The sequence below is a fragment of the Pseudorasbora parva genome, chromosome 6 (assembly GCF_024679245.1).
Source record: "Pseudorasbora parva isolate DD20220531a chromosome 6, ASM2467924v1, whole genome shotgun sequence".
In the NCBI taxonomy this organism is placed as follows: Eukaryota; Metazoa; Chordata; class Actinopteri; order Cypriniformes; family Gobionidae; genus Pseudorasbora; species Pseudorasbora parva.
The window spans coordinates 26,120,720-26,192,808 of record NC_090177.1 but is presented as its reverse complement, the minus strand read 5'-3'; the positions used below and the strand labels follow the sequence as shown (position 1 = coordinate 26,192,808).

The following is a 72,089-nucleotide window of genomic DNA, read 5'->3' as shown; positions in this document are numbered from 1 at the left end:
ACCACTAGGATGGATCATATTCATTTAGCTCGTTCAGAAAACTATTTGCAAAAGCTTCTTCTGCCTCCTTTTTTGACCAAACACTTGTTTATTTTGCCTTATTATCCATTCGGGGCCAATTCACTAAACCTTTCCCACATAACAACCTATTAAACTCTGTTATGTTGAGTCTTTATGTTCAGCCGTCTATGAAACCGAATTGATCAAAGTCTGACCATTAATTATCCAAGTCTGCTGGTACATAGTTACATACACACATTTAAAATACAGTTAAAATAGAAACAAATATTCTAAATATGAATTTACTATTACCATATGTCTTTTTAAAGCTGTTTTAAATGCTGTTTTTTTTTAAATAAATATCTTGCTCTGATTGGTTGTAGGTCTATCCAATTGAGGTCTTTCCTGGTTCGGATGAAACGCCCCATGATTACAGCCCAATGGAGCAGTCAGACTCATATTTTGACTAAAATTAAGTATGACAACATCATTGTTGACAATAATTGCACATAGATACACTTTTAGCTTTAAAGGTGCACTGTGCAAATTTTAGCGGCATATAATGGTGAAGTTGCGAATTGCAACCGCTCACCCCTCTCGTTCAAAGCACATATAGAGAAGCTACAGTGGCAGACACAGGACAAGATGTCGTCTGAGACAGCAGAGAGAGCTGCTATCGTTCTGTATCTGTTTGTCCGTTTAGCATGGAAGCCCGTTTCCGCCACTAAATAAACATTTTAAAAAAGAGAAATTGCGACTTTTTTCTCACAATTGCATGATATAAAGTCATAATTATTCTTTATATCTCAAAATTCTGACTTTATATCACAGAATTCTGACTTTATAACTCGCAATTACTCTTTTTTTATTATTATTTAGTGGTGGAAACTGGCTTCCATAGTTTAGGGCTACTGTAGAAACATGATTGTGCAAAATGGTGACTTCACTGTAAGGGGACCCACTGTTTATGTAGATAGAAATTTCTCATTCTAAGGCAATAAAAACATAACGGTTTATTATGGTCAAAAAGTTACATAAACTCACCCCTAATTAAATTAAGTTTTTCATTTAGAGAAACTTTTTAATTCCATTGACATCACCTGAATAGAGAAATGTATTCTAATAGAAATTAGTCAAAATTATTTTTGTATCTATTTGTGCATGAATGTGCATTTATATTAAATATAGCTGAAGTCTTTTTCAGTAAGCAGGCAAAGTCAGATCAGTAACCCTGTATATCTGTTCTAAATTTATTTCTAATCTTTAACGTCATGACCAATTTCAGAGGTAAACAGGATTTCTTTAAGTATCTTTGTGGAAATAGCAGGACGTGATATCACCATCTCTACAGCTCTTCACATAGAGCTGAAATCAGCAAAATGTTTGTTGCATGAGCTGTTAAGTTGCTCCCAGCGGTACCAGCATCATGCGGATTTCTACTGGTAGAAACTTAACACCTCAAGTAGCAAACTTTTTTTCTTTTTTAAAAATCTTTTTTATCAATCTTGCTTGCAAGGTTGCATTATATTGACTTTAAATGTACTTCCTGTTCAGTTATAGACACTGAGGGATGTGTGGAAATGATTGTATGTGAGTAATCAGCAGCAAACTGTACTCATAATGTAATAACTGCACATAATGTGATATATTACTGCTATTACTGTTATTGTATAATATTAGATTATTATTGCAATAAAATGTTCATAATGTAATCATTTTCTTTTAAAACTTAAATATTGATGTTACAGTACAGTACAAAATGTTGCAAAATGAAACATTTAAATATTAATGCAATTAATATATATATACATAAATATTCCTTTATATTAGAAGTAACAGCAACAGTAGTTTTTGCAACAAAGCATGTTTTGGTGAGTTGATAATGTAATACTTTTCACATAATGTAAAAATATTACATTATGAGCTCAAAATTGTATTACATTTTTAGAAAATTATAACATATTTATGAGCATTTTATTACAATAATAATGTAATACTTATTACATTATGTGTATTTTTTATATGCTGTGCAGTTATTACATTATGAGTTGCTACTACACACACACACAGAGATTTTAGACTGCTGTTCAAACATTTGTGCTCAATAATTTAGTACTTCCATATTTAGGGAAACGCTGCCATGTGGCAATGCTGTACTACCATGGAAAATGGTCCAAAAAGTAGTTTTTCTTTTAAATTATAATTTTCTTTTCTAATTAAATGCACATTTCTTTTAGAAATTGATAGATTGATATACTTTGGAACCTTATCATTTAACTTTCATAATGGTTAACTCTTCTTTAAAACTCACCCTCACTCTCATCACATGGGAGAGCTAACTCTGAAAAAATACAGCACTGATGATAAATGTTTCTTGAGCAGCAAATCATATTCGAATGATTTCAGAAGGATCACGTGACACTGAATACTCGAAAATTCAGCTTTGACATCACAGGAATAAATTACATTTGAAAACATAATCAAACAGAAAAACTCACAATATTACTGTTTTTCCTCGATTTTTTTTGAATAATTAACTGAATATTCATTTTCAGATGAAAATGAAGTATCTTGCTAAAAGGCATAACGGTGAGCAGGGTAGCGATTTCAGTAACTTTACAATTATTGGGTCATCTACTCTGAACCAAACCAGCAACCTTTGAAGTCATACCCTACGTCTTAAATATTAGGTTGCCACACCATTTTCAAAAAATTCTTGCCTTGAAGGACAATCAAAACAGTGTAAATCACATTGGATGACTATGAACATGTATTTGACTTTCTGTTCCAGCCACAGGAAACTGCAGTATTTTGACATGAATCGAGCGCAGGTAAGATGCAGCCACTTCACAGCAGGAGTTTTCAAAGAATATTAATAACAGGAAGATAATGACCTCTCTGAACTGTACTTTGTTTTAGACCATCACAATTACATTAACTCTGAATAGAAAGATGGGAGCCCTTTATCTTTAATTATCCCTTTAAGTTGAGTGGTTCATTCCACCGGCCAGATTGTTTAGGACTCGATTAGGATCTTGGCCAAGACATTAGCCACAAATGTGGACCTGCTTCACTCACCGACCTGGGTTCATTATCTGATAACTGCATCCAAGTTCCTTTTTCGACGATGTTTTACAAACCAAGGGCATGTTCTTCATCATTCAGATGCCATTAAATTCACTTTTGTCCAGTTTCTGGTGAATCCACCTTTCAAAGAGCGAGAGGACAGGCATTCATTTCATAGTTCAGTGCTCAGTGAGGGGCGATGGCTCTCTGGATGCCTCTGTCTGTCTTCGTTCAGTGTTATGTATTCAGAGCAGTCACGTAACGTGGTCTAATGTTCTATTCATACTCTTGAATACAGGATCACGCAGCCTCATCATCTCATGGCCGTTGCTGACACAACCTGTATGACATGCGCTACTGGTCAGGTAAGTTATTCTCCTAAAGGGAGCATCCATGAAGTCCATACAATGTATAATGAAGGCGAAGGGACCCAAAATGTCATCTGTCTAACTAAATCATTCACATCACGCAGTACTGTTAGGAAGTTTGCCATACAAACTTTGCCCTATATTGGCTACCTGTGATCCCATTAGAAACAATGCAACATTGAATGATAAATGAGGTAATTTCAGAATGTGCATGAACAAAAAGAACCAATTTGACAAAGAAGATAGGAGATTGGAAAGCTAATCTCTTCCCTCTCCTCAAAATGATTCATTCACTGAAGAACACTTCAAATGTGTAACAATCATCCTGTTTCCACTGAGCTGGCTGTACAGTTTTGAGTAATTGACTGAATAGTTTTAGTTTCACAAATAGGTTTCACGTAGAAGAACACCTTTTTGCAACCATAATGATTTGAGAGCAAAGGTATATTAAAATGAGAGAAGACCTCCATCTCAAGTGTCCTCCTCTATTTACTCTAATACTGCATTATATTATTTTGTTTTTATTGTGGTAGACGAAAGCAATACCCTGAACAAAAAAACGAAGAATGCAAAGGTTGTACAACTTTGACATTAGAAATGTACAAATGTAGACAAATGTTTTATTACTATACTATTAATAATGCAAATTATGTCGTAAGAAACAAAGTACTTGCACAAATATGTGCGGGTTCACTTTATTTTGGTATTTTGGTCCCTTTAACACATTCTGTTGACTATATCTAACATTGCACCTTTCATGATTAGAGTGTTAGTGTTAGTAGAGTATTAGTAGACTGGTAGGGTCAGGGTTAGAATAAGTTGACATGTAGTTGCAAAGTTACATATAGTCAGTAGAATGTCTGTTGGAAAACATCCAAATAAAGACTTATCAGACTTATTAGTACTAATAGTCTAATAAGAGTTAGTTGACATGTAGTTGCAAAGTTACTTAATAGTCTACAGAATGTTCAAAAGAGACCATCAAAATAAAGTGTTACAATATACATCATTACTAATACTGTAGTGCATGAACTAGTGTAATGCTCAGAAAATAGTAGATAGGTGTTGGCTATCACTAGACCAAGCTCAATCTTTTGTCTCCTGCACAAGAGGCATGATCAACGGGCATAATTCAAATGACTCTGTACGCAATTGGATAGTCATTCAACCAATCAGAACACAAGGGGCCGGATCAATGGGCATAGTTAAAAATGACTCTGTACGCAATTGGATAGTCATTCAACCTATCAGAACACATGGGGCGTGATCAATGGGCACAGTTCAAATGACTCTATATGCAATTGGGTAGTCCTTCAACCAATCAAACCAACAATACATCACTTCTCTATCTATCATCGTGTTAAACCTGCCAATAGTGCACCCAGTGGATAAGCTTGTGATTAGTCCCCGCAAAATTGCAAAAGAAGCAGGATAGAAATATGTACAGGGTTACATTGCATTAATGAGAAATTGAACAGGTGTTCCTGATACTCCTTTAGGTAAGTGTATAAGAAAGCAGCATGTTTAAGCAGATTAATGATTGAAGAAGTCCAGCATAAATCACCAGAGGGAAGACAAGATCCAGTCAAGTCAAAACGATGATATCCAGACAAGATCCAGTCAAGTCAAAAATGTCAAGTCAGAACGATCCCCATTCACACGGATGCTTTTTATCTATGATTAAAAACGCTGTTTTATTCATGCTTGGCCAGTAGTTGACACTTTGAAAAGAAACATGCGCCTATCAGTGATGCGGGGGTCAATGTATAAACAACCTGCACCCGACCAATGTTTTCAACTAACCCGCCCGCAACTCGGAACCAATAACCCGCATTTTTTTTTAAAGTAGTAAATGCTCATCGTAGCATCAATTTATGCATTTATTTCGTTTTTTTTTTTCTTAAAAATTAAGATGATGCATGTGTTTATCCAGTCTTATCGAAGTGCGTCTCTCCCCTGACTTTCCCAATAAAAAGAATCCCAAAATCCTATTAAAACATATACACAGAAAAAAAAGGCTATTCCTTCAACATTTTTCCAGTCTTCAACTGTCCAATTTTGGTGAGCTCGTGCAAATTGTAGCCTCTTTTTCCTATTTGTAGTGGAGATAAGTGGTGTATATGATATGTTGGAACAACAGTACAAAAATAGTACTGTTCTAAAGACAAGCGCTACTAGTGTCGCAGAAACAAAATACTGTAAGCACTGAGCTGTGTGATCGGATGCAACGTGAAGAATTTTAAAACAAAAACAAACTAAGTAGGAGAAAGATATAACCCGTGGGACTGAGTTTGACACCGCTAATGTAAGTCAAATTAAAATATGCCTCAACATTTAAAAAAACAAAAAACAAACTTTTTAAAAAATAATAATTTGAGAGATTTTACCAGTTGTAAATCTACCAGTTGTGTACTGTAAATAATAACTCTATTTATTCTTGCTTCAGCAGTCTGTTTCGTTGTTTTAGGACAGTCCAGACTACATGCGTGTTTGTGTTTGTCATGTTAGCCCTAAGTATGCTGATGGCTGTTTTGAGGCTTACTGGCATGTCCTGTATCAGATTCATCTGACTCAGACTCTTTTGCATAATTGAGCTTCTGTTTGAATAGATTTCAATATATTAAAATTGATTGGACACACAAGTGTTATAAACTAGAGCAAAAGTGTTTTATATTCAGCTGCAGGTTTTGTGCCGGTCTCTAAGGTGATTATCAATGCCATCCGATATTATTATGGGTTTTGTTTCAGTTGAGATGTGTAGAAGAGATGTGTGTGAATGCTGTTTGAGAGAAAAGGTGTGACAGACAAACAGATGCATAGATAATTGAATTGATCTCTGAGGGCAATTCAGGTGCAAAACAAAAATTAAGTCAAACATAAAGTGCACAAATATGCAGAACTGTGATTCAGGATCACCCTCCGTTCCCAGATCAGTTACTAATTCATCAGATATGTCGCGTTGATATGAATCACGAATACAGGTTTGAAAAATGCCCATGTAAACTTAGACATTAGCCTATGCATAATTTACCCTGAACTTTGGAGGGGAGGGGAGGGGGGGGGGGGGGTGGTATTCCAGAGAAGAGTTGTATAACAGACTGTCCGTAATGCATTTAATAGCTGCTCTTACAGCCTGAGTTTCTTGCTCTCAAGGGGAAGTTTGAGAGAACTGCACCCTGTAGTAGGAATGGAAAGAGGTTGAGTTTGCCTCTCCTTTGGGCTCACTACATGAAACTGCTTTGCTAATGAAGTCTCGCTGACTACATCCCAGACTATCACTATGTTTGTATTCTGTGGCAATGATGTCTATGAAATACTAAGCGATTGGAATGAAACTGCTATGAATGGATAAAGATGTGTGCTCCCTGGTGCTGACTCACACCTGGAGATGATTTTTTAAGCTCTATAATTTGGCTCAAAAGGATAGAAAACTTCACCGGTTACTGAAATTAAAAATTAATTTCATTTCAAGCATGCCAGTTATACACGTTGGCATTTTATTCTGATATGTTCTTATTAACAAATTATGGCTTTCAGTACGGTTTGCACATGGAATTTAATATACAAGTTAATTATTTTGCAGATAGAGCACACACATTGCCGAGATGCAGACCTTGGGAGGCGAATTAAATGCCCTATTTATTCAGCATATTAATGAAACCCAAGTTACTTTACGATGCAACATATAGGCATGCAACATATCCTGTATAGCTGCTCAACATTCACTCATACTGTACACTATGCTCCAATGTCAAGGGCATGCGTTTGATTCCCAGGGAATATATCATGAACTGCATATCATAAATGCTTTAGATAAAAGTGTATATAACGTTAATGTAATCTAGAGGAATGTTATCATAGCAAAAGTTGCATGACTGTTCAACAGAGCAGATTGTCTATGTAAACTAGTGATATGTGCTTTCAAAACACTTCATGAAAGACCTTTGCAAATCTTTTGTTTCGAATCAGTGATTCAGAGCCAAACACGTCACATGATTTTAGAAAACAAGGCTTTGTTATGTCATACTGTTTTGAACCTTGGTTTTAAAACTTTTTTCATTCTAATGGTTCACTAGCCTGGATGCCAGCCAAACTTAGCCCCGCCCACAAAATTTTTAGGTCGGGCAGTTTGTTCTGGCCTCGCTCATAGACTGTATAAAAATATGGACGTAGTGTCCGTGACGTCACCCATAGGATTCTGATAAGCCGTTCTGAAGCTTAAAGTATGGGCGAGCTGGGCGTTGCCATCTTGTGAGCGAGTCATCGCGAGTCACTCCCGGATAACAGAAAATGGGCAAAAAGGTGGGATGTGCGCGGAGCTGAGGTGACGCAATAACTATAGCCGGCGGATAAATGGCTATCCACTTGTAACCACGCCCTTAATTATGCAGAACCTTAAGGCTTTATATAACGTAAACGAATGAGTTATAAAAAAATTCACCCCCCTCAGAGTTGTCATGAAGATCAAAATTAGCCTTATAAGCCAAAACCACAATTTGTACCAGGCTGTAAACATGCTTTTTTCTGCTTTAAAGTTGAGAATTTTAACATGGGGCTCAATGAGATTCTGCTCCCTTCTCGAGCCTGTCCCTAGTGGCCAGTTTAGGAATTACAGTTTACATTACTTCCGTATTGGCTTCAAGAGAGATCGCGGGAGGTTGCCGCTTGGCCTCGCTCCATAGAGGAGTGATTATCCCCGAACAGAAATTGTTCGGACCAATGAAATCATCAGGGCGGGCTTTAGACGATGACGGACAGATGATCAACAGTAACATAATCATGCATGTCATCAACGGAGAGCTTGTTTGTATATGCATTCACCAACAAAAGTTCTCTCAGAAATGATGATCATGTTGGGTAAGTACTCTGTGTATCATTAAATTATGTTATTTTTTTATAACACCGGCAAAGATCGTGTATTCCAGCCTAATATCAGCGCGAGTGCAGACAGGGTTGTAAAGTTTTTACAACAAAACCCGCCAACCACTAGCCCTAAACAATAGCTTCTAGGGGGGTTCTCCGGGAAAAAAATGGCGTTTGGGGGGGGGGTAATATGTGTGTTATTTTGGCAAGGTTACCTGCTAAAATTTGCACTCATGGGTCTATATCACATAATAGTCGCTTCAAACCGTGGACACAGAAAACAACCCGCGGAGAAAAAAAACGGACTTGGCAACACAGTGCAGTTGAGCTCTGTTGACATTTGACAATGTGTCTCTTCGTTGCTCTGATTGGTTGTAGCTCTATCCAATTGATGTCTTTCCTGGTTCGGTTGAAAACGCGCCCCATAATCACAGCCCAATGGAGCAGTTTCAGACTCATATTCTGACTAGAATTGAGTATGACCACGCTAATGGTTCACCACTACAGTGTTATTCTGGTGAACTTATAAACCAGTTTATATAATGTTTGTAGATTCAGTTTTGAAGGGGTCATTAACTGAGAAATTAAATTTATGTAAGGTCATCATACCATATCCTTCATCCTCCAGTTTCAGAACTGAAAACTTCCTTGTTATTCCAAAACCGCTTTCATTGTAACCAAGCCTAGACAATGACTTATGCAATGTTTCTATGATATAGATAGGAAAAAAATCAACACCTACTTCATCATTGCAACTCTAGCCCCGCCCACTGGCATGTTAGTGAGAAGACTAGGAGAGGTAGCCTAGAAATCTAGACGCATCGTTGCGACAGCAAATCTAATCTGCCCGCGAGTCTTGTCTAGCAACTCTCAATACCCTTCTGAGCTGTAAATGCCAAGTTCATGATGGTCCAATCACATCGTGTATAGAGTGGGTGGGCGGGGCTTAACATAATGACGTTTTCGCCAGAGTTGCGTTTGCTTGCTTCTAGTAAACACAGAAACTGGCTAACGGCGGTCTTTCGAATCAGCTTTGACCGCGATTCTGGAAAACTTGGAGTAAAGCTTTTCTCTGAGAAAAGAACGAACGGCACTGGAGTCATTCTTAAGAAGGGAAGATGTGTTCGGAGTTTAGCCGACCGGATACGGCGAATGTTTAATCTGTCAGCGAGCTCTGCTTCACCTTCATTGTTCTGGTTGGTTGTTGCGCTATCCTATCGCGTGCAGAGGGAGTTTGAAAGACAACCGTTTATCCCGCCCCTCGGATTGAGCCCTGTCTATGGTGAGTTTCCAGACCAAACATCTTGATGTGGGTCTGGCTTGTCAGGCTATAGGAGAGGATCACTGGACTAAAAATAACATTACCTTCTAAAGTATCTAAATGTTAGGAATGTGGTCATTGTTATGTGGTCTTAGTTGAGCATTATTTATTTGTATGCGGTACATTTCACTGTGGATTCTTTGGTAACAGATTTTTATGATATGGACTCGACAGTAATGCAAGTAACCATGTTAATTCTAATGCCTGATCTGTGACCTGTGATTTCTGATATGCAATAATTCATGTACAATCAGATGTTCTTTGTCTTTGTTTCAGCAAATAAAAGCAGTGACGTAACATCAGCTTTACATCGTTTCTCTTAAGGCTACAACATACTCCACAAGAACAGAGATAAAAGTTCTCGCTCCCAGGGCTGCGAGAACAAAATGACGTAATTTTGTTCTCGCAGCCCTGGTTTGGGAGTTCTTGCAGCTTGTTCTCGACACGTCGCCTGAGCAGAACTTTTTTCTTTCGGGTGTCTGAGAACTATTGTGTGATTGGTCATACATTTAAAGTGGGCGTGGTTAATGCGGAGAAGCGCGGATAATCGGCACCTGCTTTTCTCGGGAAGTATGTAATGTACTGGCAAGGAAAAAAACTTTGTTCTTGTTCTTACCACCTGTGGTAAGAACCTATGTTCCAAGCTTTAGTAGGATGAAAATAATCTGTTATTTAAACTGTGATTAAATAAATGATATATAGAAAGCTATCAAACGTCCCTCTCAGAGATCAGCCAGGCTCCACCATCACCCAATCACAGCGCTCGATGTCATCAGGTTTCTTATCACCCACACCGGCACCTCATCTCCTCATCACCACAGATTCAAGCACACACCTCACACAGTCACTTTGTCTGGTCTCGTTTGAGTAAGGATTCACCTTCCTGGTTCCACTTACCTGTTTCCAATGAATGTTACTTGTCTCCATTGTCTCTCCTGATGCTCTGTGTCTCCATCATCTTCCTGGTCTTCCATATCTGCAGTTCTTCTCCATCTCCAAGACTCCCCCCATTTACCAGTCCCTTCTTCGCCATCCACAACAACTTTATTCATCCCCAACGATAAAGACTGTCAGTATTCCTATTCTCCATTCATCTACTTTAAATTTCATCTTGTATACTCACCATCCAGTCTGCACATATTTCTGTTTTATTAATATTATCTTTGTTCTGTAACAGTTCCCTTTACAGTCGCTGGAGTTGTCAATCAAAAAGTGTTTTTCAGTGACCGAGCCCTGGACTTTCGCCCAAACTCTAGTTATAATCTAAGGATCTCTTATTTACATTGTGTTTGCACTGTTAGTTATGATGATGAAAGCATTCGTGAGAGTGCAGTAATCGAGTTGCAATGACGAGATCGCTGCATTCATGCCTTCAACATAACCGTGATCGCCTACGATGCTCATCACTGCAACCTCTCATTTCACAATCTAAATATAAATGTCATGCTATAATCAACAACCTGAGAGAGAGAGTTCTACAGGTTATACTTAGCTATTTCTTATGCAAAGATGTTAGCCAATCATTGCAGTGGGCGTTTACACTGAACTCTCACAGCAGACACGCCCCTTAAAACAATCTTCAAATCAGAGGGTTACAATCAAGGAAAAATGCCTTTTATTTCTAAATTATGTCAATTTTGATGTAAAAATCATACTAACATTATAAATGCACCAGAGGAAACATTATAAAACATTAAAACGATGCAGTTCATGACCTCTTTAAATGATTTCTACTAAACATGCATGTGTAATCAAAAAGAGATTGTTTCTGATTGGTCTAATTAGCCAAGTCCTAAAAACTAATAAAAGAAGCCTCATAAATTAACCAAAGAACACACATTTCTTATTTAATGGTATTTAATGATTTGTAGATTACATTTAATAGATTACACAATCAAATAATTTGCAATTGGTGTGTCTTTAACATTTGTGTTGTTCATGTTGCAATTACACCGTTTTGACCTGCAGGTGTTGAAACAGTGAATAATTTTGCAAAGCAATTCTTTCAATTTATTCAGAGTTTCAAAAAGCGTTGTTTCTCCAATCATTAATGTAAACACGCACTAGCTCTACATTTTGATGTCTTTTTAGCATCTTGCGCATGAGTGCATGCTGTCAAGACACCGTGCCAAGTTAAATGTTTAACTTTTAAACACGTCTAGAGACCCAGCTTTTCCAATCCACTGTGCTTGGTTCCATGTCACATGTGCTTTTTAAAAGCAGTCTAGTGTAACTGAGATTTGAAAATGGGGAACAGAAAGACTGCACAGAACCACCAAACAGTTTCTTCAAAAATGTGTCCTTAACCATCATTAAAAATGGCCTGCCTCCACACTGTAAAAAAATTTGGTTGTTTTTTGTTGGTTCAACTCAAAAAAGTAAGTAACCTGGTTGCCTTAAAATTTTGAGTTTATTGAAATTAAAAATTTGAGTTGATACAATGAAGGAAATTAGTTTAATAAATAGAAACTCAAAATATTTTTGTATCTGAACCACATAAAAAAATTGATAAATCATGAAAATAGCACTATTTGGCATGTTTCACTGCGTCATCAGAAATAAAACACACATAATTACCCAATATGCTTACAAAATATTTTAATAATCTTAATAAGGTTGTCAAAAATAAAGGTTGTCGAATCTCAAAAAATGTTCATTGTATTAACTCAAAATTTTAATTTCAATGAACTCAAAATTTTAAGGCAACCAGGTAACTTTTTTTCTAAATAATTTTTTACAGTGCAGCCTCATGCCTTTACTTAAACAAAACAATGCTTTGATTGCCAGTGTTTATAGAATCTGTAAGCTGAAATAGTTTTATGCTTCACATTTTAATGTTTAATTTGACATGATTATGATTATGACAAATCTATGCTTCTTTTGATATGTCTCTCGCCTTATAGAGCAGACAGACGTAGGCCTACCTCACATTTTCTCTCTATGCATTTTTTTTCCATAATATCGCTCTCTTTTCCTCCCATTCTCTCAAACCCTGAATTGTGGCTGGAGCTGGCTTCTGTCTCTCCCAGTGGAACTGTCAGTGGCGTGGCTGCCTATCCACTGTCTTAAAGTTGGCATGAAAGAGGAATTACAGTCGCTTTTCTTACCTATTTTGACATGTATCCGATTGCAATGGTTTCTCGAACAAGGAAAACGTGTAAGGCAGGTCTTGATTTTTTTCTGTTGGAATTGAATGGATGGTTGAATTGTTATTTGCTAATTACTGTGATTTTGTGAGCGACAGGATACAGGAAGAGAGAGATTATTGTCCAGCCATTGCATGGTTGCACACATCTTCAGAGAAAATGTTGTGAGGGGCTGGGGAAGTTAAAGGTACGGTAGGTCGTTTTCAGAAAGGCTAGCAATAGTAAGTTAACTTTCAAAGCATGAGATCCCACCCTCCCTTCAGAGCAGTGTTAATTTTGGCAACCATTTTTGAGTTAGTCTTAGTCTTCTGACGAAAATGCGTATTAGTCTTATAGTCACAGCTTAGTCATTTTGTCTTTCATAGTTTTAGTCTAGTTTTAGTCGACCAAAAGTCATTGAATTTTTGTTAAGTTTTAGTCATTACTTTTAGTCCAGTGGTCTTAAACTCAATTCCTTTTGCTCCAACCCTAATCAAACACACCTGATCCAGCTAATCAAGGTCTTCAGGATTACTAGAAACTTCCAAGCAGGTGTGAGTTGGAGCTAAACGTTGCAGAGCTGTTTAGCCCAGGAATTGAGTTTGAGACCACTGTTTTAGTCAAACTGCCGTTACATTCATTTAGATAACTTTTTAGTCTTTAGACAATAATGGTCATGATCATTTTTCTCTATTTAGACCAATTCAATTAAGCTTATGAGACATTTAAATCTAGGTAGCAAGACTGTATTAACATTGCACTTAGTAGTACTTGTGCAATGCTACATTTCCCTTTTCCTTAGTTAGATAGCCATTATGCTGTGCCCTCTGTTAATTTCGAAGGTAGGATACATGAAAGATAGATAAAAATTGTATTATAGGTCAAGAATCAAGTATCAAGTAAAACAAACTTTGTTTTTCCTTTTGGCTGCTGTGGAAAAACAGCTTTTACTTGAAACATCTTCAAACTTCAAATACAAGTGCAATAAACACAGATTCCGACGGCCCTGACTCAGGTCACCTGTGATAGCCTACTAAAAACGCTCAGCAAATACGCAACGAGTCTTGGGCCAGGGGTTTTAGAAGCTGATATGTAGAACTCATGTGCACAAAGCTTTCTGAGATTTATACTGTTAAAATAAAAATAAAAAATTGGAAGAAAGCCTGTGATATTAAATTTTAAAATAAAGTTTTGATAATTTATTATAATTACATTAGTGTTAGTACACTCTAAAAAATTCTGAGTAAAAAATAACCCAATGTTGGGTCAAATATGGACTAACCCAGCAGTTGAGTTGTTTTAACCCAGCAATTGGGTTGTCTTAACCCAACCGCAGAATTAAAACAACCCAATCGCTAGGATAAAACAACGCAATTGCTGGGTTAGTCCATATTTGACCCAACATTGGGTAAAAACAACATTTTTTAGAGTGTATTAATATTATTACACTGAGACTAATTCTACTGTAACAGACAAGGCGGCTGTCTGCTGCGACCCAGGAAGTTGTTCTAAATCCTGCCGCGCCACAGAGCGCCATTTCAAGGCTTTATATTAAAAGTATATTATCGTTAATGTATACTGATTTCACCCTTTGCTACAAGACACATTTGTTTTACATTCTGAGTTCAAAAGCTTGAATAAAGTCTAAACATATTTTGGGGAAATATATAATAAACGTAGCCTTTTAAAATCCTTTTAGACTGTGCGTGTCCAGTGTGCGATACCTGAGACGCTGCGTGGCGCGCCGCCGAGCTCCGCGTCCGGTGTGCGACCCCACTTTAGAGCGGCTCTGGAGATGACGGACATGCATTCATGACCTCGTCACACGCAATTCTCTCTCTGTGTGTGTGTTTGTGTGTGTCATAAATAAACTGTGGTTCGCGCCATTCATTCACACAGAGACACGCAGGAATCGTATTTTTTGCTATTTACTATACACAGACACGAGTCTATATCACCAGATGCATTCTAATGAACCAAAAATAGTTTTGGTAGCCTAGACTGTACCTATTAGTTTAGCTTGTCAACGTCTCGTTTTAGGCCCTGTCCCAAATGGCACACTTCATGTGCACTTTTGGTCTTGTGGACTTACAATGGCCATTGCGTGCGCGTGTCCGTTAAGTCACAAGACCGTAGGGTGTCCCATTGGTCATTTAAGCTTAAAGAAGGGCGCTCGTGAGCGCCCCCCTTGCGGCTGCTATGCGCCCTCGATGCGCATTTCAGCTGAGCCTGCAAGTTTGCTAACTACGCAGAGGACTTCTACCCAGCAGTCAAAACGGCATTACGTCGTGAAAGTGCAGACTCAGAGGAAGACCGTGAGGGTTTAGGGTGCCATTTGGGACAGGGCCAATGTCACAGAAAAAGTGGCCGTTTACAAATATTTTTCGTCATCGTCTTCGTTAACGAAATTAACACTGCTTCAGAGCGTCTCTCCCAAGTCTCTCCCAAGTCACAAGCCTCCTTCAAAACACATTAACACAGTTTGCAAAGCGCCTAAAGACGGCATTAAACAGTTTGAAAGCATATAACATTACTATAATAATGAATATAAACAGCAATGACCTGTACCACCAGACTGTTGCAGATTAATATCGCCGTTGATAGTGTTGCCAGTAGAATAAATTGCATAAATCAAGTCACAAACTGCTCCAAGTGTAACGCCACCTTTCCATCTCTTCCCAATTACAATAGTTATGGTGTGAACACAGCAGTTTTGGTTCAGGAGGAACTGTAAAAGGTGGCTAATGTTTCGTTTGCAGTGCTTGGTGAGCGTCTCTGTATAGTATAGCTCTTCATAGCATGAAATGCGCTGATGAAGTGTGATTTCTGCACAGGCAGGGTGTGTAGAGGTATGAAATCGGTAGGGCATTTTATCATTGCATTTGGACTTAATTGGACAAACATTTTATGGTCCTGTGATTTCCGTAGATGATGTACATATAAATACATTTAGACCACTTAACTTAGTGATTGCTGTCATTAATTGTTCTTGATTAAATATGCTTTGGGCATGTCAATAAAAACATTATAATGTACATGGAGAAATCGTTTAGTAAACACGGCAGTATTACATAAAAATAACAGATAACTAATTTATTATAAACATTACAATATCCCATAAAAAATAATGGTGTTTATGGAGAAATCCTTTACTATAAACACTGCAATATCCCATAATAAATAATGATGTTCATGGAGAAATTATTTATTATAAACACAAAAATTATGTTTTACAGAGATATGTAATTTATAATAAACAATATTCCATAAAAATAAGGCTGCTCATGGATAAATTTATAATAAATATAATAAACACTACAATACTTACATTTTTATTTTTAAGTATTTACAATACTTAAAAATTTGTATTAAAGTATAGTTTCATCATGGTAATTCATTAATAGAGATTTTAGTCTCCTATGGATCAGATAAGATTAAATGAGAAAATAAGAAAGGGAAATGAAAATAATTAAAAGTGAATTTTCTCCCTGTTTGAAATGCCTTTGTAATTGCGGTGACCTGATAACCGTTTCTATGATTACCTGCACATTTCCATGAAAGTAGGTTGTAAAGAAACGACTCCCACCATGGCGCCGTTGTGATGCCGTTCCCTTTGGAGATGAATCTGCGTGTTTGGGAGGCGCATACTTCAGATGCAAAGCTTTTCTAGCAGCGGTATTGTGAGGACGTCAGTGTCTGACCCTCATGAGAGGCTGTTACTGTGTTCTGATTAAATCGGATAACCTCTATCAGCTTTATGGTCATGCTACAATGAAGTGGTGGATGAGGTCAGAAGTCAGTGTGTGTTGCTAAAGAAGTGCTGGATCTTCATCATGCTCTCAAAGCTATGATTACAGGCTGTTTCAAAGGCCATTCTGAAAACGATATACTCCCTAGCTTCTCGGGGACAAAACTGGCTCTTAATGGTGTGCTGAACACCCAGTAAATATAAAATGAATCCCATTGCTGCCTACATATATATAACGGTGTGGTACTAAAGTCACCGGAGGTGATTCTTTATGTGGCCTGTGTATATCTGTTATCCTGCAAGCTACAAGCGTTGAAATCAACATCCAACTTTACAAAGGGCCACATAGAACATGTGTGTCATTACAGACATGAATAATAGCTCCATTTGAGCATACGCTTGTAAAGACTGAATGTCGTGGGAATATTTGTTCTGCCGTGGCCGTGGTTAGTTGGAGGCCTGCTGTGTTGATTTGTTTTCTCTAGCATCGGCAGCATTAGTGGATTCCCTCTTCTGTCTCAAAGCCTCAAGTGGGCACAAATACACACACAGATACAGGATTACCGTCCCTCAATACAAAGACTGCTACTGTAGCCTGCACTCAACAGATAAAACCGGCACAATGCCTCTAATAGGTCCCAGAAATACTCCATATCCAATGTTTCAGACAAACGTATTTGTTTTCATGAAGGATAAAACTTAAATGAGCAGTGTCAGGCTGGGTTAAGGTATTGTCGGATGTGAAAGGTATTGTAAATGTGGGATTGAGTGATAATGCACATATTTAAACCAGCCAATGGTCCTAGACATCTGAGATCACTGGGACTCTTTAGATTATCATCCGTTCTCTGTTTCTTCAGTGGGTGCAGTCATCCCTTGAAGATTTCTGGGGTGTTTTTCCAGAGTTTCCCAAAGTTTGTTTGTTTTTCTTGCTTTTGGAGGAGGGATGCTGTTGTCCTAAGCATTCTCACGGCAGCATTCTCTGGAGATTAAGGATTGAACATCTCAGTGGGACTTACACATACACAAGTCATAAAGCTGTTTCTGTTTGTGTGCTTTCAATGGTTTTTAATGACTCGCCAATTAGAAATCTGTCACTTTTTCATTCTAAAAATAAACTTCATTTTCATATACTCACGTGTTCAAAAGATTATGATCTGAAGATTTAAAAAAAAAAAAGAACGATATATCTTATGCTCACCAAGGCTGTACAGTATACACTGTTAACAAACATCCAGATGCCATCTAGTTTGACTTAATTTTTTTTCTTTGCATGACACATTGACATACATTAAAGTACAGAGTAGCTCTTTCGCCATTACCCTGAACAACATTGTATCAGCATTCATTTCATGTGTCATTGAACGGGAGAGAGGTTCTTGTTAGCATGTGTACATTTTACATTTTAAAAAAAATTCCAGGCAAAAAATATAAAAATCAGGCTTTCATAGACAACTTAGGAAGTTGGGGAAGGTGTCCTTTTTGTAGGTTTTGCAAAAAATGCTACTGATATTTCACGTATGTCAGTGCTACAAGTTTATGTTCACAGATTGGTTTTTGATTAACACGTGAAAAATCTTACATATAGCCCCTTTAAAAACATATTTTACTGAATCTTATTTTTAGGATTAATATGATTTATGAGCTCATTTCACTCCCAATTCTCATGACCAAAATTCGAAGTGTCATTCTCAGTATTGTATCCTCATTATTGTAATGTGATGAATTAATTATATTTAAATGTTTGTTCTGGAACCATTATGGTAATAAAAGTAAATAGAAAATAGAAAGAAAGAAAATAATTGGGATTGCCATTAAATGCGCTTTATCACAGTAGCACTAAAAAAATGCTACTGATATTTCACGTATGTCAGTGCTACAAGTTTATGTTTGAGCATGTTTATGTTTTAATAAAGAAAAGAGGTCGGTCTGACTGACCCAGATAAATGACAACCAGCTCACATTCTCTCCTCCTCTTTTCTGCATCTGTTCCCATCTCCAAAAGACTCCCAGCCTATATCCCTTGTATTTTCTTTGGAGCACTTCAAGGAGCACACAGCAGGCTCGATGTGACTGCATGGGGATCTACACTGATAAAATCAACATGAAGCAATGTCTTTTCTGTATCTTGGGGGATTTTTAGAGACAGCTTGTTATCCAAATGATGCATGTACCTACATGCTGTCAATGCACGTCTCTAAACGCGATCAGGTTGTGCCGTGTTTGTGCATTCTGCCCTCTTGAGGTTCACAAAAAAATCAGCCTTGTGTTTTGATTGCACCCAAGCCCTCATATTTACACAGTCCAGAGGGACTAAACTGTCCTGAGCACATTAATAATGCATATTGATGAATCGGTCTAGTTAGTGTGCTCTTGAAACCCCTAGGTGATTTAAGGCAAAACCTTTTAGTTGCTTTGGGAACAAGCACAAGGGGCGTCTGTCTTTAACCTTGTCTTCACACAGTCTCCGATGTTTGTCCTCTGCGAAAGGCAGCGCTCCATTGTTAATAGGGAATGTAATTTTCCTTACAGTGCAAAGATCTATGGGATGACAGCAAGTGTCCATCAAAGCTGTCCTAACTCACGGCCCCCTGATAGATGCATGACATGATGGAGCCGACGATGGGCAACACATCAGAGTTAAGTGAGACAACACAGTGACACTCAATAACCATCACCCATGATTCAAACCACTCGCCACATATGGCGTCACTCAATCTGATGTTTGCTCTAACATCTGTTTCTCCACACACTTGAGCAAGTCAGAGGAAATGCTTGTTTGACCCATATCATATTCATGTAGGCTACAGCTCATCAAAGGAGGTATTTGTGCTTCTTCAGTTATACAGAATAGAACTTGCATTGAAATGTCAAGCTGGTGAGCTATTTAGTCTATGTAGGGGTCATGAAGTGGATTTAAAAAAAAAATGTTTCCCGAGGTGCACTAATATTGTTAGTATCATTTTTACATCATAAAATGTTACAATTTAGAAAAGGTATTTTTCCTATCCTGATTTTAGCCCTCTGGCTTAAACACTCGGTTTTGAAGGGCGTTTGCTTTGAGACAAGTGTAAACGTCCAATGCTGTGATTGGCTAATATCTCTTTGGCAAATAAGAGCTAATAGCTCTTTGCCCTGCAGAATAACAGCATCATTCATTAAAACGTGACTTTTGGCAATTGTCCCAATAAACTTTCGCTGTTTGATTAACACTTTAGCTATAGGGAGCGTACGCTACACTGTAAAAAAAAAAAAAAGGCAAAAGTTTGAACTTTTGCAGTACAATCGACTTGGATGTTTGTTATTTCAACTTAAATTATGTTAAACTGACTTTTAAAAAATGAGTTACATCTTGTATAACTAATAAAAACAAGTTTAACATTTCTTAACTTATTTTGATGAGTTAAAACAATGTAAAAACATATGTTGTTATAACTTATTGAACATATAATTTTATACAGTTTATTCAAACTAGGGCTGTCAATCAATGTTTTTTTTTTAATCGCGATTAATCAAACTCTTTGTGTGATTAATCAGTTAATCGCATACTTATCGTTAAATGAATCATATGGCATTTATCTCATTAAACAATCATTTTGTCATCTCAATTGCTATATCCAGCAAAGTAGCCTAACAATCAGAAAACTTTATTTTCTGCAAGCTTCAAGGATCATTGGAGACAAAATAATCAAATATAAGGAATCCATTTAATACTAGGCTATTGTAGGCTATACATTTATTCACACCTAAGCTCCCATGAAAACAAATAAACAAACAAACAAAACAAAAAACCTTACAGAAAAAAAGTTACAGAATTAACAGCCTAGCCTATGTACAGAGCAACAACAACAATTGTTTTCATTTTAGACGAGTCAAGCTGCCATACCAAACGGAGAAGCCAAAAAAACTCCTAAATAAACCGCTTTGACTTCATAAACCTACAATTACTAAACAAGGTAGGCTACACATGACAAATCCAACATTATCCTTCCTGAGTGTGTGTGGAAACAACGCGAATGTGTGTCTTTTACTCTGTACACGAATGCAGCGTGCTATCAGTGATCTAGAGCACGCACGGTTTGTTGTTTAGTGCATTAATATACCAGACTCTCTATCAGCTCGTGTTTTAAAGCAAAGCACACACTGGAATGAATAATGCTCTAAAAATGCAAGGTCGGTCTCTATTCTCTCTGATATGTCTGATGTAATCAGCCTTGCCTTCTATACATTAGCGCTGTTTTGGACTGTTTGAATGAATTCGATTACTGGATCGCTGAAAACTTTCCCATAGTTTAACGGTTAACTGATCACAAACAGGGGAGCAGAATCGGGTTAGAGAGTTAGAATGGAAATGTCCTTTTCCCAGAGTTACAGCGCTTTCCGTCAAGACTAGTGGCAACCGGTGGCAACCTGCGGTGTCGAAATACTATTATTAGGTAAATTGCGTGTGTATCTTATCACACAGACTAAACAAACACAGACATTTTTGTACATTTCAACACATTTCAACGTAAAATAATTAACTTTTATTTGTCTATCAGAGAAATCAGCATGTTTCCTAAATATCTGCAAACAGGCCATGCTTTAACTCGCTGCATTGTTAATTTCAACATTTTAAAATCAAAAGTTGTAGGCTATTTGTTAACATTGTATTTAATGCACTCTATAACATGAACAAATAATGGAAAATTATATTTTTCCTAATATTAACAAAGATTTGTAACAAAATGTGGACAAATAAGTATATGACATGGTTTATATGATGATACTTCCAGTGTCTTCGTAAACCAAATGGCTTAAAAAATTCTAAAAATGTAGGCTAGTGATGGATTCAGGGATAAGGTTAGTGAGGGTATAGAATGTGTAGGCTAGTATAAAAACCTCGGTGTGTGTGTGTGTTTGTGTGTGTGCGTGCGTGTCTGATTTACAAACACCAATCTGGGCTTACTTTAATTATGCTCAGTCTGTTCAGTAAAGGCTTAACCAGGACTTTTGTACACAGCTGCCAATACTTTTTTTTAATGGTGAGCAGTATTACATGCTGTTGAAGTCGTTGTATATTTAAACCATTAATGAATGTTTAAAATAAAATCCCAAAAAGACATCCTCACTAATCTAAAATCTATATAGAAAATATAATTTATCTTTAAAAGATTTATATATTTATCTATTATTATATATAGTCTTTTAATAATATGATTGCAATAAAGAACTATGACGATTCTATCATAATATAAGATCATATGCAAAAGTCATGAACCTCCAGTCCTGATTGTCCAAACAAGCTCAATTCTGCCCTCTGTTGGTCCAGCTATTCACTGTACTGACACAAAGTGCGAATCATTTATTCTTTTCTTTTTTTTTTTTTTTTTATATATATGAAAGTATTAGTCCATATATAGAAACAAATTATTCTCCATTCAGAAAGGGTTTATTTTACAGCAAAGAAAATAAAATAAAATAAATGTTTGTATCATATTTGTTGTTCTCAGCCTCTAACACATTTTTCAAAAAGCACCTCATAAGGTTTTATATATATATATATATATATATATATATATATATATATATATATATATATATATATATATATATATATAACATTATTAATTTTAAGTCACCTTGGTTGAGAACCACTGATAGTATGGTGGCACACTCACAAAGTATGGTGGCAAATTATGTCTTATTGATCATCTTGCCTGGAGCTTTATGTTTGGTTCACTACATAGTATACACTTGATACGTGAGCTTTTCTACAACTGCAAATATTAATTCATTATAACCCATCCGGTTGTGCTTAACACTTTATTTTACACAAAAAGATAAGTGGATACAGAGACATTCAGTTTACATGACTACAACTTTAAGATGGTATGAACAGTCATTAGTTAGACCACGGTCCCTCAGTGGCACAAAAGTGCACTCAGTATATAAATACTAGACAAATTCAAGAGTATCAAAATCTACATGCTTTCCAGTGATTTAAACACCCATGAGAGTGGTAGCACTTCCACTAAGGTACAAAGTATCCTGACTTTATGCTTTATCAGCTTCTTCAGCCACAAAGCAGTTTGGGGTATTTTAACTGGAGTCTTGTCCACTCTGTTCTCATTTTTTTCCTTCAAGGTTGCATGCGAATGGCTCCGTCTAATCGAATCACCTCGCCGTTGATCATGGGGTTTTCTGCTATTGCAGTCACAAGATGCGCAAACTCAGCTGGATCCCCCAGACGTGACGGGAAGGGCACCTGTCTGGCCAGGAAACTCTGCACTTTCTCAGGTAATCCTGCTAGAAGTGGTGTGGCGAACAGACCTGCAGGGGAAGAAGAAAAGTAACAAAAGCTCAGAGGATGTAAATTCAACTTTATTTAAATAGCACTTTTACAATGACGATTGTTTCAAAGCAGTTTCACAGTGTTAAACAGGAGAATATTGCAACAAAATTCAAAAACGTTCTTGGGAAAATCAGCTCAAAGTTATCAGCTCATTTCAATTTATCATATAGCAACAATGTGGGCAGATTAGTAATACAGTTGATACAGTTAATTTAGTAATGAATTTTCTTTGGCTATTTAGTTGAAAACTTTAGTTGAAATTTTAGTCCCCAAACTGAGCAAGTCAAGCCAAAGGTGACAGTAATAGAAAAAGTAACAGAAATGTAATGGAGAAGGTAAGAGAAAGGCATATTCAATATTAATGAATTAACTGTGTTAAATGTATAAGACAAACAAGGTTAAAACAATGAATTATGATGGGACATGATGAGGACATCATTCTGTTCAGAGATAAAATGCGGGGATGCTGACCTGGAGCGATGGTGACCACACGGATGCCCATTGGTGCAAGGTCTCGAGCAATAGGAAGTGTCATTCCCACAATCCCACCCTTAGAGGCGGAGTATGCAGCCTGACCCACCTTTAAAAGAGAACAAAACCTGTAGTGCTGCAGACAAATCTGAAGTTCAAAAGTAAGGGTCGGTAGGAAGTATTCTACTCATCAAAGCTACATTTATTTGATCAAAAATACTGTAACAACAGTAATATTGTGGAAATATTATTACAATTTAAAATAAGTTTTATATTTAAATATATTTTAAAATGTTATGTATTCCTGTGATGTCAAAGCTGAATTTTCAGCATCATTACTCCAGTCTTGAATGTCACATGATCCTTCAGAAATCATTCTAATATTATCCGGATTTTTCTGATATGCATTTTATCAATGTTGTTTGTGCTGCTTAAATGTTTTGTAAAAATTGATAATATATATATATATATATATATATTTTTTTTTTTCATGATTCTTTGATGTATAGCATCAGTATAATAGAAATGTCTTTACTGTCCCTTTACTGTTCTGGTTGAATAAAAGTATTAAAGCTTCACTGTGTGATATTTTCCCCCCATCTAGCGGTGAAAAGGTATATGACCAATATTAGTTTCTGTTCCTCTCAATTCTGATTTCGTTTTAACTCCTACGGTGGCCGATTTAGTCCAAGATTAACACGGCAATCCCCCTCTTCACATTCGGCACGGTGCCATCGAGTGTTAAAACGCAAAAGGCGAAGCTTGAATTTACGGGTATGTCCCTCTTTGGTTAACGTACTTTCAAGATGGAGGGGCAACATGGCGACCGGCATTCGAACCCCTCACCCGTATGTATTTTCAATGGCATATTATAAACTTACAAGAATACTTTATTACTTGAAAGAAGTAAATATGCATTAATGAGGACATATATTTTCAGTGTTGGGCAAGCTACTTGGAAAATGTAGTGAGCGAAGCTACCAGTTACTCTACATTTAATTAAGCTTCACTACACTGAAGCTAACCCCCTGGGAAATGTAGCAAGCTAAGCTACAGCAACTTGACAAAAGTAGTTTACTACATCTAAGCTACTTTTTATTTATTTAATTTTATATTGAACCCACTTAATTCATATCAATGCTATCTCAGTGATCATTAAAAGTCAAGCATATAGACACTTTTTTTTTTTAGTTATACAAAAACTGTCTGAAATCAATTCGTCAACAAAAACATGCGATCCAAAATATTAACAAAACCTATTGCACAAAACTAGGATAAGGGATTAAGCCGGGATATTTTGATGATCTTGTCATTTTTATGCAAAATTTAGTACACAGCTGTCATGTAAACATACCCTGAAGGCAAACTCATACCAAGAACGATAATGAAAGATAACTGCATATTAGTGGATAAATTGAGCCAGGATCACCAAAATATCCCAGCTTCATCCCTTATCCTAGTATTGTGCAATAGGCCCCTGTTGTTGAGAGAGAGAGAGAGAGAGAGAGAGAGAGAGAGAGAGAGAGAGAGAGAGAGAGAGGTGAGTGAGTGAGTGAGTGAGTGAGTGAGTGAGTGAGTGAGAGTGAGTGTGTGTGTGTGTTCATCTGTATGTGTATGATATGCATACACAATTGTGTGTTTGCATTTATGCGCAATTTAGACTTGGGAACTTTTGCATGACAAACTGTAAGTTAATTTACAACTCAACTTGTACAAAAAAGTCCAGTCCAGAAAGTACAGTAGCAAAATGATTAAGCCCTGCTCTAAACAGTACCAACATGGCAAAAAACAAAACAAAACAAAACAGCCTATGTGTGTCTCCCACACACATGAAACAAGTTTCAATCATTTATTCATTCATTCATTCATATCAAGAGGTGGCCAGGCTGGACCCCGATACTTTTAACAAGAGCTGTTTATTCAAGAGTTAATTCAATAGATTTTAAAACTTTGCCGTTTCTCTTTTGTCACCGCGCGGACGATCCGCGTGCAAAAGCGAATTGAGCGCTAGGAGAAAAAAAAACGTCAACTAGATCGCCTATCCCGTCTTTACGCGCTCACTGCCAAAGGAGTACTTTGAAAGGCTCGCGCGCGCATCTGTGCGAGGCAGAAAGGAACGTAGAAAGTGAAGTATATCCGCGTTCTTATCAGTTGTGTTTCCAATTTGAGCTTTATCCTCAGAAATGCTCGGGAAAATGTAACGTTAGCTTGTGTGGACGCTACCGCACTACTTGATCAACAGAAGAGCTTCGCTACTGATAAAGCTATTTCAGTGAGAAAACAGCGACGCTACCACCACGCTACTGAAAAATGTAGTTAAGCTAGTAGCGTCACTACTTGTAGCGACGCTACTGCCCAACACTGTATATTTTTGACAGAAATAAGTGTTTTAGCTAAAAATAAACTAAAAAAGTTACACAGTGTAGCTTTAAAGAAAATAAAATAAAAAAAGATAAAACTCTTACAGACCCAATCTTCTGAACATTGTGTATGGCTGTTATACCTGGCCATCATAAGCAGCAACACTGGCTGTGTTGATGATGCAGCCTCTGTGTCCATCTGCATCAGGCTCATTTTTTCCCATCTCCCCTACCGCCAGTCTGATCACATTAAAAGTCCCAGCGATGTTCACCTTTAATAGATCATAACAATATTCATAATTCATGCAGTAGTACCATGGAAAAAAGACTGATGCTTTAGAAAAATTACAGTGACAAATGACAGTTACTTTGGGATATTTAGAAGTAATAGTCATCAGCTGTAGTCATATGATCCAGTGGCATATGAGGTTCACTGTGAATTGTAAATAAAGGGAGGCTTACAGTGATAACACGAGTGAAATCCTCCAGACTGTGGGGAAGGTCCTTTTTAAAGTTGTACGTTTTCACAGCAACAGCTATCCCAGCACAGTTCACCGCCAAGTCCACTTTGCCATACTTCTCCTTGGCCAAATCCACAGCCGATCTCACATCTGACTCCGATGTGACCTGAATGAATAAAAGCCAAATCAGAGGGAAAGAACATTTTCAAAGTCTTCATTGTGATCTGCAAGAGAGCAAAATAGAGTGTGCAATGCAAAAGGGTGGTTAATAATAAGCGGCACTCACATCAGTTGGTGCAAATGCACATCGCTCCCCAAGAGCAGCGGCCAGCTTGTGTCCATCTGAGCTGGGCAGGTCTAGGATCACTGCGCTGGCCCCCTGACTGATGAGCCGCTCCACAGTTGCTCTCCCCAAACCAGAGGCCCCTCCTGTCACCAGACCCACCATACCCTGTCAAAGTGTCAAAATGCCTGTTTTTTTGGGATGTATCCTCATGAGTACAGTCTTAAATAAGCTAATAACGCTTAAATGAATGTAGAGCTGGGAGAAAACCGCATGTGTATCGGATCAGTGTCAAGTGGATCAGGTTTTAAAGTGACAGTGGCCCTAATATACCTGGGCCTGCCTCCTGTGTCATTCATGTTAATCAAAGAGAAGAAAAAATGGAACATCACTCGCTGCTCTAGACTGAATAAACGGTTTATCTCTCTCTCTCATATGTAATTTATACAATGAAAATAATGCAGTTATTTTACACTTGATTACTCGATTCAATGTCTGTATTTCCTAAATATCACTGTTATTTATTTGTTCTTTTATTACTTACTGTCTGTCTTTAATAATATTTTAACTTTATATTAGTTAGGTTCATATTTTTGTGGTATAAAAATTGGAATTGAGAATCGTGAAATGCTGGTGACATCACAACCGTATTTATTCAAATACAATGTTACAAATAACAATAACTTACTCATTTAATCCCCCCAAAATCTGAACGCATCCGATATCAGTAGCAATTTGTATCTGTGATACTGGTCTTCATCCATAGTACTTATGAATAGTAAAAAGGTTGTTTTTACATTAATTTGCAGATTCCAATGTGAATTTTCTATTACACTATAAAATATATTACACATTCTAATGTTAGGTACCAATAATGATAGATAGATAGATAGATAGATAGATAGATAGATAGATAGATAGATAGATAGATAGATAGATAGATAGATAGATAGAGTTCATGGTTCAACAGTAATACGTTATGTTGCAAAACAATGAGGTTGACTGATAAAATAGAACAAATAAGAGCACCGCGGCATTATCGCCATTGTTTCAAATATTTACCTATCAGTCAACTCGTTACTGCACAGAAGTTCCATTCAACTAACTTAGTTAGCAGTGAGGCTAGAACTTCAAAATATTATGAAAAGACGTGAAATGCAACCACACAACGACGTAAAAATGAACTCGAGTAGCAAAGCAACCTTGACATTTTGAAATTATGGACAGATTACTTTTTTGAGACTGTACATATCTATTAATTCATTACATTTCTTTCTCACCTTGACACATCTGATGTTCGCCATATTTACAACCGCTTGGGTACCAGTGGTGACGTCACCGCGCAACGTAACCTCACTTCAGACCAATCAGAAATACGGAGACGACGACACCCTTTAAAGCGATTGGCTACCGTTCATTTGATTGACATCTTCACAGGAAGTCACGCGCCACTCATTAAAATTTTAAGGTGTTGATCCGCTAAAGGTAGTCTGAAGAAAAAAAAACGAAATCCAGTTCTCATACATAATAATTAATTATCAACAGCTGGAGAGAGATGAGATAAATGAGTCTATTCAGTTTACTCCTATAAATAACAGCAGTTATTATTAAATAATAATAATATTTAACATAATTAAAATTGATTGAACATAATGTCTAAACCATCAGTTTACACCTCTATAATAACCAAAACATAAAGACTTCAAATGCATGAAATAAATTAAGACCTTCAGTTATTTACCATCAATATATTTATTTGGGGTCACCATGAAATACATTTTAAAAATGTATGGAATATTGCAGTATTTATTATAAACGATTCATTTATGCACATCATTATTTATTTTAACTAAAGTATTCTTTTAATCTTTAATCAAAATAATTCTAATGAAGCGACATCTTGTCTAATGCAGTTTACTGGCATGAGGGCGGGGCACCTGTCACTCGCATGACATCACAGCAGTAGCCACCCTATATTTTCTCTCATTTGAGAAGCTGTTTCACTTCAATATACATCACAATAGGGGGCTAAAACTATCACAACTTCTGTTTCATGCAGACTTTAAGCTATTGTGAAGTTCACAGGAAATCATGGATTCTCCATAATTTACACTCTCAGAAGAAAGCGCACAGCACAAAGATGCGTAAATTCAGCTATCCACTATCAAATGTTTGTGTGAGGGAACTTCATTGGTGCATCTGATGTGAGGGAGCAGCTGTGAGAAAGACAGTAGGCTGTATAGTTATCTCCCAGATCTGGTGTGATCCCAAACTATACAAACTACTACCTCATTCCACAGCCCCCATGCAGCAGCCCCTCTGTCTGGTACCCTGCAGGAGGAGACAGGAGGCAGAAAGACATGTCAGCGTTAGAAATAAATAGCTTATTTGTGCTATTTTTATTCTAAATTTAATGAACCACCATTGTGATTGCTAATATGATTTTCATAAATCCCACAGTTAAGTTTGTCATCATCCTTTAACCCAGTATTAACCTTGCTTAAACATCCACACCATGGGGTGTGGGCAGACTTCTAGCATATTTATTTTGAAATATGAGTCATGATATATCATGAACAACAAAGAGATTGCATAGAAATGGATCAGGATCTGGTGCTCTGCAGCATTTGATGTGATAAGGATATTGACACTTATATGTGCTCATTAATGAAGCTTATAGAGCGATGGCAAAAAAAAAAAATCATGATGCATAATATTGTTATGCATTATATATAATGCATAATACATTTATTACTGTATTGTGTTAGTAAAGATAATGCAGGAAGGGTAAAAGCAATGTATATAGCCTGGTTTAGTTTCACAGACAAGGCTTAAACCAGCCTTATTTCATTTAGGACATTTAGTAGCTTTTATAAAAGTGGGATTGAAAAAAACTACTGGTGTGAGATAAAACAATGGCACGTATATTTTAAGATATGCCAGTGCAAGTTGCTTTCAGTTAAAACAGGCCAAACATGCATTTTAGTCTGAGACAAAGACTTAAACCTGATTTGTGAAACCGGGGAAATGTCTTAGGACTAGTCCTTGAGTGAAATTAAGCAACAAATCAACCCACATGGACGACTTTATTACCACGTACAATATAGTACACACATATATAGTTAGAACGTGTACAGTATTCTCCTGGGATAATATAAATATTATTATTTGGAAAATCCAGTTTAAGCTAATGGCTAAATTTTGGAACATCGTATTCGTAGCTTGTTTCTCTGCATCCGTTGTTGCTTTACAAACTAACGTTAGAATCAAATGTTCCAAAAACTAATCTAACGTTACAATTTTAAACAGGATTTTCCAGCACGGATGTGAGTCTCACACATGCACATTTCACAAGAGCAAATCAACTGCATGTGAACTGAATGTTAGCAATGATGATGACTGTGCATATGGTGTATTAATATTGACATTATTATCATTGTAAACCATCCACACTACCCCAGTACTTTTGTCTTAGTAATCAACAGCTGGCTGGGGCTTGATAATGCACGTCAGTCCGATGTGTTTGAATCACAAGAGGTGTTTCAGTTGAATTGTAGACTGTCTGGCCTTCCGATTAACTTTATCAAGACGAGCTGAGACACGTTTGCGATTATTAAGTGTCTTATCGAGAAATTTCATCTTTAAAAATCAGATCGGCATCCAAACTAGATTGACTTAGCGCTTGAAATGGAGCATTTTGCCGACTATTTCAGAAAAATTATAGATCTACATGCATAATCTATTTAGCTTTTCTCGTGATAGAAAGATAATATACTTTGAATATTAAGAGTTATGCTATCAAATACGAAAAATGGCGGTTGCCTCACCAGTGCACCCGGTTTGATAATCAATAAATTGCATTCTAAAATAACCCCATCATTATTTTAAACTGAAATGTGTGCATGCAAATGAAAAACAAATGCAAATTGCTGCCGCCGTGTTCACAGTGACTGCGGCAATGTCAATTTAAGGAAGGAACATAGCGTTTCGCTCACCTGAGATCGCGACTGTACATGATACCGCCATCTTACATCACCACCAGCAAGAACAGAGATACACTATTGCTGCAGGCACGCAGATCTACCCCTGACGTGACCTGCCCCTTGAGTGATCCGATCCGCCTTCCTTTCACTTCATGAGCCATTGGATATACAATAGGTAATTTAGTGGACTACAAAGTGTGCAATTAACAACGAATGGTTGTCAAATGTTACTTGAACGAGAGAAAACTGCACCACCGTTTGAAAATGCTTGTGTTAACATTTTACGAGGAAAGCTGTTTTTCCTTTTTGAAATGGATTTAGTGACGTTAAAAGTAAATTTTAAGCATTCTATCGAAGTGTTTATAAATAGTACTTTGTCAAGCTAAATTTAAAAATGTGTTGAATTTTGCCATTCAATTTGCCTACATATTGCAATGATCCTTACAGTGCATTCGGAATGTAGCCTATTTCACTTTTATTTTAGCGTTTCACTTTTTCCACACTGTAAAAAATTATTTAGAAAAAAAGTTACCTGGTTGCCTTAAAATTTTGAGTTGATTGAAATTAAAATTTTGAGTTAATACAATGAAAAATTTTTGAGATTCGACAACCTTTATTAAAATATTATTAAAAGATTTTGTAAGCATATTGGGTAATAATTATGTGTGTGTTATTTCTGATGACGCAGTGAAACATGCCAAATAGTGCTATTTTCATGATTTATCACATTTTTTATGTGGTTCAGATACAAAAATATTTTGGGTTTCTATTTATTAAACTAATTTCCTTCATTGTATCAACTCAAATTTTTAATTTCAATAAACTCAAAATTTTAAGGCAACCAGGTTACTAAGTTAAACCAACAAAAACCACCACATTTTTTTACAGTGCATATTTTGTCATGTCACCCTTATTCCAAAATGGACTAAATTCATAATTTCCCTCAAAATTCTACAAACAACAAGAAATAAGTTTGTTTAAAATCTTTACAAATTTATTAAAAAAATAATAAACTAAAAAAAAAAAAAAAAAAATCACATGTACATAATTATCCAAGGCCCTCAGTTTAAAGGCACATGATAACATGCCTGGAGATTGTTAAAAAGGCATCTAAAGGACTCTCAGACCATGAGAAACTAAATTCTGTGGTCTGATTTGAAAAAGATTAAAAGATGTTTTGGCCTGAATGGCAAGCGTCATGTCAGGAGGAAAACAGTGAAGCATAGTGGAGGCAGCATCATGCTGTGGGGATGTTTTTCAACAGCAGGAACTGGGAGACTAGTCAGGCTCAAAGGAAAGATAAACGCAGTAATGTAAAGAGACATCCTTGTCTCCAGAACACTCTGGACATGTTGATGGCAACAAGAGTGGTCGATGGGATAATACAGTGCATTTAGGTATACATACTTCTAATAAACTATCCAATGGCAGTTATTAGAGAAGGTTGCACTAAAATGTTGCAATGATGAAATTAAAGTGAATAATTGCACAAAATTAAAAAATTCAAATGTTACAAATAAGTTACAATGTTAATGTTTTAATAAAAAATGTTGCATGTTTTATCTCAGTATTTCTATCAGTGTTGTATAAGGGTTCTTTATGTATAATGGTAATCTGATGAAACCGTGTTTAAAATGTGTTTACTGGGCTAAGATACAGAATAAAGTTGACTGTAGTAATATGTTGATTTAGTTCACAGCATACACAGTTGTGACAGACCATGACCATTTTTCTAAAAGGGATTACTGACGAAATATTTCCATGTCTGGGAAAAAGGGTAAATTATAAATGATACCCTGTACTATGATTCAAGTTAATGGTTGGTAATATTTGGTAATGTTTTTGAAAGAAGTTCCTTATTCTTGCCAATCCTGCAATTATTTGACAAAAAAACAGTAACACTGATATATTACAATTTAAAATAAATATTTGAATCTACTTTAAACATTTTTTTCCTGTAACACACAGCTGAATTGAGCTCATTGACTTTAGTGTCACATGATCTTCAGAAATCATTCTAGTATACTGATTTGCTGCTCAAGAAATATTTCTCATCAATGTTTAAAATAATTGTGCTTCTTAATATTCTGGTGGGAACAGGTATACATTTTTTTTCAAGATTCGTTGATGAATGGAAAGTTAAAATAAAAACAGCATTTATTTGAAATGTAATATTATAAATGTCTTTACTGTCACTTTTGATTCATTTAATGCATTTCTGCTTGTTAGTTCATGATCCAAGTGTTACCTTTACATTTAGAACTCAGAAGCTGAGTTCCCTTGCAACTAAAACACAGCAGTATAACAGTACTGTTCTTCTAGTACGCCGTCTTATAATTAATAGGTCTTCAACCCTGCTCCTGGGGACCCACTGTCCTGCAAAGTTTATTTCCAACCTGCTTCAGCAAACCTGCCAGTTTATTTTCAACAAGCAATGCAGATGTTGATTAGCTTCACCTGTCTTTGATTAGGGTTGGTGCCAAGTGGCAAACTACCACAATCTCTCTTGAAGCCAATACAGAAGTAATGTAATCTGCAATTCATACAGGCTTCAAAAGGGATCAGAATCTCATTAAGCCCCATGTTAAAATTCCCAACTTTACAGCAGGAAAAAAAAAAAACATGTTTACAGCCTGGTACAAATTGTGGTTTTGGCCTATACGGCTAATTTTGACCTTCTGAGGGGGGTGAATTTTTTTTCTAACTCATTCGTTTACGTTTTTTATATAGCCTTAAAGTTCTGCATAATTAAGGGTATGGTTACATTGTCCCTCTCGCCCCTACTTTACGCTTCAGAGCGGCTTCTCTGAATCCTATGGGTGACATCACGGACACTAAGTCCATATTTTTTTTTACAGTCTATGGTTGGTGCTAACTCTGCCGGACAGTGGGTGCCCAGGAGCAGGGTTGAAGACCTCTGTTTTAAATAAACAAGAAAATAAAAACCCAAACTCCTTTTTACTAAAAGAATAAATTTTATTTCAGCACTGTAAGTCATTTCCCAACCATACAAACATGACTGCCAACTTTAACTCGCTCTCTTTCTTTCTCTCTCTCTCTTTCTCTCTGAGCCTTTTGGCTTTCTCCCCAATCCATTGTGAAATCAGACCACAACAGCAAGACAAATTAAAAAGAAAATTTTCTTTTCCAAAACAATCAGGTGCTTTCTTTATACTAAAAATAAGAAATTGTTAATAACGATCATAACCATAACAGCAATAATAATAATGAACTTGACCCTTCACTTCACAAGTTTTTTGGAGCTTTTGGAGATCTTGATGCATGCATCAATGCGTTGATTGTGTTGATGAGCGGATCAGTTTTCCAAGAACAGACGACAGAATGTGTTGCCTACAAATGGATGTTTTGGGTTTACGATCTTGGGGGCACATGCTATAAAGCAATGGGGACAAGATATAGAGGCTACTACATACTTCTATTTAATGTAGGATGTCAGCAGACCACTGTACACAACACATTGCTGTTATCAGACTAGGATTAAAACCTGACCACACCAGTGGTCCTGTGGAGTGAAGGGCTACAGAGCCAGGATACAGGGGGAAACAGTTATAAAGCAAGAATCAGATCTGAGGTCCAGACACAAATCTACAGGAATGCACAGGCAAAACTCGTTACCATAACAGCTGTTTGTGTGTGCGCGCATGTGTGCATGGTTACAGTATGTGTTCACACTTAACCTATCCATGACTACATTGAAGCTACATTTTTTAGAGGGACAACACATGTGCATGGGAGCTGAAGAAGTGTTCTAGGGTTAATCGCTAGGCTCCACTTGACTTGAGGAAAAAAAGAAAAGAAAATTTTTTAGCAATGAAACGGGACGATACAAGATTTAGCCACTTTTCACCAAAAAGATGTAAACATCACATTTTTGTTCATTTAGAATCTGATTACGGACCCTTTACGTATTCTAATCTCAATTACTGAAAACACGTAGCTGTATAATAATTATATACAGGATCCAGAAATTATATCAAGACTGTCAACTATATACTGGAAAAGATATTTCCAGAAATTTACTTTGGTTGAAAATTAATGTTGCACAGATGTATATTAGTCTGCTTTGTGTGCAAGGAAGCAAAATTACATTTATTCAAAATAATTACATTTGAAAGAGAATGAAAAAAAAAATATCAATGCTTAAAACGATGTAAGGGTTATTTATGCAAGTGACAATTACATCATGATGGTGAAGTGGTTTGAAAAGATACCATACAAAATAGGTGAGGAAAATTGCAATCATTACACTTGAAAAAGATCTAGTTAATTCTGCTAAGCAAATTTTAATACTAAATGTAGCAACGGTCAAAGGAGTAGCTGTTGTAATAATAATTTAAAAAAAAAAAAAAAAAAAGTAAGAAAAACACAATTTCACAACTGAATGAAACCAAAGATGGTAAGGTTAAATTTCTCAGTTCACTGTTGAAAATGTTACCAACTCTCATCTAAGATTACTTACAGACAGATTTATTAGACTAATTATAAAAGTTAAAATCTCTCACTGTTAGTATGAAGACGCAGGGGAAACAAAGGCAAGAATTAAGTAGAGGGAGATCATTTGAACTTGTGATTTTGAGTGTCTACACCCCATAAAACTTGGGGAGTGGGGGTGGTGGGATACATATGGGGATCTGCATTTGTGACCAGATTTGTGTGCTGAAAAATACGTTTTATCAAGACCAACATCTGGAGTGAAACAGCGCCATCCTAACAGCAATGGCCACAGTGACCTCACTGATTTCCAGAGCATCAAATATTATCCACTAGATATTTCTTAATATTTGACCAATCTCTATAAATGTATGAATGAGAGGTTAAGCAGCAATCTAGAACAGAGCAAAGCAGAGAAGCTTTGGAGAGGGTAACTTTGGAACCAAGCATCTGAAACTGCAAATTTAAGTATCTAAATAATTATAAGTGAAATTAACACACTGGACAATACATTAATTATCTGAATATGAAAAACTTTTACTATTTTTTCCCCTCCCTCATTCTAACTGATGTCTCTCTACAGGTATAACAAATGTATTTTGTGTGTGTGTGTGTGTGTGTGTGTGAGAGAGAGATTATATCTTTATTTGGTGTGTCTGTATATTTCGGTTTATGCTGTTCCTTTCTTAGATTATACTTAAAACTAAATGTGAAGGAGTTACTGATACTCTATGACAAACACACTGAGAAAAAACCCAACTAACTGAAACGGCTTTTAATCACAGATGAAACAGGACAGATTTTTTTTTTTTTTTAAAGGATCTAGTTATTCTGAGGAAACCAAAATTCCATTAACGGGTGTGTTTGCATGTTCATAAGCACTAACATGCTGGAGATCCTTTCTTGAAAACTAGCACTACTGTACTTAACTCGTAATAAAACGTGACAACCTAAGGTTGAGGTTTAAAAGGTCTAGCGCACATGACAGTGTAGCGTATTCGTTCACAAATACTACCTGTCACGCTACGGTCAAGATTCTTCTTGGTTTAGTCTGTCCGGTATGTCCAGTATTGTCACATATTCTGACACCGATATATCACTGTAATTTTTTTAAATCTTTTTATTTATTTATAATTTTGTCAATAGCAAACTGCATTCATAATGCATGCTTCAGGTCATTGCGATATTTCCGACGGGCTGATCTGTCTGGGTTCCTCAAGAGTGAGAATTTGCAGAATATACAGACACGCAACTATAATGGGTGTCTTCCATAATCTGATTTAAAGAGCTTTCGATATACTTTTAGTGGCACTAAATATAATATTAACCTCTTTACAAAATAAGGTGCATCTTATAACTTCAATAGAAAGCTGTGATGGATTCTTGACATTGTCAATTGTACAGATTTTAAACTATGATAATTAAATGCAATAGCCTCTCAAGTGTATTAGTTAATTATTATATTTAAATTCTCATTCATTACGTCCAACAAATTATTGGTACAAAACAAGTATTTTGTTTTTTTTAAATGGATTTAAAATATTAACATGTAAGTAGAATTAATTTTCTAACCATCTGATGCAAAATGGTCAATAAAACGGCAAGTGCGGCTTTAATCTTTAGGGTGTTTCATTCGGTTTTGACTTAAAAGCCCATTCGCCTTCATAGGTACTGTCTTGGACAAAGAAGTGCATGAGTTCATAGGACTGTCACAAAAACAAGACGAGATGGACAGATCATGAAATGGTCTGGAGAACCACAGACTCCAATATTTCTTTTTTCTTTTTTTTAAAATGACTGTCACAATAAAAGATTATCCTAAGATTCGTTCAATAATTACTTTCCAGAGTAAGAAAACTGCAATGATTTTAGCGATGGTGGGAGAATGCACATGTACAAAAAAAGCATCCACATGGTACACATGCACAAGGGAGACGTGAACAACGAGAGAATGAAAAGAGCTGCTAAAAATCCAAAACGTTTGTGAAGCTGAGAGATGTCAAATGGCAGGTCTTTAGGTTTCTCTGAGGGACTGTGTGCATTCTCGACCACTGATAAAATCACTCCCCTAAATCACATCATTGAGTTACAGGATCATGTACATTTGGGTCTATATACAAGCGGCTGGGATGTCAAACAGTATCACGGTTTAAATCCGAACACACTGCTTCCTCCCTAACTCTGGCAGAGGCCTCGATTTTTCTTTATCCTGGTTCGAGGACAACCCAGTGTGTTTTCGGTTTTATAACAAAGTGCAGGATACGACGCACTCCGTTCTCACATTCAAATGGGTTGGTGTTGATTTGTACGTCATACTGGTAAACAACACGCAAGGTAAAAGTGTATTTGGACAGTTAAACTGCCGAAAGGAATGACGGTCTGCTGCTCATTAAAAGGAAGTTAACCAATTAACCAAATTACTTTCTCTATATAGCATAGTACTATCATAAATAACATTTTAAGTGCTTTCTGTTAGAATACAATCAATAGAGGGGAGGAATTTGCATATGTATAATTTCGGGCGTAAGGTGCTATAAAGATCTCATTTAAAACTATTTCAGTAGCTTAAGTACTGCTGTCTTTGAATCCTCAGGGGGACGTGGCCTAAAAGAAGATTGTCTACATGGGAGATAAAGCAACAGAGATTCTGAGTGTAACCTGTACAACTCGTTCCCTTCCTCTTGCTCATCCTTACTCAAACATGTCTCTCTAGACTTCTCGGGCCGCCCGTGGCCCCTGTGCTGAAAACAATTGCAACTTCTCCACATGCGAATCACTTTTTGATAAGATAATATACAAAAACAAAACAAAACAAAGGGACTACCATGTGTGTGTGAATGCACACTGTGACATACAAATACAACCCGCGTTCTCCGACGGTTTCCACTCGTCTACTGTATTCAGGGCAGTGTTGACTTTGAATCCTCGCCTATGGTACACTGCAGATACAGCCACGTGTAGAACAAATAGTGTAAATCTTTGCTGTGTGGTGGAAACTTTAAAACAGCTGGTGCTGCTGTGCAACTTGACACATGCAAGTGTTTTGAGTAGGTCAATTTTCAAATATACTTTGGGCATTAAAGGGCTTTTCGTAGCCATTTTAGGCAATCATACATTTAATGTACTACGGTCTGAAAAGAAAAGGGTGTCAAAATAAAAATGCTCGAGAGCTTTTCACGATGCTACAACACTGATGGGCCAGTGGAAAGGATGGGGTCCAGAATCCAAAGATTCAGGGCGATGTGCAATCGAGGGTTGTGATTTAAACATGCTCATTTTTAAACCAGACCCGGGTCTTAAGGTGACACATAGACCGCATTCCTGACACTGTCCATCTGTCGTTTCCAGCATGTGCAGCATCATAAATTATACCATGACAACACAAAGTGGCTACTGTGCCCTAAATATTCAATTTCGTAAGGAAAAGGCAGTCGACCTTAAATCATTCCCTCTCACTCTCTCATTCTTATTACATTTTGGGATGTAATTACTCCTCTTTCTGTAGTGCACCATCTGATGGGCAGTCTTCAAGGCAACAAGGGGCCTCTACCTCCACCCCATCTCCTGACTGGTTGTCTCTGCTGGCTAAGGCACACTGGATTGGCTGGGCCAGTGGTGGCAGGTCAAGGGCTTGACCAGTGGCGCTTCCTGAAGAGCTGCCGTTCAGCTGCTGTGAAGAAGTCCCCGTTCCCTCCATGGGCCGTCCCACCGCTTTAACGTCCTCAGTGAGCTTTGGGGGGCTGGAGGAGGGAGGTGATGATGACAAAGTCTACAAGAAACATTGGGGAAGGAAGCAAATCAACTCAATCTTTTCGTTCACCAATGTCAATACGAATATTGTGCGTTCATAGTGTAAAATATATGTTGGACTGACCTGTGTTCTGTTGGTTGTCACTTTCTTCCCTCCCCTTCCTTTCACTGTCAATTCTTTACCCCTTCTGGGAAAAAAAGAAACAATAGCAGAAAAAGAACAGATGTTTTATATTGTTATAGGAATGCAACAGCATTTTGCCAGTTTTTTTAATGCTAATAACTAATATGTCTGCTACTATATTAAAGCACTGAAAATGCTAATATAAGATCAAAAATATATCCTGCAGCTCCAAAAGCAATACATTTTATCATGCTTAAAAATAGGGGTGTATAATGATACACATAATGATTTGATGGAAATCAATATACTTAACTCACAATACGATACTATCGCAACATTTAAGCCAAAATAAAGAGGATTTTTCAACTTTTGGGCCCCCAAATGTTCACCCATTGCATAATAATACATTATAATCAACATTATATATAGTAGTTTCATGTAGTAAAAAATCACTGAAACTTTAATTTGTTGCTCATGCAGTACTCTCACGCATTCAATGCAGGCATAAGTTGGATCTCTCCCACTATTAATGGACTATACATATAAGAATAAACCATCGAAAATGCTTGGTATAATCATACTACTAAAACTAAACGTGATATGGTGATTTAAATTGTTTGCTGTTTCACTTTTTGGAGCGCTGTTTCAGAGCGTTCGAGCTTCAGATAATCAATTAAATCAATCACAGTTCTAATTGCAAGAAAGCCTGTCAAAATGACTATTCCCAAACTGTAAATAGGTAGTTTTCCCCCCAAAAATTATTCTGCATTTTATTTTGCGCATCACCTTAGCATTTGAACATCCTTGTTTAGGCTACATGCACATCATATAAAAGCCGTCGAGTCTCTTTAGAAGACTTGAATTTGGATTAGACCACTCGACTCATTATTTTTACGATGCCTTTGACATTTTTTTGGATCTTTTAAGTTTTAGAGGAATGCACTTTTAAAACACAGGGACAGAAATCTCTCAGGTTTCATAAAAATAGCTTCATTAGTGTTTCAAAGTTGAATGAAAAACGTATAGTTTGAAACAACATGAGGTTGAGTAACTAATTGGTAAATTTCACTAATCCTTTAACATAATATAGTAAAATGTTATGTTTATATACTTACTAATTTATACAATATAAAAATTGACTGCATATGATTTTCTGCTAATAATCGAAGTGCTATAGCCTAGAAATCTAGACGCACCCTAGCGGCAGCAAATTTAATTTGCCCGCAAGTGTGGTCTAGCAACTCTCAATTCCTATCTGAGCTGTATTCCTCAGAATCTGGACGGCCCAATCACATCGTGTAGAGTCGTTGGGCGGGGCCATAATGACGACGGCTGAGTTGCGTTTGCGTGCTTCTAGTAACACAGTCTTCTAGTAAACACAGAAACTGGCGAACAGCGGCGGTCTTTCGAATCAGCTCTGACCGCGACTCTAGAAGACTTGGAGTTAAGCTTTCCTCTGAGAAAAGAACAAAGAGCGGCACTGAAGTCATTCTTAAAAAGGGAAGATGTGTTCGGAGTTTAGCCGACCGGATACGGCGAATGTTTAATCAGTCAGCGAGCTCCCCTTCACCGTCGTTGCTCCGGTTGGTGTAGCGCTATCCTATCGCGTGCAGAGGGAGTTTGAAAGACAACCGTTTATCCCGCCCCTCGGATTGAGCCCCGTCAATGGTGAGTTTCCAGACCAAACATCTTGATGTGGGTCTGGCTTGTCAGGCTAGAAGTGCTACACAAGCTTCTTGAATTCTGCTGCTATTAGTCTTCACCAGTAGGTGGTGCAATTTAGAGTTAATAGACCATTTCAGAATGTTTGTAAACAATCGCCTCAAGATACTTCCGGGTGGCAGAACGCGAGCGGCTTCTACTGACAAACTGAAGAGATCAGCCGGCTACTGTAAATAGTAACATAGTTAAGAACATTGCTGTTGTTTAAAGTTGAAACTATGACGAAAACGTGTTGTGTTTGGGGTTGCGCCATCAGATATACAGGAAAAGGTGTAGGATTTTATCGATTTCATTCAGAAAGAAGTAAATATATGCAGCAAAACCTGTGGGTGAGGAGGCTAAAGCGAGTGGACGTCGTCAAAAGTGGCGCTACAGAGAAGTATTCTCAAAATGGTCCATCTACAAAATCATAGCAGAGCATAATTATCTTCAGCTGGGGAATTTCGAGACTAATATTAGTAAACTTTAGATCTCTTTTAACCCCTTACGATTCAAAGATCATACGGCCTCAGATTACTATTGTTCAACATTCACTGCTCATCACACATTATCTGGACAAACTCAGTATCATCAGAAAGATTAAAGACTCCAGCTTTGATATTTGAACACTGTTTATGATAAAACTGGGTTGCAGTGACATTCAATTCTTAATTTATGTCAGGAGTGCATTATTATCGATCCGTTATGAATGATATTTTTAATAGATTATCAGACGCACTTTATTCTCTCTTCACTGGCTCATTTGTGTTCACAGAGATCGCAAAGAACAGCTTTCAGTTTAGCTCTTAGTTTAAAAGTCCTCATATTTGGAGAAATATTGACATATCACGTTTGCAAAATATTTCGTCATACAGAATACCATTTCTATTCATTTCTCACGGAATTATTCGATATAAAAGAGTTAAAACATGCGCAGACCTCTCTCCTACTGTCTCGGACATTTCCTCATTCTGGCTCGAACGGGCCTATTCTAAATTTCTACGCGTGAACTAAGAAGCTAATAAACACACGATAACTATGGAATAAGGTTTTTGTGTGATTGTTCATGTGATTTCGGCTATTTTATATCAATAATGGATGTTTACATGACTGCTAACAGGTGTAGTGATTAGTTCCATATAAAATTATAAATATAACATATTTTATCATCGGGAGTTTGTGAGATATTGCAGATGCCACGAGTCATTAAAGTGGATCATTGCATCAAATCAGCTGGGAAACAGCATGACTGCACCGCGAGCCGGCCGCAATCACACAAGGTTTCGTGTTAAACACAGACACCGGAACTTTCAATGTTGCTGCTATAGCTTCAGATACAAAAAATAAAGAAAAAATGTGTGCAAAGGATTTGTTGAAAAGCAGAGAACAGGGAAATAGACTATCTACGATAGCCTAACATATTGTAATTCAAACAGCAACAGTCACTAAAATAACTACTCAATGGTAGGCTGAAGCTCATTTAAAAATTGTGGTATTAGACTAGCACTACATCTACTAGACCAAGGTTAGGCATTTCATGTATTGCTATCTCCTGAATTAATTAATCGGTCCCTCAATAATCATGTTAACTATGTCTGAATACTAGCGTTGCCATAGGAACGCTTCGGCTTTTGCCACCCGGAAGAACGTTTATTACTGTTGTGACGTCATGGTGAATTGTCGTATAAAGATCCAGACATCAGGGAGAAAGAAGCCCTCTCAAGCATGTCATTTTTTTGAGGCTGTGTCATAACTCCATTAAAAAAATCAGCCAAATAGCCACTATTTTGTGACAGAACGGACTCACCCTTTCCCTCCTACTGACACCACCTGCATATTGAACCCCCCTCTGCCACGGAGTGGCTTGTTCCCAGCCCACTGACCAACAACCATGCCAGCTATTTCCAGCTTGCCACCTTGGGGAGGTATAGACTGGATTCCTAAAAGAATTACAGAAAATTACTAAGTGACATCAAAAGGGCAGTAAACCAAATGTAGCAAATGTGATAAATAAGAAGAAGGTCTAACCTGGGAAGGCCCTGGGCCGGTGCTGGTGGTGATGGTGAGGAGGAGGAGGCATAGAGCCCAATGGGCGAGGAGGATAAAGAGGATGCATGGGGTAAAAAGGGGGCACCATGGTAGGAGGGAGGAATGCAGGGGGTGGCAGTGGTGGAGGTGGAGGAGGCGGCCGGGACAGGTTAATGCCTTCCAGAATGGCCTGGCGCATTTTCTCCACCCTCGAAACCAGTTCCTCCTGCAGGGACAGTGTCAAAGACGTTAAAATACCTGAAATATTGTGAAATATTAAACAGCTGCACCTGCACATATATGTTTGTTACCTGGCCTTCACACATATCAAGTAAGGAGGCTCTGTCTCTGGTGGCTTTAGCTAGCTTGCTCTGGAACAACTTCCCATCAAAAAAGCCCCAAGGGCAGCAATGGTCCCATGGCAGGGGCTGTCCACATACATCATTCACAAACAGGGCAGTGTCCACTCCGCTCATGAACAGAGAGGCTAGTTGCACCCCACGGTTATCCACCTTCTCCACCTGGTATCAGTGTCAAAGAGAAGAAATATGATCCAACAGCATGTTTGGCATCAGCCTGGTAAATGTCACAGTAGCGTGCCATTTCAGATTTCACAGAGCTCTTTCAAAACAGATTATTGACAGCCTGACAGTTGAAAGACAGCATCTATTTTAAAGAAATGCTTTGCCTTGAACCTTTTGCTTTATGTGACGTACAGCTATTGAAGTTGAGCCGAAGCTATTGAGTCTTTCCTTACTTAGACTTAGTCGTGCTTGAAGACAAGTGTTGCCTCAAGGCACAAAAAAAAAAAACCTGTCAAAATTGTGCACGAACATTTAACAAAGCGTGGAAGATACAAAGATAAAGAGTGTATGGGGTATGTTGTGTGCAGTGTTCAATTCAATCCCTCCTCCCACTGCTTTTACTGTAATCTGGGTCTTTACAGTTATATAAGAACACAAAAACACATGCAAATGTGCTTAAGTCTAAAACCACAGCTCTCTATCTGCTTTTAGCAATTTCACTCAACAAAAAGTAAATATTTAATTAGAAACGAGATTTAAAGTCAGGAATGGCAGATACTTAAGACACACTTTAAACAACATATATTTTGACCTGTTCTTTGAAGAAAATGTAATTTATAAGCATTTAGTTAATTATATCAACAATGTTGACTTTGTTTATTGACCATCCCAAAATAAAAAGTATAAATGAGCGATTTATCAAAAAGTGATTTATAAATGCATTTATTCAAAATAAACCAGAAATCTCAATTTTGCTTGGAACACAAAATTATTAAATTGTGGAGGCTGCAGTTTAATTAAATAAATATATGGGCTGGGTACACGTCTCGTTTTGCAGTAAATGCTGCTCTACAAAAACTTTATCTTTGCATCTGCTTTGAGTTTGTGTCATTTGTAGCATGCATTTGGGAATGCAACCATCTTCCAAAAAATAAGAAGCACTAATAAACCAGCTGTTGTCAAGAAAAAAGAGAAGCTTTAAGAAATAAATAATATATAGGTGGTGTTTGTGGCAGTTAATGAGACACAACTTGCCTTGAGTTCCTGAAGTTGGTCAGGCTCATAGAGCTGGTTGGACACAGCTTGAGCCAAAAAGGCCTCAAGCTCATGGCGCTGAAGAATGCGACCCCCCGGCCACTGCATCATATACCTGCAAACACATTACTGTTCAAACCACACAGAGCTACTCAGATTCCATGCTGACCTATTAATTCAGTGTTTTAGTGTGGAGTAAGAACCATATCAATGTCCAAAGAAAAACATCTCACAAAGGTACCTGAGCACGCAGCACATGAGCAGCAGGTGAGATGGCACACAAGTTGGGTTGAGCAGGGCAGGGCAGTCAGAGCGCATGCAGGCTAGAAAGGCTCGCGTACGACGGCTGCGGTCCTCTGAGGCTCTGCCCAGCCACAACCGCCTCAGGTTGGGACACGTCCACTCGCGGAAACACAGGGCTGGAACAAGCTCTGGGGTCAGGGCAGATTTAGCTTTACTGGCACACCACTCCTTTACAATCACCGGGGGCACTGTAGAGTCATACAGAAAGAAGACATTTAGATTGATTTTGATTCCTCTGACAACAAGGCAAGATAATGCTCATAGTTTTGTTTCCTTTTTATATTGGAATGTATGTGTTTATTACTATTTAAATACATAATAGTAATACATTATTAACCTGAAAAACATGAAGCAATATTTACTTATTTAAAAAATAATAAGCCAACCATTTAAGCACTGAGAATCACAAAATTTTCCTGTTATTGGTATTGGCTACTGATTTTTTGGTATTATGACAACACTTACAATATGTATGCTATTCTACAGTTTACCCAAGCTTTAAGCCCACCCTTCCTCTCACCGTCAACTGGACTACGCTTGCGCATGGCCAGTCTCTCCAGCCTCCGCTGGGTCTCAGCCAAGCTGAACAGCACCCCATAGGCATACTGGCGAGCAGAACGGAAAAGTAGAGAAGCAGGAGGCAGGTCGGGGTTGCACTCATCCTCTATACACACTGGCATCTTCATTTCCCCCTGGGAGGTGGCAGAAAAATAGAAAGAGAGGGGATAAATGGAAGGTAAGGGACAGAGAGAAGAGTATTACAGCTCTGTATTATAAGCTGCTTTTGAATATTTCAGGGCATTTGCCATCATAAATGTAAAAAAATAATAATAAAATGTGTCTATTGTTATAACAGACAAACTTTTTCCAAATGAAACCGCAGTTTTATAATTAATATGGAAGTACACAAACAAGATGTCATATAAGCATTAAAACATAAAACTGAGTTGAGGTGCACAAAAAGGTTTCATTTTTAAGTTAGATATGACGAAAAGGAAAAACATATCACTTATTTCAGTAACACCTCTGAGGGATTTAGTGAATTAATTCAGTGAAGGAAAAAGTAAAAAAACTATTAAAGTTATTTTTTTGTTATTGCATATTCAGCAGCGAAAAATATCAAGGATGAAACCCTCCCAGAATGCCATTTATTTGTGAGCACATGCTGTGTGACTGCGGTACCTTGGTCAAGATGTGGTAGATCTGGGGATACATGAGTCCTCTCCGGTGTCTGTGCTCCGCCACCCTCAGCACCTCAGCACTGACCTGTGGAAGGGGTGGAGTTGTGATGTCCATGTGAGTCCGTGTTGGCATGGACAGCAATGATGGAATGGACGGCCCGCTTCCGTTACCATGGTGGCCGTCCCCAGAGCCACTGACGCTCCGTCCACTGGGATCTTCCCATCTCGTGGACTTGTCAGCCAAATGACTATGACAGAAAATGAATATTCACTCTGCGCTGAATACAACACAGGTACAACACAACGAACAGATTCCGTACAATGTGGACTCACTTAGTGCTGGTGTCATTTTGCTCCTCCCCATCTGAAGACGACGACGATGAGGGGGAGGCGCCTGTTGGAGCAGCAGTGTGATGATTAGGCTGTCGGTTGCCATCTTGAGAGGAATCATATGGAGCAGACCAATCAGCAAAGCCCATTTTCCCAACTAGTGAATCATTACAGTCTTGCAGAGGCTGAGTTGGGTTCTGGCATAAAAGGGCTGGCCCAGTGGCAGGGCCGGGTCCGTAGAGCCCACCTGGATAAGGCACCTTAACACCTGACACCTGGGGTGGACCAAACTGTGGAGAACAGCAAAAAGTGACTGGCTGAAATTTGTTTCTGGAAAAGGAATGCTATTTAAAGCACTAAACATGTACAGTAAATAATTACCTGAGCTTTTACAGGCTGCATTGCCCCCATGTGGCCGGGAGGTCCGCTAAATTGACTAGGCCCAAAGCCTGGAACTGAGAGAAGAGTCAAGAGATACCAATTAAACATCGTATGAGTGTAACATGATGTCAGAGCTTATCTTATGGCTGCTAAAAGCTAAAAAGTGTAAACTAAACATACACTACAAATCAAAAGTTTAAGGTCTTTAAGATTTTTATGTCTCATGCTCAACAAGTTAAAAAAAGCAATATTATGAAATATTATAACTTTTCTATGTAAATATTTTCAGCAGCCATTACTCCAGTTTTCAGTGCCACATTATATTCTAAAATACTAAAGTGCTGCTCAAGACATTTCCTCTTATTAATGTTGAAAACAGCTGCGGCTTAACCTTTGTGAAAAACATTTCTTATATGGAATCTTTGATAAATAGAAAGTATTTTCAAAAGATTAAAATGTATAAATGTGTTAAAATATCACTTTTTGACTAATTTAACACATCTTTGTTGAAGAAAGAAAAAAAGTACAGACCCTAAACTTTTAAATGGTTGTGTATGTATAGTGAATGGTCTTCAGACATTCTACCTACAGAGGTATGGAGAAGGTCCCATGGAAAGAGGTCTTGGTTTACTGGCCGCCGAAAAATACTCCACTGCCTTCTTAAACCTCTCAAATTTGTCTTCTGTACGTGACTGAAGGTTAGAAAATGGGGAGTATCCATGTTATGATGAGCTTTTAAAGTAACACGAACAGTACAATGTGGTACACGTGTAGAAAAGTAGTACGTGAAAATGCAGATGTTAACATGGCCATTCTTCACCTGTGACTGCTTGAAAACATCCTTGGCCACCGAATCTAAATTCCCAAGATCTTTGATGGATGCCACATACTCAGATACAGCCTTGATGACAACCTCACATGGAGGGAGGACTAACTGATGAGCCCTGACCTGAAGAAAGGGACGAAATTAAAATAATGGTTTATAGTGATAAATCTGATGCTCAAGGATGCTTAAGTCTATATTATCAATTACAAATACAGATGACTGAAAATATCTATAAAAATGTGTGAAATTATAAATTAAATAGGCACCTTGAGGGAGGCAAGAGGGTGTTCTGGGCCTAGAAGACTCCAATGAAAGGCAGCCAAGTCTTCATCTGGCAGAATGTGGTTACCTGATTTTTGGAAGACCCACATTTAAAACTAAACAATGCTATTAAAAAATAAAGTCAGATGTCAGGACTTAAAATGTTCCTTACCAAGAAGAGCAGCAAAGATTGGCAGGTGCTGGGTCTTGAGGCCAAGCTGGCGAGCCGCTTCTGATAGCAGGTACTGGTGAGTGGTCAGATTCTTGCCATTCCAGGAGAGCTTGAGAGCGTGGGAGCTGAAATAGGCCGGAACGTTGCATAGCGCAAACTCTGAGTCCTGTGCGATCAGACCCTGAAAACCATAGTCTCTGTACAGGGATAGCACCTCCTGATGGTGGTCCTCCAGGGTCTGCACCACCTACAACACAAGCAGGGTGGAAGGAGACCATGTTAGCTTCCATTGGTCTGAATTTTTTTGAAAAGGTGCATTAAGTTACTTTTTGTTTATTGCATTTTGACTTGGAATTACATTAACACATTAGTGTTGTTAAAAGTATAGATTTTAAAATACATATTGGTTCTTTCAATTCTCCTTTTCTTCAGTTTTGATAAACGGATGCCAGCTGATCTTTCTCGCTTCTCACATATTCAGTTGCGTTTCAATATAAAGACCTAGCAACTTAAAACTTAGGTGGCACGATTAACAGTAAATAGCAGCAAACTCCATCTCTGCCTGTGAGTTTAACATGCACTTGGGAACGCAAAATGCTGCGCTAGTTTAGCAGTATTTTCATATTCACATAATTTCCCACACTTCTGTGGACAGATGATTCACACAGATTTGTAATGAGAAGCGTTTATAAATCTGTTCTCACTGACACTTGAGAGTTAATTTCTTCACTTGCAAGAATTCATGTCATAGGTATTGACATTCTAATACTAGCCAAGTAAAGTAATGAATATGCTTAATATTGTTTTTAATTTATTTTACAGCTCAACTGTATTACAATATAAATTATTTCTGTCTTAGAGATAAAATGTCATTGTTATTATATAATCCTACTCATAGCTATCAAGCCTGAGGTAATTCTGTTTCATTTTATAAGGAAATATTTTGACTATCGTCAAAAGTGAATTAGACACTTCAGATAATTGTATTAAATATCAAAAATGTTATTTTGACTATCAATATTTTTCAAGGTACAATATCAAAGATAAAAATTCCAGTATCGTGAAAAGACTGTTACACATATTAATTAGAAATGCGCAATCAACTATTAGCCAGTATTAAGTTATTCTGCAAGCAAAAGTGTTAGAAGGCTACTACAATAAATCTATTAGTATTCGGACAGTCATGTGATGCAGTCACATGCAGTGTTTTTCTGAAATGAGGTGGCAAAGCCCTCACTGTTTTTTATTTTAAATATAAATTAATGTTCCAGTTATACTTAAGGTTGACATTTTTTCTTAAAAATTTCTCATTTACTCCAAAATATTATAATATATATACAAGAAAGCTGTTCTTTTAAGTCACCAACATATTTTCAGGTCATGGCTCAGTTAACACTAGAGGCATCAGGATAGTCACACACAAAAAACTATTACAGATCACAACATTTCAAGTAATTTTAAGTTTGATTGCAACGTGACAAAGCGATGATATCTAAGTGCTTGAGTGGCTTCTTACTTTTAAATTAGTCTTCCCAGTAACACATTTTTTTATTTATTAAGACCAATTCCTGATTGTGAAACGTGAATAAAAACGTGAGACAGAATTTTCCTCATACTGCAACTTTAACCTCTGGTGTCGCTGTTTGACACTGTCACTTTAAGGAACATTTTTAATTTATATGTTTTTTAATGACATGTTTCAGAATATTTTTGCTGTTGATTTTCTCATCTTTTTTTTTTTGAGGCAGCACAGCCTCATCTGACTGCTTGGAGGAAACGTTCCTGAGGTGATCATAACATTAATTTGAAATAAAACAGCTTTTATTATGCTACTGATTTTGACTGGAGACATCATTTGTAACATTGTTTAAACTACTATTCATTAAATTATCAGGCTGTCACAATTCCTTGATAAAATTAGAGTACTCTAATATTAAATTAGAGTAACCAGCAAAATACTGCTGCACAATGTATCAAAACCATTTAAAAAATTCATCCTACAGCATAGTGCTATTGTGAATTCACAAAGGCAGTGATTCAATTAAATATATGCCTTGCTGGTTTAATGTGCTTTTTAATTATTTACATGCGTGCAGGTTACGTGTGTCTCAGAGTGGCTCTGTTCACAGTAAATGCTGCTCCACATGAACTGTTATCATTAACACTCAAACTCCAATGTTTTCAAATATACTGTTTATATTTTTATTGTTTATGAATATGTTTATTGTGACTTCAAAATAAAAGTTTAAACCTTAAAAGTTTGCACGTATTGATGTCCATATATTCTTCATATAATTCATATAAATTACAGTAGTTGTAGCATTTCGATTGTTAAAATAAAATCGGCAAATATTAAAGTTCAAGTAAACATTTGAAAAATCTTTTAGCCAATATTAACAAGGATTTCATCTGCTGTAAAATGTAACAACAATAGGCTATCGGCGACCTCTGCTGGCATTTGTTATAATACATTATATAATGTGCATAGTATAATTGTTTATATTATGTATGCTTTATCATATATTTTAAACAGTGTTGTTTTATAAAATCATATGATCACTTGCTTTTGATAGCAAATATTATTGCCACATTGCTATTATACATGTATTTTAAAGGTGCACTGTGTAAATTTAATGAATTAGTTCACCCAAAAATGAAAATTCTGTGAATAATTACTTATCCTAATGTCGTTCGACACCCGTAAGACAAAGATTCGAATGAATCATGAATGAATCATTATGAATCAGCGTATTGATTCATGATTCAGATCGCGTGTCAAACTGCCAAAATCACGTAACATTGGCGATCCGAATTCTGAATCGATACGCTGATTCATAAACGTTCAAATCTTAGTTTGAGGATTGAAAACAAACATGTAAGAGAAGACAATGCTGAATAAAGTTGTAGTTTTTGTTATTTTTGGACCAAAATGTATTTTCAATGCTTCAATAGATTCTAATGAACTAAATGATGTCCCATATGGACTACTTTGATTATGTTTTTATTACCTCTCTGGAAAGAGACAGTATGCCATACATACATTCAATGGAGGAAGAGAAAGCTCCAGGACTAAATATAAAATATCAAACTGTGTTCCGAAGATGAACGGAGGTCTTACGGGTGTCAAACGACATTAGGGTAAGTAATTATTGACAGAATTTTTCATTTTTGGGTGAACTAACCCTTTAAGTGGCATCAGCCCTCTCTTTCAAAGCTAGTGACCAACACAGGATAAATATGTTATGGTCTGAGACAGCAGAGAGTGGATAGCACTCTGTATAAGTTTGTCCGTTTAGGGCTACTGTAGAAACATGGCGGCGCAAAATGTCGACTTTACTGTAAGGGGACCAGCGGTGCATGTAGATAGAAATGTCTCAATGGTAATGAATATGCTATTAAACGGTTCATTATGTAACGTCTTTATATACCACTGAAAACATAGTTATGTAATTATTTTGCATTTCTGTCAACATATCCTTATAAATATTACACACTGCACCTTTAAATCATTTAAAAGGTTAGTGTTTGCTTTGGAATTTTTATTACTACAACAATTGCAACTCGATTAGCAAAATAATTGTTAGTTGACAGTGACAGCCCTACTACATTGTGTAAACTTTGCATAAAAAAGTAGTTTAACGAATGATAGGGAATAATTCTTTGTTTTTGAAACATTTTTACAATGACACAAATAAATGAAATTGGCAAAGCATTTACAGCATGTTGCATTTTTAACGTAAAGGAGGAACACAATTCATAGAAGGGCATCACAAATCCTCTCGAGTAGGGCATCAGGCCACTCACCCGCACGCGGAATCGGAACATGGCGAGGCGGACACAGTGGCTCAGGCAGGCCGGGGGCAGAAACCAGGCCCGCGGAGGGGGCGTGGCCTTGCTTCCGACATGATTGACTATGAGCTGTGCCGTCTGCCGCTGCCCCTGTGCCCGCCGCGCCCACTCCGGCCACCGATCCTTCCCAAGCGTGCCATTAAAAATCACCACCAGCTCCAGTCCGCCCTGGTACAAACAGGCCTGGGAGAGCGCCGCCAGATAGCCGAGCATTGCATTCCACTCGCCTCCACAAACCCAGTCGGTCTGGTAGCCCCCGTAGAGCCGCTGAAGGCCAGAGTCTGCGTCAACCAGAATGCGAGCTGGCGGGGGAGGCGGAGGCAGCGAGCTTGGATGATGGGGATGGTGGTGGTGGTGATGATGATGATGTGGGGGCTGACGGCCTGCCGTTCGGGCGAGCTTGAGAAGATCTACTGGAACTGCCGCCCCAGGGCAGCGTTTCTCCAAATACTCCTGAAAGCCTTGAACTCCCATATTGTATCTTGTCTATGCGCGTGAGATGGATGAACCTTGTTAAGAAGTTGATTTCTTGATTATGTGCTCAGAACTAGATCTGGCCGGTTATAACTTAGTTGGATAACTAAAGACCTGAAATATCTAGTAAATAATCCGACAAATGCAACTGTCAACCGACCCCCAGTAAAATTTCAGATACGCGTGGCTATTTATTACATTTGGTCGTGTAAGTGCAATCTGTGTCCATTCCTAACGGTGTCAATATTATAATCCCACTAAAGTCTATCTATTTGTATAAATTATAATGTTGCACGGTTTACAAAGTAACGATGGAGGATAACGGCGCGCACGCTACACTTATGATGTCGACAGTGTTGGTAACATCAAAATACAATCCTATTTGTAACACATCTAGCTGCAAACTAAACAACAACTACGCCGTTGCTATCTAACATACCCGGTAGGTAATTAAAACTAACTCTAGCCGATAGTGGATACAGTATGTCATGTACTGGTTAACAGTTATAAGAGCTACAGTTTTTGGCTAACAAACTAGCTCGCGCACTTAGCCAGTTAGCCAAGATCCCGGCGTGATTGACGCGTCAACTAGTCGAGACAAATCGGGGGCTACTGCGATTCGGAATGAGATGAATAATTAAGGGGAAAATAAAGTAAAACAACTAAAATAAAACAAAAACAAACGCCCGACGTAAGCTCCCTCGCTCTCTGTCTCACTCACGACTTCATGTTGAGGAGAGGAACATACTTTCATGCGACGTCGGCCATCTTGCGACTTCCCCGCGGACCAACAGAAAGTGGGAGTGGAGGCGAGCTGAGGAAATTGGGAGGAGCGACGTGCCGTGTGCCTGGGACATGTAGTTTTGTTCTGTCTGTAGCGGTAGCGGGACGGTAGCGTAAAAGACTACAACTACCACACAGAAAAGTGAGAGACCGGTGCCTGCCATATCCAAAAGGAACGGTTCATTCAAAAATTGATAAAGAAAATTGGTTCAGTTGGAACATAGATTAAAATCTATGAACTTCTTGCATTGTGTAGGATTAAACCGTTTAGGGCCAGTGGACTGCGAGAGGATATTTGGGGCTTTTCCCCCTTTCTTTTCTTTTTAATCTTACTGATATGAATTATTATTAAAACAAAATTAACAATCACTTTTTTACTGTTTTAATTGTCGTTCTGCTATGTGCGGTTATTATGTCATATTGTGATGAAAGTCGTTGACAGCAAGAAATCAAAACCAAATTTGCATATAGATTTGTGTAAAAAAATATTTTAATTTTTTTTTCATCTTATCTCATATTCTCTGTATTTCAAATATTGTGATTTGGAAAAAGCACTATACAAAAACATTCGAATTGAACATTTTTCTAATCGTTTCGCTATTGTAGGAAACAGGATACAAGTAGGGCCTACGCCATAAATCTTTTCCAGGTTGTATTTTAATACTCTCTCTCTCTCTCTCTCTCTCTCTCTCTCTCTCTCTCTCTCTCTCTCTCTCTCTCAGTAACGCAATATTTTTTTTTCATTGTACAAATGGGTCTTTATCATAGTATTTATAGGTATAATATGAGCTAAGTATACATATCTTTGGCTAGACCAAACAGTCGTCGGTTCACAGTGTCTTTTGTCTGCTGCTACCTGCTACATATGATTCATAAAGTCCACTCTCCACGTCCATTATGGACGATAGGGCGCGCCAAAGGCAAGTGTTTTTGGTTTTAAACGTTAATTCTTAATTCTTGTGCATAGACAGTAAAAGACAGTTTTGTATCAGCTAATTTGTGAAACAGCGCCGCTGGCTGGCTCAAACAGGGCACGGCAGCATTTATTTCGGTTTGTTTGTTGTTGCTGAAGCGGCAAGCTCGGCAGCTGTGGGCCGGAATAAAGTGCACGGCAAGCAACGTAAGCTTCCGCTTAAAATGTCATCAGTCAACAAATGTCAAGCACATGTAGCCTAGTTTATTGTGTGTAGTAAAGAAACAGATATTCGTAAAGTCGGGTCGGGCAAAGGACTTCTGCAGTCTCTTGACAAGGTTACCGTCTGCTTACGTGCCACAGGTGTCATTAAGGCATTTATTAAGATATTTTAGACTTTACAGAACATTTCAAGCAGTTTGCAATTAGTTAATTTACGGACCAAGTAAAATGTCTCGGGATGCATCTGTCTGTTAATAGCTGAAAAGCCCTGCAGTGAGAAGTCCTCATATACAGGTCCTTCTAAAAAAATTAGCATAATTTTTTGTGCATAACTGAACATAATTATTTGAAGGTTGACTTTTTTATATTAATAACACTTTTCTTTTATTGGTCGGATAAAATATGCTAATTTTGTGAGATTGGTGATGAATTTTTGGGTTTTCATGAGCTGTATGCCAAAATCATCAGTAGGCTATTAAAACAATAAAATACCTGAAATATTTCAGTTGGTGTGCAATGAATCTAAAATATATGAAAGTTTAATTTTTATCATTACATTATGGAAAATAATGGAACTTTTATCACATATGCTAATTTTTTTGAGAAGGACCTGTACTGTAAGTTTGAACTGAATTCTTGATTTATTATAATACGCATTTTCATAATTAATGAAAACTAATTAAGGCATTTGTAATCTTTTATTGCAACCCTTTAGTCATCTCACTCCCTCTCCTAATCTGAAATGACATTAATTTAAGGGATGTAATATACTTTCGGTTCTTTCTAAAGAGGTAATATATTTATTGTAGTTAAAAAGATTTAATATTGAATCTTTATTGAGCACTTAAATGCAGCTCCACTGTTCTTTCGATGCTCTGCTTCTCTCCTGTGCTTGTAAGCTGATTTGTGTGAGCAGAAACCGAAAGCAGAATGGATTTGACTCTCTCCTCTGACTAACCACTCCTGTTTTCTTACTCTGATTCATCAACCCACTGTGACCAGACTATTGTGAGTACTGGTTCTGCAAAGTATATTTGTGCTTACAGGATGTGTGGTAGATTTAGTTGGACTTGACATTTAGATTATCAACATCATCAGATACAATATACATCTAGGTTGCAGGGTTTTGATTACAGTTTTACTAGAATACAAAATGTCAGGATGTGAGTGCATTAAACACAATATGGCAATTTATTAGCTGTAACAGCTGAATATATAAATTAATTACAAGCACATATTTAGCATACTGTAATGGTAACTTGTCCCTAAATATTATTTGTTTTTGTTGCAAAAATATTAAATCATCATCATATGGAAAATATGACCATATGGTTTGTTAAGAGCATATGTTTGTTTCACCCATAGAACAATACCTTTTAAGTTTGGGGTTGGTAAGGTTTTTTTAAATGTTTTTGAAAGAAGTCTCTCTCAAGCTCAACAAGGCTGTATTTATTTGATTAAAAATACACTAAAACAATATTGCGAAATATTATTAGTTTAAAATGGATGTTTTCTATTTTAATATTTTTAAAAAATGTCATGTATTAGTGTGATGTCAAAGCTGAATTTCCAGCATCATTACTCCAGTCTTCAGTGCCACATGAGCTTCTCAAGAAACATTTATTATTATTATCAGTGTTGAAAAAAATTGTGTTGCTTAATATTTTTGTGGAGACTGTGACCTTTCCAGGATCCTCTGGTTAAATATAGAATATTGAATAAAATATAGATTGGTTATGATCAATTTAATGCATCTTAAATATAAGTGCATGTATAAATGCATGCTAAATAAAAAGTATTCTTTTTTTGTTTGTTTTGTGTTTCCCCAAACCCTTGAATGGTAATGTTTAGTAGTAGTGTGTTGGTAGCAGTGGTGGTCTACATTTACTTGAGTACTGTACTTAATTACACTTTTTGAGTATCTGTACTGCCTTTTCATATTAAAATATGTTATTCCCTTAACTAAAACGAGTTGATACATACCTCTCTCGTCTCAGTGCGTGCACTTAATCTCTCTGACGGGCAGTGACGATCTGATAGCATATAGCTTAGCCCACTAAGCCCAGTTCATTCACTATGGAACCAAACAGAGATCAAGTTAGAAGTACCAAACACCTCCACGTTTCCCCATTTACTATTTAAATACAGTTACACGAATAGCTGAACGATCAAGTATGGTGACAAAATAAAACGTGGCGCGTTTCTAATCGGATTAAAAAGGAGAACTATGATGTATGGCGCAATAGCACTTCTGAGAGTACTTCGGCTCGGCGCAGTAAAAAGTCCCGGCCGAAACATCTTCCCTCACATCTCCCCCTCACTCTCTCATTTCTGTCAATAGGGAGATGTGAGGGAAGATGTTTCGGCCGGGACTTTTTACTGCGCCGAGCCGAAGTACTCTCATATATATCGTACGTTTTACTCCACTACATTTCTATTAAGGTCCTCAAAGTCAAGTCGTTTCTGTAGCAGCTTTGAAAGTCAGTGGATGATTTTGGGGTTTTGGGCCTATCAGGAATCACTCTTGTAGGGTCACGAGAAGTTCAATGATTTCTCAGCATTTTTTGAACACTGATCAGTTTATAGCAAAATGAAAGAAGGCGGATGTCAAAATGCAAATTTTGTTGAGTATTCACATGTGTGTCAGTGTATTGGATCTGTGCATTCGGCCTTAAAGTGACAACAGCTTTGTAAAGAGCTTTGTAACTTTTATACAAGTATTTAAATGAGTGTAAGTTAGTTGTATGCTAGTATGTCGGATGGTGCATCACTGACTGGTTTAAAGGGATAGTTCACTTTAAAAATGAAAATTCTGTCATCCTTTACTCACCCTTAAGTTGTTTCAAACCTGTATGAATTTCTTTCTTCATCTGAACACAAGGGAAGATATTTTGAAGAATGTCAGTAACCAAACAGTTTAAGGGGTACTTCAGCGCTGGGAAGATGAATCTATATTTAAACTGGGTCATTAATGTAGTAGAAATGTGAAATAATTTTTTAATTTGGTGCTTTCTAGACTGAGAAAAGACAGAAAATGTATTTTTGTCTCATGGGGATGAAAGACTACAATTCCCAAAATGCTTCGCTGCCCTGTGAGGCCATTCCCAAAGCCACCGCTACTGGATTACAGTGACTGAGTTCAGAAAGTACAATTAAATACTGAACGTGTCTGTTCAATATAACGATCGAGTTGCCGCATGAGTTTCACAGCAGACTCAGATTACATTTAACGTCATAAATGAGTTGATGAGCTCTCGTGATGAGAGCTGAGGTAATCGCGACCACATTCGCGGCATACGTTCACAACGCATTTTCAGTTCATGCCTTTGGAAGCTTAACTTTCATAGAAATTAATTTGAGAAGTTAAAACACTTACATTGCTCAGCATCCGTTTAAATTAATGCCTGTAGCTGAGGTGTGCTGTAAGTGTGATCTCCATTCCCCATGCCAAGTTGAAAACATGAGGAAATGGCTCCCTCTGCTGGCTGTAGTCTTTAGCCTCTGGGCAATCATTCCTCTCGTGACGCAAATATCGTCAATTTGCGTCACGAGAGGAATTTTTCCAGAAATAAAATGCATAAATCTCTCATCTCAGGGGGATATAAGAGGGGGGAGCACGATCATTTGAATATACTCCAGGGTTTCTACTGATACAAAGCCATATGCTAATCGCTGAAGTAACCCTTTAACGGGAGCCATTGACTTCCATAGTATTTTTTTATGGAAGTCAATGGCTCCAGTTAACTGTGTATTTATGTATACAAAAATAATAAAATAATGCGTTGACATAAAGAAATTTACTTTTGATACTTAAGTACTTTTTAAAAACAAATAATATCATATTCCTATTATGAGGTAGGCCTTTACCCTTCTAGTCTTCTTTTGTCAATTATCTGTTTTGCATCTTTTACCCATCAGCCCCCACCTGCTAAATATGGAGGAAGACACACTGTGACTTTGATCCCTGGTGATGGTATTGGACCAGAACTGCCATGTTAGAGAGCTTTTCAGGTTTGAATATAAAGCTCTGTATAAACAGACTTCAACAGCGAACACTAAAGAAGCCCTCTTATGTTTAAAGCATTCAACAATATTCCCAGATTCTGCTGCGTGCCTGTGGACTTTGAGGTTGTCAGTGTGGATTCGGCTGCTTCTTCTGAGGATGACCAATAATGCCGTTACTGCATTCAAACGTAATGGAGTAGCACTTAAGGGTGAGCAGGAGAATAGGGTTCGTTAACCACAGAAATGTTTGCTATACATAAGGGATATCAGTTATGGGCCAATTCTAGATATTTCATTGTTCATGCTCATTTCCTCTATAATTATTTTTTTTATAAGATTACCATACACACTTAAAGTAAGTTTTTAAAAACACAATTTTAATGACTATTTACTAACACTTCAATACCAGATTTGACCAAATCTGAAAATTTATATTAATTTTAAATCATGCCAAAATGTACTACATATTTAAAATAATTTATTATATTTATAATTTTAGACAAAATGGCAAAGAGTTTTAAAATCAGCCACTTAACTGTTATTGGCCTAAACATAAAAATATTGATAGACTTGTCATCATATTTAAATAATGGTGCATTCCTAAAGAATATGGAATAAATCAAGACTCTTTTACAGGTAACATAGAGACTAACCACAACCTTCCTCCATCTCATAAATCCAGGAACAATTTGCTTCGGTAAGACATTGTAGATGTATTTTTTTATTTTATTGATTATCTGTGATAAGTCCGGAGGGTGAGTTTACACCTGGTACTGAACACGCGCTCCTCAAATTTAAATCTTCTCTCTTCCAGAATGTTCCCAGGGTGGTGGTGGAACTCTATGTTCCTCATTGTACATAGAGAGTATTGCATTTGTTTCTAATTTGCTCACACTACTGATCAAAAGTAAGATTTTACTTTTAAGGAAATTAACATTTTTTATCAGTAAGGATGCATTAAATTAATCAAAAGTAACAGTAAAGATTGTTTAAAAAAAGTGTTTTCCACATTAAAAATAATAAGAAATATTTCTTGAGCATCAAAACAGCATATTAGAATGATTTCTGAAGGATCATGTGACACTGAAGACTGAAGTAATGATGCTGAAAATTCAGCTTTGGAATCACCGGAATAAATGACACTTTTATTGTAATAATATTTTACAATATCAGTGTTTTTGGTTAAATAAATGCATCCTTGGTGAGCAAAAGAAAAAAAAAATCTTACAGACCCCCAAACTTTTATACGTCCATACTTTAAAAAACAGACCCATAAAAAGCTACACATACTTCCTGTATTAGACATTATAAGAATATGTTTATATATCATATGTTTTTGTATAGCTGGTCTCTAAGCCCCAGCAGTTTGATGTGATGGTGATGCCAAATCTCTATGGAAACGTGGTGACTAATGTGTGTGCTGGACTTTTTGGAGGTCCAGGTCTGGTACCAGGAGTCAACTATGGCAAGGACTACGCTGTTTTTGAGATTGTGAGAAAGAACAGAGCTGGTACTGGATATGTCAGCTGTTGGAGTGACTAGAGGACACATGAGGTATTCTTTGTGTTATACATGCCACTGGGAACACTAAAGCATTGCTAACAAGAATATTGCAAACTCCACTGCTGGCTGGCTGCGTAATCCTGGATCACTTAGTGTGTGTGTATGAATATTAATTTTATTATTCTTTTAATTGGACGTTTTACCTATATTCCAGGTATTGGATTTTCATTTCCTTCATTCATTATTACATTGACCATAATTTTGCTGCAGGACTAGAACTGTGGATCATGTTCTTTCGCTTTCCTAGGCTTCATGCATATGCCAAGATGATTCAAAAGGCTGTTCTGAAAACTTCGTCTGAAACACGGGTATGCTCGTTCTCATGATGTAAAACAGCTGTAAGAATGCATGCTATTCACCTTGCCTAAGATACGCCAAATCAGTTAATGTTACTCTTGCCCACTCCAAACACATCTGCATCACATCTCTATATCTCTTCAGTACTCATACAGCTTGTTTAGTCATTTGTTTCCTTGCAGTTGCAGACTGCTGATTTGGGAGGTCAGTGTTCTACATCTGAAGTGGTCCCCTCCATAATGCAAGAGATCCAGAGAGGAGGACCACGCACATCAGAACAGATCTGAACTTCTATTCAGCAGGTTCTATAGACCACAGAAACAATCCAAATACATGCCTAATGCTTCTGTGAAACACAGGCCGCATGGTGAATTCTTCAATGAAAATATAGTGAGACTTGTTTCTTTTGTAATCGATCAATCTCTACGTTTAACAGTATAAATGTTATTTATCTGTTATGATCAGTTCTTTATCAAGTCTTTATCTAAACTGGCATGGACAGGTTCTGTGTGATTTCTTTCATCTGAATTTATGGATATTTATTGCCTGTCAACTAATGATGCACCAAGCACTTTCATTGGAGGCAGGAACAAAAGTTTGATGTACAAAGACATGTCATGATGTACAGTGAAATAAAAAAGATAAGATGACTTATCTTATGGTTTGATTGGACAAACTTTTTCCAGTAGGTGGCACTGAAACGCTGCACTTCAGCTTCATTACATTTGGATGCTTTTTGATGAAGTTTTCACTTTGTTTTTAGTGCAGACAATGGAAAGATATATGACATGTCATGTTTACTTTCAGTGCAGGTGTGCAGTAACTAGTGGCAGAAATAAATGAACATATATTTGAACACAAAATAAGCTTTTATTTTATCAACAGAGTGTTTTTAACCAGGGGCGTGGGACTGGGGGGATAAAGGGTACTGAGTAACCAGGGCCCGAGGCAGGGGGGAGGCCTTAGAAGTCAGTTTTCTATACATACACATACATGGTACGGGGGCCCAGCAAGATGGTTTGTACCCAGGGACCAAAATTTGGTGCTACGTCCCTGTTTTTAACTATGCTGCTCATCAATTAAACTAAAAAAAACCAAGATCTTTAAAGGTACTTTACATATAGTGACAGAACTGTATCATCTTAAAGAACCCTTTATATGCTGAAATTGTACTTTATTTTAAGATTTTCGGGTACTATATTTCCACTTTTTTGTTTGTCAACTGTCAACCCCACCTCATTACTGAATTTTTGGAGCTCAGCTATACAACTAAACAGACTGTCAACACACTCTCAACAGGTAAATGATTTCTTTCTTAAAATGTCTCATTTGTAACTTTAAAAATTGTAACTATCATCTCTTTTTAGTTTAACACAACATCTAAGTGTGAGCAGCTCTGTTCAGTTAAGGATACTCTTTTCGAGATATTGAATTGATGATCCATTATTGTTAGCTGTGTTTTTAATTATTAGTTTATGCCCAATAATACCCAGCCACAAAAACCATTAAAGCTATCACCATTTTTTAATGTAACTTTTTCCTTTTAACATGGTAAAGAACTCACATTCTGTCCATTTTGGCCTTCATGATCATATTTGTTTTTACATAATCAAATGGAAGATACAAACTAACTCTAAACTAAATTGTGTATTTCAGATGCTATCACGTAACCTCGTCATCTGCAAAGAGAAACTGCCACTCAGAATACAATGATGGACGTAGATATCATAGAGGACTGAGAAGATATTTTACTGGAACTTGGTCTTCATTACTTCTATATCATGTTCAATGTCAATTGTTGTTTATTAATGTATTCAGCTAGTAACAACTGTTGTTAGAGCACTCTCATTTTTGGTACAATTTGCCATGTCAATAAAAAATAGAAAGCACCTAATTGACACATGTTTTTTTTATGTAAAACCCAAAGGCAATAATATATATGACCAGACAGATAGAGGACTAGAATGAACAGTATTATATATAAAACGGTGTAAGTATTAACTTATATTATTAAAAAAAAAATATATATATATATATATATATATATATATATATACATATATCTTATATACATATATATATCTTATATACATATATCATTTTTTTTTTAATTTATATATATATATATATATATATATATATATATATATATATATATGATATGATTTTTAACAATCATATAACACCATTAGGGTTCACGAATCATGGTTCTTCATTGAACCTGATAAAAAGGGTTCTGCTATTGTTAAAAGCCAACAAACCCTGATTTGGAGCATTTAGAACCATTTTTCTTAAGAGTGTAGATATTATGCATCCTGTAGAAACGTTGAGCATATTTGGAAACAAAGGCATCAGTTAAATGGTTTGAGATACAAAAGTGGAGCCACTTGCCACAACACATGCCTATGAAAGTTCTCTGTACAAGTGTTGGCAGTCGTTGCTGTATTTTTATGATTAATACTTGTCATTCTTTTGAGGTTGATTTTTTATCTATTTGGTTCATCCATCTGTACTAGTATTTTCCATTTTTATTATGACGGATGCAGATAAAAGGGAAATCACTCAAATGTTGGCTGAACTAGTGAGGTGTGACAAGCAGCAACACTTGTTTTTGACCTGCAGGAGTTCAAATAATTGTGTGGATGAGAAACAAAAAGGTCAGATGAGAAAAAGATTGAGAGGAGAGAAAGTCTTCAAAGGAACTAATGTCACCCTGTGGTTATTAAATCAATGCAAGCGCACTTTCTTGATGAGGGAGCAACTGAGTGGAAAAATTTCCCGTGAGAGGGCGATGAAAAAGAAATGAGATGGAATGTCAAAAAAGGAAGGGAAACTGATGTCGAAATGAAGAACAAAGACCTTAGCAGGGTTATATTGATCGCATTTTTCTGTTGATCACACATACATTCTCTGACATGATTTAAATTATTGGCAAAATATGTATATTTGGCCCTCTTTGCTCACAGCAGGAGGGAGAGAGGGTCACGGGTGGGTTGTTACGAGCCCTTTGCCAGTATTGTGTAGTACTGAAGTGAACTAGAATGAGAAAAACAGCTTCAGCATCTCAGCTCCAGCAATGCAGAGAAAAACAACTTGTGAATCAGAGGGCCAAAAGTAATTTTGCTGCCTATAACCGTGCTTTCAAAAACGTGACACATTCCAATTGAAGAGGACTCTCCAAAACCAAGGGCATACTTTTGGTTTGAACATTGAGGGAGGGGTGTGAACTGTTTTAGCAGTTTAGTTTGTTTATTTTAGCAAAATGGTATTTTGTAGTATATCTTACCTATATCCACACATGCAAAGTTGATTATAGCATAATTGCAATAAAGTAACAGTAGACAATGACTTGTTTGCATAGGATATATGATGTATTTACATTATTTAAGCATCTGAAACCAGTTTGACTCCATGACAGTTCATGCAGGTTCTTAATGATTTTGGCTGTCATATCTTAGAATATCTGAATGCCAGGCCTTTTCTAATGTCAGTCATCATTAGAAAAGAACACTGATGGGGAAAACCAATTGTTTGGCAAGGCAAGATTATTTATATATAACATTTCATACACAATGGTTATTCAAAGTGATCCCCCTTTGTTCAACATAATATGGCAACACTCACTATATTGCACATCATATTTAATCCCATAGACAGAAGCAGCTGTTGAAAACCAGCACTACTCTGTGAAAAAATAACAAGATTGTCAGCATAATGGTGATTAATTACAATATTGCCAAGCACGCATCCAGTCTTATAGTCACTTAATTGTTCTGACAATTCATTCATATAAACATTAAAAATAGCTGGTAAGAGTAGACCTCCCTGCAGCACTTCATCAACTCCAAAAGGAACTGAGACACTATTACCCCATTTTATTGTCATAGTCTGATTAGCGTATGCTATTGGGCACACCCCTTTTGTCTTAATAGACAAAAGATACTCACTTAATTGATCTGTACCGTACCGTACCGCTCAGTGGAAACAAGACATAATACAATTATTTCCAAAACTTTTGATACTACACCAGCTAGCACAATTCCCCCCTTGCCCGATTTATTCTTAACCACTGTCACCAAGGCTACCGACAACATAGACTCTGGCATCAGCCCATCAGGCCATCAGTAAAACAAATGGCAAGAAGAACCGCAACCCTAGGGCTTGCAAACTTTAGATGTTCCACTGTAATTTAATTGAAGCCTGGCTTTCCTATCTTTGAGCAGCATTATTGCTTTAAACTTCATTAGTCGTAATGCCCATTATATCAGTAGGCTACAGGAAGCATTTTCCACTTCATACAGTTCATTCTTTACACAATTGAACAAGGCAAAGCAAAATGTTGTCTCGAGAGTTCAACTATATTCTCTGCTCAAAAACAAAAACACCCTCTATAGAACATTGTAATATGACATTATTTCTATTTAATGCTAAGAAATAATTTACGTCATTATATAGGCTAACAGATTTTCTGGCAATGAGTTTTCTCTCATAATTTGTTTATAGTTACAAACTTAGCGAGTTGCATATTTATGTCTGGCATTAGGTTATTTTTTATTTTATTTTTCAATAAGAGAGGCCCCACTCTTGACCTACCTGCTAAGTTCCAAAAGTGGAAGAAACGTATTACAACTACTCACATTACTGTAATTAATTAGCTTATTCAGCGTTCTGTAGCTACTTTTTTAAGTAAATTTTTGAATGTGTAATTTTACTTGTAGGCCTAAGCTAAATAATCTCATTACTTTAAAAATCACAATTTTGTTACCGAGTAGGCCTAGAACCAGGCTGGGAGTTTTTAAAAGCCTCAGGAATCTTTTGCAGGTGTTTAGAGTTAATTAGTTGATTCAGATGATTAGGTTAATAGCTTGTTTGGAGAACCTTTTCATGATATGCTAATTTTTTGAGACAGGAATTTGGGGTTTTCATGAGCTGTATGCCAAAATCATCAATATTAAAACAATAAAAGACCTGAAATATTTCAGTTGGTGTGCAATGAATCTAAAATATATGAAAGTTAAATTTTTATCATTACATTATGGAAAATAATGAACTTTTATCACATATGCTAATTTTAAAAAAAGGACCATGTAATACTGTAAGGTTGGCCTTGTTCACACCGGCATTTGTGTTTTCTGCCTTGCCCTTACCTTTTTCTTGTTTTCTATTTCCTTTGCCTTTTAATTACTATTTAATGTCATCATAAATTGAGGACATTTTGGCCTAAATGCTGCAGAAATGCAGGGCAGTTGAAAGCCCAGTGGAGCCAGTCATCATTGCTCACGTAACTGCTCTGATTCCTGCTTTCTCTTTTTACTCTTCCAAAAAAGCATTCACTCTGCCTGCCCTCCCTCCACATCCTCTCGCTCTGTCCATCACGCTGTTCAGAGCAGGTTCTCCTAGGCTGTAGTAATTAGTGTAGACACCCGCTGCCCTCCTTGAGACCTGCAGTCATCCCAGATCAGCTTCAGCGGCCGTGCGCAATAGAGGCACCCAAGATGGAAACAGCAGCAGGAGGTGCTCAATTCCCCAGCAGGAACTTACAAGGGCCACTGCTTATTTATTTCCATGGTAACATTAGGGGGTGAGTGCGGGCATTGCAATCTTACTGCAAGGCCATTGCACGCATAAGGTGTGAGTGAAGCAGCAGCAAGCTTTAACTGACAGTGTTGTGTTGTTGCTGTTGTGCTTTCTTGGTTATTGCATTGAGAGTTTTGGTAACACTTTGCAATAAGGTCTCATTTGTTAACATTAGGTAACGTATTAATTAACATAAACTGACCATTAGCAATACATTTGTTACAGTACAGGTGCTAGTTATATAAATAGAATATCATCACAGAGGTTGAATTATTTCACCAATTCCATTCAAAAAGTGAAACTTGTATATTATATTCATTCATTACACACAGACTGATATATTTCAAATGTTTATTTCTTTTAATTTTGATGATTATAACTGACAACTAAGAAAAAATAGAATATTGTGAAAAGGTTCAATATTGAAGACACCTGGTGCCACACTCTAATCAGCTATTTAACTCAGAACATTTGCAAAGGCCTTTAAATGATCTCTCAGTTTAGTTCTGTAGGCTACACAATCATGGGGAAGACTGCTGACTTGACAGTTGTCCAAAATATGACCATTGACACCTTGCACAAGGAGGGCAAGACAAAAAAGGTCATTGCAAAAGATGCTGGCTGTTCACAGAGCTCTGTGTCCAAGCACATTAATAGAGAGGCAAAAGGAAAGAAAAGATGTGGTAGAAAAAAGTGGACAAGCAATAGGGATAACCACACCCTGGAGATGATTGTGAAACAAAACCCATTCAAAAATGTGGGGGAGATTCACAAAGAGTGGACTGCAGCTGGAGTCAGTGCTTCAAGAATGACTACGCACAGACGTATGCAAGGCATGGGTTTTAGCTGTTGCATTGCTTGTGTCAAGCAACTCTTGAACAACAAATAGTGTCAGAAGTGTCTCGTCTGGGCTAAAGACAAAAAGGACAGGACTGCTGCAGATTTGTCCAAAGTTTTTCTCTGATGAAAGTAAATTTTGCATTTCTTTTTGAAATCAGGGTCCCAGAGTTTGGAGGAAGAAAGGAGAGTCACACAATCCATGTTGCTTGAGGTCCAGTGTAAAGTTTTCACACTCAGTGATGGTTTGGGGTGCCATGTCATCTGCTGGCTTTGGTCCACTGTGTTTTCTGAGGTCCAAGGTCAAGGCCGCCGTATACGAGGAAGTTTTAGAGCACTTCATGCTTCTAACCAACTTTATGGAGATGCAGATTTCATTTTCCGACAGGACTTGGCACCTGCACACAGTGCCAAAGCAACCAGTACCTGGTTTAAGGACCATGGTATCTCTGTTCTTAATTGGCCAGCAAACTCGCCTGACCTTAACACTATAGAAAATCTATGGGGTATTGTGAAGAGGAAGATGCGATATGCCAGACCCAACAAAGCAGAAGAGCTGAAGGCCACTATCAGAACAACCTGGGCTCTCATAACACCTGAGCAGTGCCACAGACTGATCGACTCCATGCCACACCACATTGCTGCAGTAATTCAGGCAAAAGGAGCCCCAACTAATCTTTGCCAAGATTTCTAAAAATTAGTTCTTTGTATTGGTCTTAAGAAATATTCTAATTTTCTGAAATATACTGAATTTTTTATAGAAGATTTTAATAAGGTATTAACAAATGTTAAAATTAACATTAACAAAGATGAATAAATGCTTTATATGTGCAGTATATTATTAGTTCATGTTAACTAATGAACCTTATTAAAGTGTTAACATTACCAGTATTAGGCAACTTGATCATCTCATCAATTCTAATTTACATCATAGGGAGTCATATTTTCCTTTGAATGTTATTAATGGACCCTGAATTAAATCCAAACCAAAAACTATAGCAATAAACTGTTTAAGTCTTGATAAGTGGTTCTCAATATTTCCTATTTATTATATTTAACTGTAATTTTATTTTAAAGGTGCCCTAGAATGAACAATTGAATTAACCTTGCCATAGTGAAATAATAAGAGTTCAGTACATGGACATCACATACTGTGAGTCTCAAACATCATTGCCTCCTACTTCTTATGTAAATATCGTGCATTAAAAATACCACAGAAAAATTAATGCTTCTCAACATAAACCCAACCGTGACGCAAGCGTTGGAGATCATTTATATGCTCGCCCCCAACATTTGCATCTGTCCAAACTGGTTCATTGTCAGGCAGAACTGACGGAGCCAAATCTACTGATGGTAAACAAGACACTCGAAGTAGGGCTGCAGCTATCGATTCTTTTTGTAATCGATTAATCTACCACTTAATCGATCGATTAATCGATTAATCGGATAATAATTAATTTTTCTTTATTAAAGAGCAATAAGAGACAATAAGACAGGTATCTTAATATTAACATCAATTTTGTTTTCTTTTAAGAAAAAATAAGTTTTATTGCTGAAATTGCATACATTAACTGTGAAACTACACAATTTTAATGCATACAATTGCCATATTAAATAAAAATCTATTTCAAATTACTTTAAAAAGGTAAACATAGTTCAATCTAAAACTAAACCTACAACCAATAAATCTAAATAGTAGTAATATAAATAACAATAATGCCAATATAAATATAAATATTCTATAAATTCTATATAATATAAATATTCTAATATTCTATAAATATTCTATAAATAACATAAATAACCAAACATTGTATTATGTTGTGCAACTTAACTTTCATGTTTCAGCTTCAGCTCAGGCATGACATAAGCATTTACTGTCTTATTTACTCCTTTACTGAAGCAAAACATATTGGACAGGTTAACTTGGAATAAGAGATGTGCAGATCAGCTCTATCGTCACCGAATCAGCTGTTAGAAGCAAGCCATTCCACCCTCCCGCACCCGGTTTTCACAACTTCAAATCCTCCGTGTTAAGCGCGATGCTATCGTCACATATTAGCTGCACTGAAGAAAGTTGCTAAACAAAACAAAAAAACTTATTTTGGCAAAATTACATTTACATAAGGGTCGACTTACACGGAGGAATAACCGCTAGAACATGATCAAACGCGAGATATGTTTAATTCAGTTAAAGTAGCCTACATCACACATGCTGGTCTTTTGAGCTAATCATCCATCATTGTAACACAGCTTGTTTTAAGTTAGTAGCTATAAATGTGATTAAAGTGTGATTAAATTACACAAATCTATGAAAGCACGCAGCTCTGAGCTCTGAAAGCACGAGCGCTGCTCATCACACACACACACGCGCGCGCGTTACAGCTTGTTCTAATGTTTGTTGCGCCTAGTATTGAAAACATCTAATGATGCATTTCGAAGATATTATCAAGTAGGATATGTCTCATTAAAGATTTCACACACATCACAATGACGGTGATATGTGCAAAGCTGCAAACTCCATCGCGTTCATGTGTTTGGAGTTGTATCTCCTCAGCTGACGCGTGAACTGCCTCAAATGAAACTTAATGTTCAGCGCCGCATCCTGAAGCTCAACATGCAGTTGTCTTCATTTAAAAACAGCGATATTAAATGATATTGTAATGATTCGCACGTTTGGGATGTGACGTCATCCAGAGTGACAAACACGGGAGAAGGGACAAGCTGGATGAGCACACCTGCGGACAATTTATAATTGTTGTGTGGTTTTAAAAAGGGGGGGAGGGGAAGAATACACGGGCTTCTTGTGACAATGTATTGTTGAATACGGACGTGAGTGTTTCAAGCTTGGAGGGTCTACGGGGAAAGAGGGGCCGTTTTGTGGCGTTCGTGGCTGGCTAGCACCACCGGCGCTGAAGAACACCGGGGTACCACTTATTGGCCCGGAGGTAGACAGTGGGGGAACATATAGGTAGAGAGGAAAGGGAACATAGGTGGACCCCGACAGGCTTCACTCAGGAAAGACGTCCCCTAATATTGCTGCGGAGGAGAAGGGCGTGTCTTCTCAGTGACGGCGGGGTGTCGTCAGGCACGGACAGGGAAGTCCAAAACTATTTTATCTATCCATTTCATTTGTGTATTGTCTGTCCTGGTCAGCTGTGTGTGCGCATGCCCCGTTAAATGCTGTAGGCTGAATATGTGTACTGGTTATTATATTAAGAGGGTTTTAGTGTGCTGTGTTTATGATATTGTCCACTATTTATTGGTTGCTGTGAAGTTTGAGTGTGTATTGGGTGTCCATTTTTAAAGTGTGTGCACTGTAGAATGAAATGAAATGACCAGTGTATGTATTCAGGATAGCCAAATGTGACAATGCCAGAAGGCTGCTATTATTGTTAATAAAGTGTATACTTCCTTGATCAGGTGGCTCTTGTGTGCATTGAGTGCTCCTCCCGGACCAAACCGGGTTAAAATTAAAGGTGGTGGCAGCGTAAGTGCAAATCCACAAGATAGCTCCATAGCGCCCCTTAGTGGCGACGGGGTTTATTACACTGGTGGCAGCGGTGGGACGGAACCCAAATATTGTGTATAAATATATATCATAATTTATTTATTTTGTTTCTTCTTTTGGTTAGAACATAAATAAATAAAATGGAGCGTACTGAAAATGCACATTCTAGTCAAGAGCCTGTTGTTCAAGTAGCCATGGATAGGATCCCTGTTACTAATAGCATAGTGAATCGCCCAGTCTTTATGCCAGAAACATTTACAGGTAGTGGCCGGGATTGGTCTGATTGGTCCCAGCAATTTGAGATGGCAGCAGAGGTGAATAATTGGAACGGGGAAATTAAGCTGAAGTTTATGTCTCTTTTATTGTCTGGGCGAGCTAGGGATGTATTTTGCGGTTTGACAGCAGAAGATCGTAGTAGTTATGAGAAATTAAAAGAAGCTTTGAGCAAATGTTTTGATCCGTGTGAAAGTGAGGATTGGAACCGTGCAAGCTTGTCATCGAGAAGAAGGTTGGCAGGGGAAACTGCACGTGAGTTTGGTAATGCTCTAAGGCGATTGGTGGCTAAATCTTATCCAGTGGCCAATGGTGATACGCAAGATCTATTAGCACGCGAACATTTTATTGCTCATGTGGGGACGGGTGAGCTAAGAATACAGCTTCGTAGTGCTAGACCGGCTACATTAGAGGCAGCCATAAATTTGGCTTCGGAGCTCGAACTTATTAGAGAATTAGAGCGTAGCCAAAGTACACCTGAAGCTAGGGTGCGTGGAGTGTCTAATACCACTTCTAATGATGTACAAATGACTATTTTGCTTGAAACTGTAGAGAGTTTGCGCCAGGAAGTTAAAGCTTTACAGGTGACCGTACAAAGTCTTAAACCCCAAGCTAATAATCCCTCCCCTTTTAGGGCCCCTCAACAATCTGAGTCACAGGGTCCCAGTCGCGGTCTGAGAGGTCGTGGTGATGTGTGCTGGGAATGTGGCTGTGACCGTCATTTGAGAAGGGAGTGCCCCTATGTACAGGGAAAATAGAGGGGGCAAGCAAAGAAGGCCAAATGCTTGCCCCCCTCCCTGATTATACGACTGGCCTACAGATTAGTGTTTCTCTCAGCGAACAGGGCGTAGGGGTGTTGTTATCAGCCAGAGTGGGAGGAGCGGTTTGTGACTTGCTGGTAGATACAGGTGCACAGGTTTCTGTTGTATCTAAGGAATTTTGGCTGCAAGCAACAAAGGGAGGTTCTGAACTAATGCCCTTTTCAGGGAGGGTGTCGGTGGCTGATGGGGGACAAATGAATATTTTGGGAAAGTGGTCAACCGTATGCCAGATTGAAATGTTGGCTTTGGCCACAGATTTTTTAGTAGCCGATATACCCTTGCAGGAGATAATTTTGGGTACTGATTTCCTGATGAAATTTGGGGCTGTAATTGACTTGAGTTCACAATGCTGTACCTTAATGGGAAAGTGTCTGCCTTTACATGTGGGCAATGTCAATAATAAGACCAGGACTGTGTCAGTGAAGCAGGATGTGATTGTTCCTCCAAGGACAGAGGTTATAATTCCTGGTAACGTTGAAGGGGTCGGATTAGAGTGTATAGAAGGAATGTTGGAACCCTCTGATAGATTGGTTACAGATGTCTTGGTGGCTCGTGTGTTATGTAGGGTGGAAAAAGGGGTGTTGCCACTAAGGGTCATTAATGTAACAAGTGATGAACTTACCTTAAGAAGAGGGATGACCATTGGAACCCTCTGTACTGATGTTCAGATAATAGAGAGTGCAGTTAACACCCCAGTATCATTTAAAGACTCAGAGCAACCATGGACAGCCGAAGTACTGTTACAATATTTGGGGTTGCAAAACAGGGAATTGGAACCAACACAGTTAAAGTTAATTAAAGAATTGTTAAATAACTATCTCTCTGTTTTTAGCAAGAATGATACAGATCTAGGACGGACCCATAGGACCCTCCATCAAATTGATACAGGTGATGCAAATCCCATTAAAATGGCCCCTCGTCGAGTACCACTTCATCTGCAACACGAGGTAGCAGACCATGTGAAGCAGATGCAGGAAAGCGGCATTATACGGCCATCATGCAGTCCCTGGGCCGCCCCTGTTGTTCCGGTGAGAAAGAAAGATGGCGGGTTGAGATTTTGTGTTGACTATCGCAAATTAAATGATGTCACGAGAAAGGATGCATATCCTCTTCCACGCATCGATGATGCATTAGATAGTCTCACCCATGCCCAGTGGTTTTCTACTCTGGATTTGGCCAGTGGTTACTGGCAGGTGGAAGTAGATCCTAAAGATCGCCCCAAGACTGCATTCATAACTAGACAGGGGCTATTTGAATTTAACGTTCTTCCTTTTGGTCTATCCAATAGTCCAAGTACATTTCAACGGCTCATGGATTTAATCTTGGCAGATTTACAATGGTCGGTGTGCTTAGTATACTTGGATGATATAATAGTCTTTGGTAAAAATTTTGAGGAACATCTGGAGCGGCTGGGCCATGTTTTGTCCAAATTACAGACTGCCAATCTCAAAGTAAAGCCCTCTAAGTGTAACTTGTTTGCTACCAAGGTGCAGTACCTTGGTCATGTTATTTC

The 72,089-nt window shown here is 37.5% G+C and overlaps 2 protein-coding genes and 1 long non-coding RNA gene across 3 annotated transcripts; 1 reads left to right on the top strand and 2 right to left on the bottom strand.

The window, feature by feature from the left end:
* Window positions 1–22,277: 22,277 nt before the first annotated feature.
* On the bottom strand, window positions 22,278–27,827 carry hsd17b10 (hydroxysteroid (17-beta) dehydrogenase 10). The gene is made up of 6 exons (XM_067447314.1): window positions 27,681–27,827; window positions 26,404–26,568; window positions 26,119–26,283; window positions 25,800–25,928; window positions 23,297–23,405; window positions 22,278–22,803 (listed from the first exon to the last, which is right to left on the bottom strand). Exons 1-6 carry the CDS (start codon window positions 27,702–27,704, stop codon window positions 22,613–22,615), a joined length of 783 nt encoding a protein of 260 aa, XP_067303415.1. The 5' UTR covers window positions 27,705–27,827; the 3' UTR covers window positions 22,278–22,612.
* A 5,511-nt stretch (window positions 27,828–33,338) lies between these two features.
* On the bottom strand, window positions 33,339–52,591 carry fam120c (family with sequence similarity 120 member C). The gene is made up of 16 exons (XM_067446484.1): window positions 51,256–52,591; window positions 47,452–47,698; window positions 47,285–47,367; window positions 47,013–47,141; window positions 46,782–46,884; window positions 46,193–46,266; window positions 45,815–46,101; window positions 45,483–45,729; window positions 44,821–44,992; window positions 44,239–44,488; window positions 43,998–44,112; window positions 42,750–42,959; window positions 42,439–42,664; window positions 42,218–42,350; window positions 38,710–38,773; window positions 33,339–38,604 (listed from the first exon to the last, which is right to left on the bottom strand). The coding sequence occupies exons 1-16, from the start codon at window positions 51,772–51,774 to the stop codon at window positions 38,323–38,325; spliced, it is 3,141 nt and encodes a 1,046-aa protein (XP_067302585.1). The 5' UTR covers window positions 51,775–52,591; the 3' UTR covers window positions 33,339–38,322.
* Window positions 52,592–57,587: 4,996 nt separating this feature from the next.
* On the top strand, window positions 57,588–58,542 carry LOC137079338 (uncharacterized). Its single transcript, XR_010905460.1, has 3 exons — window positions 57,588–57,703; window positions 57,793–57,906; window positions 58,334–58,542. It is a non-coding gene; the product is annotated as an uncharacterized lncRNA (long non-coding RNA).
* Window positions 58,543–72,089: the final 13,547 nt, after the last annotated feature.

Bases quoted from the DNA above. Each gene is read 5' to 3' on its own strand.
- hsd17b10 (XM_067447314.1), bottom strand. From the start codon at position 27,704: ATGGCGAACATCAGATGTGTCAAG. The intron at 26,569-27,680 runs GTGAGAAAGAAA...ACACTTTGACAG, and splicing joins CGAACATCAGATGTGTCAAG to GGTATGGTGGGTCTGGTGAC. The intron at 23,406-25,799 runs GTATAACAGCCA...TCTCTTTTAAAG, and splicing joins TTGCTGCTTATGATGGCCAG to GTGGGTCAGGCTGCATACTC.
- fam120c (XM_067446484.1), bottom strand. From the start codon at position 51,774: ATGGGAGTTCAAGGCTTTCAGGAGTATTTGGAGAAACGCTGCCCTGGG. The intron at 42,665-42,749 runs GTAACAAACATA...CTGTCCCTGCAG, and splicing joins TTGATATGTGTGAAGGCCAG to GAGGAACTGGTTTCGAGGGT. The intron at 38,605-38,709 runs GTCAGTCCAACA...TGTTTCTTGTAG, and splicing joins TGACAACCAACAGAACACAG to ACTTTGTCATCATCACCTCC.